The following is a 72,089-nucleotide window of genomic DNA, read 5'->3' on the forward strand; positions in this document are numbered from 1 at the left end:
GTTCCTTGTACTCTTCTGGGAGGTGCCTGGCTACCACGGCGCTTGGAGACGCCATATTAGGATGGGTTTCTATCTTCATTGACTTATGATGTTTTGATATATTTCTGATTTTACACCCTCTTATTTTAATTGCTTTTAATTTCATCAGTATCCCTTCCTTGCAGGGGAGGACAGGGAATGCTGTGCCCCAGTTAGAAATCTCTTTTACCCTGCACTATTTTTAGTTTTAGGCGCATTAAGGCACCACGTCACTTACCTCCCCTGACACGCCCACTGGCTGATGTGATGCTAAAAATGAGGCTGCTGATCGTCCGCGCAGCGGGCACGCCGCGGGAGCACCAAAGGCAAGCCCGTCTGTGCCCGTCCGCCGGGCACACCGCTGAAGCACCAAAGGCAAGCCCGTCTGTGCCCGTCCGCCGGGCACACCGCTGGAGCACCAAAGGCAAGCCCGTCTGTGCCCGTCCGCCGGGCACACCGCTGAAGCACCAAAGGCAAGCCTGTCTGTGCCCGTCCGCCGGGCACACCGCGGGAGCACCAAAGGCAAGCCCGTCTGTGCCCGTCCACCGGACACACCGCGGGAGCACCAAAGGCAAGCCCGTCTGTGCCCGTCCGCCGGGCACACCGCTGGAGCACCAAAGGCAAGCCCGTCTGTGCCCGTCCACCGGGCACACCGCGGGAGCACCAAAGGCAAGCCCGTTTGAGCCCGTCCGCGGCCGGACTGCGACCAGCGCCAGACCCCCTGTACGTCACTCAACAGATCTTATCCCCCTGGCACCTTACTCGAAAGAAGACATACCAGCCTTCCATAATGTCAGTAAGAATCCTCTCTGTGAAATGTATGACCCCTCTGTTGGCACTCACGCCTTTCAACCCATTGACAGACTCATTCAGACAGCCAGATTGTGTTTAGAACTGCCCTACACTGCCAAAATGGAGTGCCCTATGCTGTGTATTGTGTATTCATGCTTCGTTTGATGCTTTTTTTACTCTGCAAAACAGAATAAAAATATTCACACAAAAAATGTCCTGCTTGCCTTTTCAAACTACAGCAGCCCACTACACCAAAAGATTTTATATCTAAGTCCCAGCATTTAGCCTCCAACACACACAGGCACCTCAAATGTGTTCTTATCAATGTAAGATCGCAAATCAAAAATGGAAGGACTTCTTAATGATATACGAAGTAGACTTGACTTTCGTTGCTATAGCTTGAGCTTACCCTTCAGCCGGTCCTGACTTAGCAATGGCCACGCCCCCGGCTATGCTAAATCCAGACACGATCGCACCGACCGCAAAAAGGGGGGGGGGAGGGGGGAGGGACGGTGTTGCTATTATAGCCAGAAATTCAATAGGTGCAAACTGCTCTCCTCTCTCGCACCTGGTCTTGAAAGCGAAGCTTTGGCTTTCCAAATGAAACTAGATGCAAAAAGAACTTGTTGCTACGAGCTCATAAGCTCCTATCTCGAATCTAGACTAAACTCCGAACATTTTACAGATCCTAGGGGCATATTACCAACAACTAGCGATATTTATCGCTAAATAAGCTTAGCGACATTTTTTTTATCGCCGCGCATCGCCGGATTTTATCGCAGAGATAACGTGCTATTAGCAATGTTTATATCTAAAGCGATAAAATTTCCAACGCTAGCAGCGAAATGCGTGAATATCGTTGGAAATCCAGCGATATTCAGGCATTATCGCTAATAGGGACTCAGCCTGAATATCTACCTCCCATTGGATATACAGGCTAAGAACTGGTCTGAGCAGGCGTTAGGTTTTGGAGATATTCGCGCTTAGCGCGAATATTTCCATCGCTACGCCAGCGTTGATAATAGGCGATAGCGATGTTAGCGACTGCTTTCAGTCGTTAACAGGTTGGGTAAGCCCACTTTGCATGTCATTAGCGATAAATATTGCTGACATGCAAAGCAGGCCCCAAACCGCTCGCTATCGCCTACAAGCTGTCGCTAACTGCTGTTAGCGACAGCTTGCTAATAGGGCGGTAAAATTATCGCCGCTAAAGCGGCGATAATCTCATATCGCCCGCCTTGGTAATATGCCCCTGGGTGACTTTAATTATCACCTGGAAAACACGTCAGAAGCTAACGTTGCTCTTTTTATAGGTAATATGACTAATTTTGGACTCACACAAGTGGTCCTCGGTCCGTCCCACGCCGCTGGTCACACTTTACACAGGATTTCTTCCGATTATCCAGCTCTCTAATTCCTCAAGTCGATTCTTTTAGCATGGTCTGACCACTTTGCAGTGAGATGTGTTATTTGCGTGACCACCCCAGTGCATCTCTTAACACCAATATCACAAGCAGGAACTATACGACCCTGGCACAAAGTGACCTCGCCCAATCTCACTAAGTCTCTTCTCAACTTGCCTCCTCTTATCAACGGTGAGCCAGAGTCATCAGTGGTCAATTACCACGCCTGGTTGCAGCCGCGGTCCGTGCAGGTAACAGCGGTGGGGCCGGGTAAAGGGGGATTTTGAGGGACAATGCTGAGAGAAAATTAAATAAATAATTCATCTTCCCACGACATCGTCCCTCGAAATCCCCCCGGACACGGCCCCACTGCTGTTACCTGCACGGACCGGGCTGCCAGGTTGAATCCCACCCTAGGTATCCTAGCCCCTTCCACCACCAGTCCCACTCCCTGTAAAACCACTTCAGAACCCCGCTACTCTTCTAAGCTCAAAGATCAAAAGAAAATTTGCCGGAACTTGGAAACGAAATGGAAACTCCAATACAAGAGGAGAAAGCCATTTACAAAAAATCTCTCCAGGCTTATAAATACATGATTTATTGCTGAAAAATCAGCTTACTACACCATCAAAATAGAGTCTGCATAAACTCATCCAAAGAACTTAAAAACGGTTAAATCTCTATCCAATCCTCCCCACGGTAACTGCGCAAGTGTCAGTCAAGAGTTTTGTGGGTTGTATGTCAATACAACGCGGTGTTTACACTGCACTACCATTACAACGCTGGTTTTACAACGCAATTCGTTACCACGACTTGCGCTGTAGGGCGCTGGACTTAGGAACAGTAAGATTTACTATTCCAACACCAGCCTACGTACCGTAGGGAAGGTGTTGGAATAGTAAATCTACTATTCCTTAGCCTAGAGCGCCCTCCAGCGCAAGTCGTAGAATGTTGTAAAACCAGCGTTGTAATGGTAGTGCGGTGTAAACACCGCGTCGTAATGGATGTTCCCCGTTTTGTGGCCTCCTAGCCTCTACCTTTCAAGAGATAGTTTTCTCATCCTTCCAATAGGATCACTCTTCGCCTATTACAAACCCTCCTTATGAACCATCCAACAATCTCAATGGAGTCTACACAGACTTTACAGCTTTGGTCAAAGAACAAGTTACAAACCCACTACTTACTACTAACTCCGGTTACCTTGCCCCCGAGAATATTGAATCCTGCCCCCGAGGTCATCACTGACCGCCCCACCCCTATTTTTATCGAAATCATTCAAATTTGATCTTTTCCTCCACTTTGGAAAAAATCCTCCATTCTTCCCTTGATATACCAGGTTTCTCTCCTGGCCCCGGATCTGTCAAACTATCGTCACATTTCTCGTCTCCCCTTGCCGGCTAAAAAGCTGGACAAAGTGCTCAACCAACAGCTTGCCACTTTCATCACCCAAACTAATCTTCCAGATCCCTCTCAATTCGGCTACCGGAGCAGCACAGCACCGAGACTGCGCTTGTATCTGTTACTGAAAATATAAGAGAACCAGTGGATAACGGGGAGTACGCCGCCTTGGTCCTTTTGGACCTATCGGCGGTGTTTGATACCGTGGACCATAACATCCTCGCCAGTCGGCATCAGAAGCTCTGCGCTGGCCTCAATGGCCTCCTTCCTCAAGGATAGAGAACAATACGTGTCCCATGGCGCTAACACCTCGAAACCATTGAATCTGCCCCTGGTGTTCCCCTGGGAGCCTCCTTAAGTCCCCACCCTGTTAATCTATACATCTCTCCTCTTGTCAAGCTCATTAAAACCTTAGGTTTCCAGGTCATATCCTATGCTGACGACATTCGTTCACAGAAACCCTGAATCTACAACGAGAACGTTCAAACTCTGCATGGAACCTATCAGCCAATGGAGGAACGCTAACTGCTTGAGACTTGGTGGCATATTATCAAGGACCGGTGTTAAAATTATCGCCGTTTTATCGGCAGGAAACTGCAGATAAAACGGCGATAATGGGCTTGATAATACGCACTTGTTAATTTCAATAGAAGCCCATGTTCTGATGTTAACATGAGCTTCTATGGGAATTAACAAGGGAGTATTATCAAGCCCATTATCACTGTTTTATCTGCAGTTTCCTGCCGATAAAACAGCGATCATTTTAACACCGGTCCTTAATAATATGCCCCTGAATTCTAGCAAAACCGAAATTCTGCGGTTCGGCAACGCAGCTGATTTCTGGTCCCCAGATTGGTGGCCACAAGATCTGGGCCCAGTTCCATTCCCAGTGGAAAAAGTAAAAAATCTTGGGAGTCATCTTAGATAACAAGATCTCTTTAGACTCTCATATAAATCACATGGCCTCAACAACTTTCTTTCTCTTAAAAAGCATTCCCAAATTCCTTTGCAACAGCCTCTATATCAATCACAAACAGAAACATCTAAATGAACATTGGTGGGCCCCTTAAATTGTCAGACTTGAATACTTTGACATCTTCAGCAACCGCACCTGTTGAAACCTCGAGTCTTCGTCCTGCATGATGGCAAAGTGCACCCACCTTCTATCAATTCACTCTTTTTGCAATGAAAGGCGCTGCAGACTGAAGAGGAGCTGCTGCTCTGGTTCCTCGATATCAGTGGTTGCAAACTCAGGCCCAGATTCACAAACACTTTGCGTCGGGTTTTGTTAACTTTCAAAACTTTTTTAGTGCAAGCTTGATGCAAAATGTTAGACTGGTATTTGGGGCCTGTCGGACTTGGCCCTTTTGGCAGGTTCACCCCGAAACTTTTTGCGTTCTCCTAGCCTTTTTCTGTAACCTGGTGTTGGTGATTGTAGGCCTCTGAGCACTTTAGCACTCTGTAAAGTGCGTGCGCTCTCTGTGTATGTGTGGTAAGATGGGTCTGCCTTCTCATAGGAATGCACGGGGGATATGTGTGTCCCTGGTAGTTCCTGATATGAGATGAGTAAAGGGGCGAGTTTAGTATGTGCGAACTCGTGAGAATAAATGCTGGACAATGGTGTGCGCAGATTTATTGTGACTGGTGGAGAAGTGCCACTTTTAGAAGTTGTCATTTCGGTGTGCAGTGTGTCTGCCTGCCTGATGTGAATTGCATGTCTGGCTTAGCCAACCAGAAATCCCATTTCTAACAGGGCCCAATTATTAGTAGCTCGTTATATTCTGACCGGTGCGCAAACCTGTTCACACATGGGACGAATTATGAGTGATAAGGTATTTAATGCATCCAATAGTTATCGAATGTGTTAAATACCTCAAGCTTCGTTAAATTTCAGCAAATTAACAGGGGAGATGTGTAGGGTATTACCTGATTCATGTGGATTTTGGTGCGTTAAACACCAAAACCTGTATATTATTCCCCATACACTCATATGATCGGGGGCTGTTAATTGCCCCCCCGACCAATAACGAACCAAGTGGCAACGTTATTTATCAAAGGCGAAAAATAACGCCTCAACACGTTATCAGGCCATTACACTCCATTGCAAATGATGATTTGTGCTGGATTGTAATCTAAAATAGTTTTTGTTCAGGAATAGACACCTTCTAGCACAAACACTATGCTGACCACAGCACAGACACCCTTGCCCTGAGGTGCCACGGTGTCTGAGTAGACGCATGGCGTCATGAAGTGTGCCAGCGCAGGGAGAGCAGAACTGCTCCGCATCGTTGTAGATAGATACGGCACCGTTCTTGTCTCCTATTTACGCAACACAGCTACTTCACCTGCAGCACTGCATGATTTATTTGAAAAATCTGGGCCCTAATTGTGTCCGACAGGTAAACTAGATATTGCAAGAAGGGCACATTTATAAAAAAAAGTGTTTTCCAAGCCTCCACCATTTAAGTCATTCTCATAGATCTGGGCCAGGCTCTTCAGCGCAATCTGCTCTCAGATGGGCTTGGCTGGTATGCTGGATGCAACAGTGCGTAATTTGTAAAAAAAAAATTAAAAATAGTACCAGGAGCCTTGTCGGGAGGCCACAGCAGCCAGCACCACCATTGCACTCCTACAAGTTATAGACTTCAGACTATTTCTATGTATTTTCACTTTTAAAACACACTTGTGCTCAACTCAAACTTGAGAAAACAGCGCCACCATGTGGTGGACTATCCCTAGAGCCGGTGCTGACAATTAACTGCTGGTGCCGAGCACCGGAAACCAGCTGCTCAAATTAAGCACTGATGCAGCAGCATCAGTCATCAGCTCATCGGTCCTCTGTGTTGAAATATTCTGGGGCACCGCTTAAGCTGAGCACTTGAAGCAGGTCAAGATCCAATCTGAAGAGGGTCTGTATCCAACCAGGCTACCTCCAAACTGAAAGCATTTCCTTGAAAAACAACTTGTTACATTCCAAGCGCAATGCAAGGTGGCGGGTGTGTGCAGCATGTAATCTACAGCAACACATGTTGTGAACATGAACATGTAATGAAGAGAAAAAAAGTTGATTTTTAAAAAAAAATATTGAAAAGATTTATTTTTCTATTACTTAAGTGTTAGGAGGCGACGCACACAGGAAGAGAATAACGGTTCTTGTCAAGTTTTCCTAATTAAATAAGCAAGTTCTTATGATAATGACTAAGCGACCCGAGGGAGTTATTTTGTACAAAAAAACTTTACCAACTTTTTTCTTCACATACTATATAAACAAGTTTACAGTAAAAAATAAAGTACAAAAAAAGTTATAAAACATTAAAAACCATGTACATAGCAGAACAGTGGGCAGTCTAATAGCATTCTGATAAATATTAAATACAATTATGATTGTAAGACAGAAGGGAAGGGACAAAAGGCAATTTTTACCAACTAGTGCAATGCTAAACGCGACGAGCATTTTTCTGTACAAGTACTCCTTCAGAGTACAGAAGATGCATGATGTTCAGATGTAGCGCAGGGGCTCAGCCCCTCGAACATACGAGTGCATACATTATATGGAGCGAGACTCAAACACTATGTTAACGTAACATATTGCTCCAGTCTTCATTTGGCAACTCCACCCGTAAACAGGTGGCGGTACTAAAGGTCCAGAGACTAAAACAGCAGCGATGGAGCGCCTGGGCCGATGTCCCGCAGACGTGGTCATATGGTGGACGTCACCGGACCCGTGGAGTCGGCTTTGAGGTAGATGGGCGGCTTGGCTTTTAGCGTCAACTCGCACTCCTCGCGGTTCTGCCCTTCAACACTCTTGCGTATTCCATAGCCGAAATAGATTGCGAAACCTGCCAAGGATGAGTAATTTTACCAGAAATTAAAGACTCACCAGTTTTTCCAGCAGTGCAAATTTCCAATCTTACAATCCTTCCACCCGTCCCACTGGTCATCTAACAGCACTTGTGCACAGAAAATCAAACCCACAATGCAAATATTCCATCTTGCAATCTTTCCACTCGTCCGACTGGTCATCCCACAGCACTTGTGCGAGAAGAATCCCACCCACAGTGCAAATTTCAGTCTTACAATCCTCTCACTGGTCAACCCACAGCACTTGTGCACAGAGAATCCAACCCACAGTGCAAATTTCCCATCTTACAATCCTTCCACCCGTCCCACTGGTCAACTTACAGCACTTGTGCACGGAGAATCAAACCCACAGTGCAAATTTCACATCTTACAATCCTCCCACTAGTCAACCCACAGCACTTGTGCACGGAGAATCCCACCCACAGTGCAATATTTACCTATTATCATCCAGACTCCAAAGCGGGCCCAAGTCATAGCATCCAACTGCATCATGAGGTAAATGTTCACAAAGACACTGAAGAGAGGGAGGAGGGGGAGGGCAGGCACCTGCAAGACAACAAGGCAAGAGGTAAGTCAACACGCAGGAACCGCTGCGCTACCACACACAGCGCGCTTGCACTGGTGAAACAATTCCCTTCAAGGAAACAAGCCTTCTAGAAGCTCTCAATGTTGAACTTTCCAACTGGAAATGATGGGCAAATGCTGCACAAGCGAAGGACATAAGGAGGGCGCTGGTACGGCAAGAAGCTGAAGATATGGAGGTCTTGAAATGACAGGCTAATATTGTAGACACCAGGAGAGCCTAAACTTGATATTTTTTTTGTAAAAACACAAATGTTTCCTGGTAAGAGCATTTCTTGAAGCCACAGCAAAAATATTCATGACCATCAACGAAAAGGCCAAGATGGAAAACACACTAAGAGGGTGAGACAAGGGGCTAACAGGAGGCAGCAGCCACACAACACTGCAGAAGAAGGATGTGATCAATAGTCAACAGTGAATCCATGAGAAGAAACCTTAACTTTGCTTCTGTCACTGGAGAATCAGGTCCCTTTGTCTCCAGAGCCCCTAGATAGGCTGAACACCAGCACAGTGTGTTGATTCCAAAGGTACCAAGAAACCAAAGAGAAAGGGCAGCACAGGCAGAATGGCACTACACCAAAACAAAAGGCAGAGATAGGATGGAGAAGAGAGAAGGAAAGAAAACATGGACCACACTTATCGCTCATTCGTTCCTACCTTGAAGGAGAGACGAGCACCGCTCTCCGGCTGCCTCCAAATCAGCCCCGTGATTACAGCGCAAACCAGCAGGAGGAAAACACATGCCGCGATCCAGCCCACGCTGCCCGCCAGCAGCGCGTCGAGCTTCACCGACAGGATTATACAAAGGATGATGAACACAAAAGCTGCAAGAGAAGAAACGCAGGGAGAACCAGCGAGCTCTCGTTAGAAAAGTGCCTGCAGTACATTTCAGCTTCCTGAGATCTTCAACAAATCAATCAATCAATCAATCATTCAATCAATCGGGGGATTCATACAGCGCGACATGTCACCCGAGAGGTGATATTCCAAATTGTAGGCCTCGGATGTGGACACTCCTAGTTCTACAGGCAGAGTTTCCAGCGGGGTGAGGAGCCCACTTTGTTAACATCACCTCCCAGTCCACAACCAGACACTAGCTCTCTGCACTGACACCAACAGGATGGAGCCAAGTACTCACTCCCCCTCCCTGTAACCCATGCACCTGTTGGCTTTGCCAGTGTTTTTTGGTTTTAACTAGCCTGCCTTCTAAAGAAGATATGCCGGTCATATAAAGAAAAGGGCGCAGGGTGGAGCCATTATTGCATGTATGTGAATTTGTGAAGTAGAAAAATGCCGGTAGAAACTACATACCCAAAGCCGCAGTAACCAGTATGTGATCTAGCTTAAAAAAGCTCCAGGATAAAAAAGTAACCTTAGGTCAGAGAGAGCAGAGGGGTGATTCGAGCGCACTGAACACCTACTTTAGGGCTCTGTGCACAGCATTCTTCAGTCTGGGAGCTGCTTTTACAATATCTTAATCCACGTGGAAAACTGGGGACAGATTCAAAGCTGAAATCTGCTTCCACTAGCCAGTTTTGTCTACTGCTGGATTTTAGTTTTGATCTGTTTTATAACATGAGACCCTTGATATTTCAACGGTAACCAAACACTGATTTTAAACTTGCCAAAGGTCACCAAGATTAAAATACCTTTTTGGTAGGTGACCGTGAGTCAATTTTAAGCCAATTGCATCTTTTTATTTCACGTAAAACATAAACTAGCTCCGCTGTAATCAGGCATCGAAGCACACCTCGGAGGCACTCGACTTCGAGTGGGACCCCAATGAGGCAGGTCACCACGCAGGTTGGCGAGTGTGGGTTCTTTTAAAAACCCTGAAGGCTCCCGCCTGCATGTCTGTAAGGGAGCGAACTCAGAGGGTGATCTGTTAGGAACACAAAGTACTCGCTCTTGTTGTTTGATTGATATAGTCAAGGGAAGACGAGCGAGTTTTCTCTCCCCCTTTTTTCTGTTTATGAGTTTCATGAATCCTAAATTTCATGGTTGAATCTCCCTTTGTGAACAGGAATGAGCACAGATAAAGACTCAGGGGCCGATTCACCAAACTAATCTGAGACAAAATCCTAAACGTACTACTTTTGGTATTGACAGAAGGCATTTAGTAGTCTTAAATCAGGATTTTGTCTTAAGTTAGGATTTTGTCTTAAGACGAACTTAAGTTTAACTTAAGTTTAATTTATGTTCAAATAAAGACAAAATCCTAACGCAAGACAAAATCCTGATTTAAGACTACTAAATGCCTTCTGTGAATTCCAAAAGTAGTAAGTTTAGGATTTTGTCTCAGATTAGTTCGGTGAATCGGCCCCTCAAGCAGAAGGAAGGTTTAAATTAACGGTTCCGCTTTAACCTCTTGCGTGCTCAGCTCAGCTCGTCACGAGGCACAGTGGCGCTGTGTTCATGACGAGCTGAGCTCATCATGACCTCCGTGGAACGCCCACGTGGGGATAATTCCCCTGCTGTGCTGGGCGTTCCATTCAAACGGGCGTGGTCATGACGAGCTCAGCTCGTCATGAGCACAGCGCCACCGTGCCGAGCTCGTCACGAGCACCGCACGCGGTCCACCTCCCCCCGCGTTGCAGGGAAATTATCCCCGCGGCAAAGGGGTTAAGAGGAAGGCGGGAAGAAGTAAAGTCACCATGACACGTGTAGGGCTGGCAGAGGTGTGAGCTGCTTTCTAGGCCTCATCAGCACCTGCTGGGGGTCCTGCAGGGTCAGGCGATAAGAGGGAGCAAGAGTCCACTGCAGTAGGACTTTTCAGAGTTGTGCCATCTGGTGTTTTTTGGACCCGCTCAAGAGCTCCCGTTTTCCAGAAGTCATGCATGGAAATGACCCAAGTTAACTTCTGAATAAAACATTGTATGGGGTGCAGGCAGCAGAATATCAGCCACAAGGTATTATCCACATTTATAACTCTGCAGAACAGCACTTGGGGGTTACACAGACTAATATCCACACAGGAAGTCCAGCGTGCATGGATTCTTGAAGCTCAGAAAAAAGACTCACTTCAGGGGCCAACAGCGCCCTAAATAATGCTGCAGGTATGTTAACAGACCAGAGAAAACAGTTCAGAGAGCACATGCCCAGCACAACCTAGAACAGTAATCTAAGCACTATAAAGTGTTATGGCCAGCCCTGTCAGGGTCTTATTGTCACTTGGAGGTCAGACACAGCCATTCCAAGAGCTTCTCCCCATCACACCCCATTCCAGAGTCCCCAGCAGACTTACAGATCCCAGAGACAGCCATACATAGTCAGACTTGGGGAGCAGACACATCCAGTGCAAGAGATTATCCCCATCACACCCCATCCCAGAGTCCCCAGAAGACTTACAGATCCCAGAGACACAGATGCAGACTTGGGGGTCAGACACAGCCATTCCAAGAGTTTCTCCTCACCACACCCCATCCTAGAGTCCCCCGCAGACTTACAGATCGCAGAGACGCAGCCATACACGATGCGGCCGGAGACGGCTGTGGGGAAGCTTTTGTGAGGCACAAACAGGCACTTGAGTTGGAATTTGGGTGGGAGGCCGGGGTCAGAGAGGTCGTCTAGGTGCATGGCCATTTTCTCAGACTCTGGGCTGGTAAGGTCGTCCAGATCCGCACAGGTGAGTTGGTCTGGTTGATACCTGAGTAAAGAGAGAAAAATGAAAAATGCAGATCAACAAACTGCACACAGTCTCACTTGGCACAAAAAGAAGCAAAGGGTGAATGCAGCATCCTGTAGGAGGTGCCTGTAGGTGCTGCCTACTCAAGGTGCACCCTGTGGGGCCAGCCCTGCTGGGGCTAGCACAGCGCACAAGGAGCTCTGGTGAAACTCATGCAACACACCAGAACTGCACAACACAGGACAGCCGTGCAATGCACACGTGTGTCCACAATGAACGTGAATGGCGAGTCTTTTAGGGGGGCGGTGAGTTCCAAGCCCTCATAGTGGTGCGTGCACGCGCTTCAGGCCACCCCCACTGAATGAATGAATCACTGATTAGCAGAACTGGATCTCGAATGGGGCAGAGCGGCTCTCATGAACAGGGAAAGACCAGGGCACAGGATGAAGGTTCATGAACTGATATTCAAGCTGGACTGAGGGAGATGGAGGGACAGAGGTCTGCAGGGACAAAGCCACCGCCTGCATCTGACCTCACCAGCAGGGGGCGAAGAGGTGCAGAATGAAAATGCACCCAGGGCTGTAACAGAGCAGCCCACAGCAGTTAGTAATGGGCCTATTCTACCCTAAAAATGGAATGTGGCTTATATAACCCTGGGAGACTCTATAGGGCCCTTTGTCCAACATGGGGTAAAGAAATCAGGAGACTGGGTACCCCTGATGGCCTTGAAGGATGAGCACAGAAGCAAGGTGCGTCCTCGCTGTATCCACCCACTTGTCACGTGCGCCGTCACTCTTTGCTTCACTGTCACGTGTGCACCAAGCCCCCTTGGGTTGCCTCCACATTTTATGCCCACAGTGCTGCCTTAACTGTTCTGTATGAAATGTGTCCTTAAATAAATGATGCTTCGTGCACTTTCTAAAACCGAAATTCAGAGTCTCTCTTCCTTTTTTCCCACGCTCCTGCAATGATTTGTGCGTAAATGTGAATACTTGCCCCCCTCTACTGAATCCGATTGAGATATTGTTGCTGATAATATAAGGGATGGAAAGGGCATGCAATCTTCATGCACTACGCAATACTTGCATTCAGAGGCTTCTGTCAGTGCAGTGCCTTGGCCTGATCCCTGGGACGTCTAGACTTCCAACAAACACTGCACAGACAGACAGCTCCTTAACGCACCCGGGCCCTGGCACAGTGGGGTACAGGGCGGTCTGGGGGAACCAGCCCTTGGCAATAGTGGATTTAACACCAGTGCCCAACGACTGGCCGAGGGTTGGACAAAGCCTGTCCCAGGATATCTAGACAAAATATTTATGGCTAGCTACACAAAACACACGTATAGAAAGAGTAAAGGGGTCGCTTTAGCATAGCCAGTGGCAACTGTGAAAATCTGGCATGGATTCCGCCCTTGCGGACGATGCTTTTGTGGTCTTGTGAAGACCGGTAAGTGGAGGATTTCTAAAGCCCGGTGTCAGCTGTGTAGCCACATCGGAGAGCCTCAGACAACTTTTTAAGTACAGAAGAGCAGGACCACAGAGACTGCATAACTGGGAGGGGTGCATCTACCCGTAAACCACTGGCTGGTCCCTTTGCCAACTTTTTCAGTCTTCCTAGATTGCAAAATTCTATTAAGAAGGGCACCACCCATATCGGTGTCGGGAGCACCCCAAAAAGGGCTGTGTCTATGTTAGGCCAAGTCCCCTCTAAAACTAGGAACCCCAGACTTTTCTACTCTATTGCGCCTCCTTTAGGTGCCAGGGGTTGAATGCATGGAGTAGTTCCACGCGGCGCGTTGAGTGTGGCTAAAAAGAATGGTGGCCTGGAGCACGTGCCTGGCTGTGGTGACCCCACCACAGAGGTGACTCCCACATGCCCTATGGAGCCAGCAGCCTGCAGGTCCAAGCCCTGGCTTTGTGACCGAGAGCACGGCCACCCTAGCTCCGCTCGCATGCGACGGCTACCGCTGTACGCCTAGTACGTTCTTAGAAGACTCGCCGGACGAGAACCTTTGACAATTCTAGAGAAGAAGCCCACCTCACCCAATCCATCATCAAATGTTATCACTAGAGAACAGTACCCACCTGAGAATCAGAACGCAGACCGCCACCAGGGAGTACGCCAGCAGGGTGCCGATGGACATCAAGTCGACGAGGTCCTTCAGTTCGAATAAGAAAGCCATGAGCGCTGGAAACAAGAGAGGGGTTGAGTGGGACCATATGAGCTACAACTGCGACATGCAGAGCACCAGATTTAGAATGGAAGGTTCCGGGGCTGGCTACTCGCAGCCTGGTGCCTGCCTGCCATCCATCCACCCACCCACCGACCCACCCATCCATCCACCCATCCATCCACCCATCCATCCACCCACCCATCCACCCACCCATCCACCGATCCACCCACCCATCCACCCACCCACCCACCGATCGATCCATCCACCCACCAAGAGTAGGTGTAAACACAATCAAGCAACCCATCAGTATGAGATGCTGAGACCAGGTGGTGAATAATAAAGGGACTCCAGCAAAGAGACGCAATAGTGTAACAGAGCGACTCTAGTAGACGCGCAGGCCGTGACCTCATGCACAGCTCCACGACCAGACAGCAAAGCAATCTTCAGCAGAAATTTCATGCAGCAGCAAAAGCAATTCAACAGAAAACAATGTACATTGTATCAGTCACACAGTACTTGAGCCATTACCAGAAAGGGGGCATACTGCTGAGCAGTGGGACGATAACAGAGAGTTTATGGAATTAGTGGGTGCTGGGACGGGAATGTATAGAGCAGGGTTCTCCAATGTCGGTCTTCGGGGGCCGGATCCATGCCAGATTTTTAGCATATCCACATCTAGATAAATGTAGTTATCTCAAAAATCTGACATGGATCCAGCCCTCCAGGACCGACACTGGAGAACCCTGGTATAGAGGTTATAGAATTCATGGCCGGTGAGACAGAAACGTACAGAAGTTATAGAACTGTTGGGGAGCGGGGCAGGAACGTAGAAAAATGATGGAACGGAGGGGGAGCGGGACAGGAACGTAGAAAGATGATGGAACGGATGCTCCATACAGAGATTATGGAACTGATGGATGGTGACAGAATGTATAGAGGTTCTGGATTGGTGGATGGTGAGAGGGAATGTATAGAGCAGGGGTCTCAAACCTTTTCTGTAGTGAGAGCTACTTCTGATCAGTGAGAAGGAAGGCTGTGAGCTACCGGTAGCTCATGATCGACCGGTTGGAGACACCAGCTATAAAGTATCTGGGTGGTGAGACGGGAATTGAGTTTATGGATCTGATGGGTGGTGGAGTTGGATGCTTAAATGTTCTATTTCGCTTTACAGGCACTGGAGGCCGCCCTTGCTGTGTGCCCGGGACCTGCGATGTGTAGTAGCGGGGACAAGAGGAGGTTGAGAGCAAGCAAACCCAAGCGATGGAACCATTCAAGTGCCTTTGACTTCAGAGGCGGCCCCCCTGACTGCGATGCTCCAGTGACGTTTGCATCCCTAATCCTGCTTTTGATCACACATTGGACAGACCCAGAGCAGCAGCTCTTCCATTCCAGGTAACAAATGGTACAGCCCTATAAATCCTTACCAGCAATGATGCCCGACACAATGGTGGCCACCAAGGGGGTCTTGGTCCTCTCGTTGATGCTGGCAAGAAACTTGAAGAGAAGCCCATCCTCAGCCATGGCGTAGATCACACGCGGCATCGGGAACATGGAGCCCAGAAGACTAATTGAGACAAGAAACGAAGTAAATGTAAATGTAAATGTCAATGTATTTGTAGAGCGCACTGCCACCAAGCGGCTTCCTGGCGCTGATACTCATACCGCTGTGGAACCCTTCCTGGCTTTCCCTGTGAAGTGTCCACTCCTGGGCACCCCCAGGTGAAGACAGGCATCCTAGCGCTGTTGGGGCCGGTGTGGAGGTTAAGCAAGCTATTGCCCAGAGTGGGACCCATGATTAGACTAGGCACCGAGGCGAGAATTATCGCGTCTGCGGACATTGAGCCCAAGACCCGCCGAGGCGGGAATTGAACCCTGGTCCCGGGCCAGACCTCTGCATCAGGGTCTGCCGCTCTAACCATTGAGCCACACTCCTCCACAAGAAACGAAGTGAGCCCCTCGGAGGTCGCAAGAAGAGCAAATGCTTCAATTCACCTGCACGCTGCCCTATACCCTACAGAAGCCAACGCTTTACACAACGGAGACAGGCTGCCGTCCCCATCTTAAAATGCAGATATTAAAACTTTGATAAATGGTGGAAATTGGTGCCATTTTAGGATTAAGATAAATTCAAAAGCAGCCAACCGTCAGGGGAAGTCAAGATAAGCGCAGCCTCCTGCTGTCATGGGTGTGAAGGACGCAGCAGGAATCCACCACCACAGTGTCATTTGCTCTTTTCTTACTCTCAATACCCTTCCTGACAAGGCGTGCATGACCGAGAGCGCTGGTGACTACCACCCAACATTTCACCTGCCTCAGGACCGAGCACGTCGATGGGTGTTCGAAACGTGTCAGAGTGCAGGACATAAAGTAACCTCTAAAACACAACCAGCCGGTGTGCTTGGCCTGCTCTGGGGTTGAATGACTGAGTCCTGGCGCTTTCTACTCTCAGAGCCCACAGAGGTGCAAAGTGAGCACATTCTATTACACACAAGCAGCAGGCTCATTACACATACACCTGAACCCGGTGAATCACAAAGAACAGCAACTACACACCACCCTGAAGAAAAGGATTTAGTCAAGCTAGGAAGCGCTTAGATGGGCATTCACAGGTTCCTACTTTAATATGGCCAGAGTCGTCTCTCTGTCCAGGTTTTTTAACCTAGTCCCCCAAATTACTTGTGTACCCTTTTCTGCAGTGGGTACAATGCTCTGCGCCCCCGCCATTGCGTTCTCTCGGTGTTGGGTGCGCACCATTAGACATGCCAAGAGAAACCGTGAGAGAAACAGGGGGTATGATCTGCTTCACTCTTCCAGGAGACAACCACTCCTGAACCTCATCTGGAGAAAGAGTGGATGGAAGCCTAGATGAAACGACAAGAGTCAGATGCTCCGGAACAGACTCTGTTCCGTGCTGCAGTGTAGCTGGTCTTGAGACATTAAATCAAATGTAGCCTGACGAGCTAGTGACAAAAACCCTAGTGGTAAACACTGGATCCCTCCAGCCCTTCCACCCCAAAACAGCCACAGGATACTGAAGGTTTCCAAGCAGCCTCTTTCTCAGGATATGTGGGGTGCAGCCAAGTCAAAGTCTCAATGTACGACCCAAGTGAGAACAACTGAAACCTTACAGGTACCTGGCTCGAGGCAGGTCTGTGACTGTGAATCAGTCTGGGTTTCCTCACTTCACCCTCTCCAGAACCGACCCTCAACGCTCAGAGAAGTCCCTGCGCCTTGGATGTATGACAGTACAACGCAATTATTTCGATCATGGTACTTTACATCGCAGATTTTACAACGCAAGTCGTTACAACGAACAGTAGGGAAGGTGTTGGAATAGAAAATCACAATATTCCTTAACCAAGAGCACCATCAAGCGCAAGTCGCAGTAATGACTTGCGTTGTAATGGCAGCGTGGTAAAGGTTGTGCGGTGTAAACACCGCGTTGTAAACAATGTTTCCCCTGCGCCTTTCTTCTCTTACCTAGTGGAGAGTGCGCAGAGGGACCCGATGGCAACGACGTAGCGGGCAGGATCCCAGTTTACGTAATGGAAGGCCTCCGGGAGAGGGCTGTCCCTGTTCAGCAGGTAGTAGGGCATCATGAGGGTGAGCGAAGCGGAGACGCCAAAGTAAGCCACGAAGCAGATGAGGAGAGAGACGATGATGCCCAATGGGATGGAGCGCTGAGGGTTCTTGGCTTCTTCACCTGGGAAAGAGCAACAGACTGGAGGTGAGTAAACTGCCCACATTCTCTGCATCCACAATAGATGACCATGCTACGCTTCACAATGAGGCATTGCACTCGACAACACACACACGCATGCACGCTTACAAAGTCAGGGACTACGCATACACCAATCGTACAGCCATAGTCTGCAAGGCTCATGTCTGGCATCAAGGACCTTGAAGTGCTCCGAAGTGAGCACGAGAAGTCAATACAACACGTTTCACAATCTAGGAACAGCAGTGACGTCCCCATAGCTACATTGTCCTAGCCACTGGACGGTGCTGGGTCGTGAATCCCTGGTTCCTCGGATCGAGCATTCGTGAATGGTACATTTTATATTTAGTTAAATAGTTCAGACAATTTCCATGAGGCATAAAAGCACAGGAGATGAGGTCTCGAGGTAAAGCTGCCGACCCGGAGAGGGGTTTTTTATCCCGGCTCCAGCGCTTGCTTGAAAAGGGTGTGGTTGTACAAGAACCACAATCTCCTTGTGCCTAGAATTGTAAATATGTGCTGTACGCAATACGATAGTAAATGTGGCGCGACACGTAATGTGGTGGAGTATATGAAAAATTAGATAAATCCAATCTTAGGAAGCTGATCTTGTATCCTTTTCCATTCACCCAGTAGGGTTTACTGCGGGCTTCGATGTAGGGTTGAGTTATCAGTACCAAACCGTACATAGATGTGGTCCGATGACGCAACCACCAGAGGGACTGAGCATGCAGAGTTTGTGTCCTGAGGAGGGCTGAGATAGGACGTACAGTGCTCAAGGGAGAGACTATGGAGCTCACTTCTAGGGCTTCAGGTCCACGAACTTGAAGGACCAAGAGACTGAGGGCCTTCGATCTAATGGGATCTTTCCGGGGAGGACCTCCTGCCCACATCTGGGACCAAGAAGAATGAATGACAGCAAGCTATGGGAGCGCTCCATCGACGCTCTAACTGATACCGGTTAATATCACGTACAATGTTGATCACCGCACCTATGCTAAAGGCACATCGACTCTGAAGGACAGGTTCTGAAGGGATAAGAGATCAGACCTCAGTGTTTGGGATGTATGTCGTTACAACGCATGCTTTTTCCACGCATGCTTTTACAACGCAGGTTTTACAATGCAAGTCGTTACAACGACTTGCGTTGGGGGCGCTGGATAGTGAATAGTTTGATTTACTATTCCAACTCCAGTCCCCGTGGATAGTAGGGAAGGTTTTGGATAGTAAATTAAACTATTCCCTATCCTAGAGGGCCCCCCAGCGCAATGCGTTGTAACGACTTGCTTTGTAATTCCTGTGTTGTAAAGGTACTGCGCGGAAAAAGTTTTGTTGTAAAGGATGTTTACCCAGTGTTTGAAGTGAAACAAAGACCAACCACATTCAAGCACAAGAAGTAAACACTGACGACCTAAGCATGGCGTCTGACCGGCCCCATGCAATGCACCAATGGAGTCCTGTGTGATACAGCCAACACAGGTAATTGTCCCTTTGCAGATGGAGACCAGTGGACTGGGATGCGGAGAAGCAAATGTGTTCATGGCTGACAGACAGATCTTTCATTCATACAACCGTAAGTGGCGGTAAAGGTAGGCGCTAGCTCCAGCCCAGAGACCAGGTGGGAGAACCTTGTCCGCAGTCGCTGCATCTACAGGGGTGAGACGACTTCACCACCACATTAGTGGTCAGACCACCTGCCTGTCTCCAAGTACGTCCACACATGGACGTCAGTCATACTTCTTCCCACCTGAGCTGACATTAATCAACAATTAATTTAAACAAAGAACAGCTTCATAGTACCCTCCTCAGAACATTTCACAGCTGCTGTGTCAGAGCCATGGTGCTTCACACAACTTGTGCAGTTTAGCAGGACTTGAGCTCAGTTGAAGGAGTGTGTCAGACAAGTATTAGAGAACGCTTGCGATTAATCCAGTTCAACTGTACATAGTATGGTCATCTCTACGGAAGGAATGTGTGCAGAGGCAGCCAGGTTACCTGTAGTCGCGATACAGTCAAAGCCCACAAAGGCGTAGAAGCAGGTGGCAGCGCCAGCGACGATACCACTGAATCCAAACGGGGAAAAGCCACCAGCCCCGAACTCTCCAATGCTGGAAAAAAAGAAATGAAATTACTCAGTGTGGAGCCAGATTTTGACTGCTCTCCTCTAAGTCAGGGCTGGGGTAGGACAGGAATCCATGGTGGAAGTGACGTGCGGACTGGAGAAAGGAATAGGACTTGAGACCAAGAGTGGGGTGGGTAAGACGAGGCGAGTGGAGTAGGGTGCAGGATCAAAGGGATGAGGCTAGCAGGGGAGTGCAGTGGGGCGGCGAAGGACGTTGAATAGATAGAGGGGTTCAATGCAGACTGGAGGAAGCTCCAGCCACTGCCATGAGACGTGGAAGGTATAGGCTCGAAGCAACTTGGACTGGGACAGTGGATGTGAAAAGAAGGAAAAAGGGAAGAAAGTAAGCAGCAAAAGGCATCAGTACTCAATGGTGTACGGGGTGAGAAGGAAGGGTGAGAAATAGTGAAATGGGAAAGGAGTGTGATAACTAGAAGAATGTACACAAAAACAAGTATTGAACCTTAAAGACGGCCAAGAGGAGCCGAAACACGCGGAGCAGATACCTACAGCCTCATTTATTGCATTTTGGCCAACGCTGCAAGTTAGCCAAAGTGAAAGTGCAGGAATGCACCGTATTTAAGCAATATGGAGCAGTCCTGTCTTTTCTCCCTGCACAAGAGCCGTTTCAGGAGCCTAGCGCCAACTTCGGCACCCTTGCAGGTGTAAGGGTGCCTCCGTTGCAGGTGCAAGGGTGCCTTCGTTGCAGGTGCAAGGGTGCCGCCGCTGCAGGGTGTCTCCGTTGCAGGTGCAAGGGTGTCTCCGTTGCAGGTGCAAGGGTGCCTCCGTTGCAGGTGCAAGGGTGCCGCCGTTGCAGGGTGCCTCCGTTGCAGGTGCAAGGGTGCCTTCGTTGCAGGTGCAAGGGTGCCGCCGTTGCAGGGTGCCTCCGTTGCAGGTGCAAGGGTGCCGCCGTTGCAGGGTGCCTCCGTTGCAGGTGCAAGGGTGCCGCCGTTGCAGGCAGGATTCTTTTTTTGTGCAGTAAGGAGCAACTTCCTGCACAAAACAATCCTATGAGGCGTTTTCACTCATGTGTGCTGCAGAATACATGGAAAGAGGAAAAAACACAGAGAAATGAACGTATTTCTCCTTGTTACACCTCACCTCGGGAGGCGTGCGGATTTGGTGCTACTCCAGGCTTACACCACTTTGTAAATCCGATACAGGCTCAAATTCCGTGGGTGTTGCATGGAAAAACCCACCGCAATGCCCATGTAAAGCCTCCTGGGAGCAGAGTAAGGTGACGCAGTGATTTGTGCTGTGTCGCCGGACTCAGGATTTGAGGCAACTCCAAGGGTGGTTTTGCGTGGCTTCATAAATCGAAATGAGAGCCCTGCGTCACGCATGTATCACTTGCCCCCTAGTGTAAAGCGTGGAGCGGGGGAGCCCATAAGCCCCTCCTACCTGGTACTGTTATAGGTGTACGAGTCGTTCCTGTATTCGTCCTCGCTCAGGCTCCAGTTCTTAGTGTCGCCCTTCACGAACCCGGCGATGATGATGAAGCCCAGAACCAGCAGGTTCACCGCCGTGAAGATCTTGTTCACAAGCGCAGACTCGCTCACGCCAAAGGACAAGAGGCCTGCAGGGACGAGGAGAGGTTACAGAAGTGAAATATTAACATCTTTTTGTGACATTTGTAATGAAGCTTGAAACATTGAGAGAACATATTTGAACAAGTTGTTGTTGAATGGTTGTACAGATTGATGCTGTGGTGGTGCTGAGTGATGTTGTGGTGGCGACGAGTGATGCTGTGGCGTTCAGTGATGCAGTGGTAGCGCATAGTGATATTGTGGTGCCCCTGAGTGATGCTGTGGTGGTGCTGAGTGATGCTGTGGTGGTGCTGAGTGATGCTGTGGTGGTGCGATAGATAGAAAGAGTGAGGGCGATAGATAGAGGGAGGGCGATAGATAGAGTGAGGGCAGGGCCGATCTGTGGACTGGGGCTGCCAAAGCCTTCTCTCCAAACACTCCAAAGCTGCACAAACTTTATAACACTTTAGTTTAAATTGCAAGAAAACAGCAATGGTTGGGTTTGTTAGGAGAAACTTCTCGGATATGGTTTCTACAAGAAAGTTCTTCAGTTACAACTGAGTACAATTCAGCCGTACTGAAGACTCCAAGCTAGTTTTAAAGATTCAACTAAAATGGCACGGACTAGAAACTCAAGCTCTCAAAAAATATGTGGGGAAATGACTAATTGTGGTAGTAAAGCTACACAGAACACAAAGAAACTGGCTGGTCTTTTTCCACAGTCATCGCATATGGCCATATACTACAAGCAGGGCCAATGGAATTATGAGGCAGGGGAGGGCCAAATTATGCATAAGGGTTGAGTAAATTATGCTGAAAGAAAAGACAAATTATGCAGCAAATATGATAGTATTACCTCATTATTTTGTCATTTTTACACTTGTTAACACTGTTTGGACATTGGTTGCACTGCATTAGTACCAGTTTAGCACCGAAATATATCAATAAACAAGAGAAAGGTAACCATTCACCCTTTGCATAGGGCCAGCCCCTGTGCTGCAACACGTGTAGCTGCGCTTTTTAGTAACTTTTGAATTGTTTGAGCTGGAAACAATTATTTTTTTTAATCTTCAGATTATGCAGCAGACGCAACAAATGTATAATTACGCAAGAAATGCCGCAGCCACTCAATCGCATATTTCTAGTGGCCCTAATAATAACCCCAAAAAGGGAGTGGTTGAAACTACAACATTTTTTATTAGGCTAAGACATCTACCTGCAAGATAATGGGTGCCTCAAAGTTAAGGCGCACTTTGCCAAGTTGCCATGCATCGAAGAGCTTTAATTAACCTATGGCGCCTCACCTGTCAGCAAGAGGACAATCAACAGTGCAAAGACATCCGGGTACTCGGCCAGGACATGCTCCACCTTGATGTTCACGCGCTCTCTGAAGAATATGGAGATCTGGTTCCCGATGAGGTTATCGAAGGTGGAGCTCCAGGCGCGGGCGACGCTGGCAGTACCTGTTCAAGTTACATAAGGCAAGAGGGTGAAGCCAAGTGGACGGAAGCCAAGAATCTCCAAGTAACTTTACAGAACATGTCGCAGTTACAGGTGAGCGAAACCGCACCTCCATGAAAATCTATGGAAAATACACGCCATGGAATGAAATGGGCAGTTGGCTCAAATTCTGGGACGACAAGTCTGCTAAAATACTTTCGTGATGGCCCCTCTAGTTTAGATGAGGATGTAGCGGCCGACCACATGGGCAGGTACAATAGTCGGTCTGACTTTGTAAGCCGTAGGGGTGGACTGGTGTATGGTAGGTGATGGTCTACGGTAACCATAATATAGAGACCGATTACGAGTTAGGTGGACAGGGTTACTCCACCCGCCAAATTACAATTCTATTATATCCTATGGAACTTGTAATATGGCGACTAAATATGAGTCACTTTTGTGACAATTCCTTCCACTTGTGACGGAGTATCCCATTCGCCAAGATCCAAACCAGGCCAGTAATCCCTTAACTCAAGGATGGTATAAAACCGATGGAGGTGTACGCGGTCACCAAGACCAGTGCGTGCAAGAATGCGGCAGAGAGGCATTCTGCCAATGTAAAATGGGCATTCCCCTTCTTGGAATGCTTTCCTGTGCCATCACGCAGGGCAGCACCACTGGGCTTGGCGTCGCGTGGCTGTGAGTCACACAGGTGTGTCGGGCCTATACAGACCTGCTCGTCACCAGCTCCAAGCAACACTCACTGGGATAAAACAATTAACCAGCGTCAAGGCTGGCTACAACAAGCCGCCCTTCCCCTCACCTGCACCCTCTGTGCCCGCAGGCGGCTCCCTTACCTAGAACATAGGACAGTATGAGGTTCCAGCCGGTGGTGAAGGCCCAGATCTCGCCTACGGTCACGTAGCTGTAGAGGTAGGCTGACCCGGTCTTGGGGACTCTTGCACCGAACTCAGCGTAGCAGAGTCCGGCCAGCACCGAGGAGAGGGCGGCGATCAGGAAACACAGCACGATGGAGGGCCCGGCCTTCTCCTTGGCTACTTCACCAGCCAGGACATAGACTCCGGCCCCCAGGGTGCTGCCCACACCCAGAGCGATGAGGTCCAGGGTGGACAGGCATCGGGCGAAGCGGGTCTCCTTGCTGCTCAGGTCCACCACGCGCCTGCGGATCAGCTTGTTCCCAAAGTTGGACAGGGATCCCACCAGCATCTTGGCCATGTTCTTGTGACTTCACCTGCAAGGGAGAGAAGAGGGCCCGTTAGCCAGGGTTACGATTCCAGACGGAACCCAAACAGAAGGTGTAGGGACCATGGCTACCATGGGTATACAATGCAAACAGAAGGTGCAAGCGCCATGGCCTCCGTGGAAACAGAACCTAAACAGAAAGTGGAAGCACCATGGATATAGAACCAAAACAGATGCTGGCACTGGATACAGAACCAAAGAAGGTGCAAGTGTCTGACACAGACCCCCAACTAGAAGGTGAGGATGTCGGACACTGACTCAAAAACAGACGATGTAGGTGTAAATGTAAATTGATACTTGTATAGCGCACTACTCACCCGCAAGGGTCTCAAGGTGCTTGTACGAATACCGCTGTGGAACCCATCCTGGCTTTCCCTGTGAGGCGTCCACTCCTGGGCACCCCCAGGCATCCTTAGCGTTGTGGGGGCCGTTGTGGAGATTAAGCAAGCTATTGCCCAGAGTTGCAGAGTGGGACTCCATGATTGGAATAGGCACCGAGGCGAGAATTATCAGGTCTGTGGAATTTTGAGCCCAAGACCCGCCGAGGCGGGGAATTGAACCCTGGTCCCGGGCCAGACCTCTGCATCAGGGTCTGCCGCTCTAACCATTGAGCCACACATACAACTGAAGGTTTAGGCATCGACAAAGGCCCAAACCAGTAGGTGTAGGTGTCTGACAGACCCAAAAGAGAAGGAAACAGAGTGCAACACGTGAGTTACTATGGGTGAGTTTTGTTGAAAAAGAACTCGAAGGATGTAGGTTTCGAAGCGAATATTTATTCAAGATGGAGAACAGCTTAACAACCATATACCATCCTCGTCGCCAATTGCTGTTGAAAAAGAACTCGAAGGATGTAGGTTTCGAAGAGAAGATTTATTCCAGATAGAAAACAGCTTAACAACCACTAGAGGAAGACCAGGCAGGCACGACCAATCTCCAGCTCACCAACCCCGCTTTTCTAGAATCCCCATAACATTCTCCATGACATATAATAATTCTACAAATGGCCTAATAGAGAACACCACGAGTTTCACATGTGGTAAATGATATTGTGATGTTGCATCTTGTATAGGTTAGGAGGGCGAGGCATTGTGAGTCTGGGGTTCAGGACCCACTAGGGTGAAATGGAATATGAGGGTGTCACCAAAGGTACTTCCATGTACCTGAATGCAAATATCTGAATTTCATGTGTAGTATTTAGTAGTGTCTGCATAATAAATGTTCTGTTCCAGCCTTTATAAAAGAAAAAACACTGCCTGGACAATAATTTATTGAGTGTAGCTGCGTCAGTGAACTGGGCTTGCCAGCTCACGACACCTCCCCTGAGTAGGCCTTGGATTGCTCTGAGAGTCAAGTGCTACAAGGGGGTTCTTGGTTTCCAATAAGAAGTCAATTGATGACTTAATACTTGCACAGGACTCACATCTTTTTCAAATAATAACCCAATTTTTTACACAGACAGGTGTAGACACCAGACACAGACGCAACACAGAAGGTGTGGCTGCCATGGACTCTATGGATATAGAACTAAAGCAGAAGTTGTAGGCGCAACGGAACCACAGGTGCGAGGAACAAGAGAACCTTAATGCATGCCGCCATTACAGACAGCATGGAGAGAGTTCACACAGGGCCAATTCATCGCAGCATTGATAAGGTATGGGGTGAAGAAAGTATGGGACATGGGCAGCGCGGGTACAGGAGGGTACGTGACGGGCAGTGCAAGCTTGGATAGACGGGAGGGTACGTGACGGGCAGTGCAAGCTTGGATAGACGGGAGGGTACGTGACGGGCAGTGCAAGCTTGGATAGACGGGAGGGTACGTGACGGGCAGTGCAAGCTTGGATAGACAGGAGGGTACGTGATGGGCAGCGCAAGCTTGGATAGACAGGAGGGTACGTGATGGGCAATGCAAGCTTGGATAAACAGGAGGGTACGTGACGGGCAGTGCAAGCTTGGATAGACGGGAGGGTACGTGACGGGCAGTGCAAGCTTGGATAGACAGGAGGGTACGTGATGGGCAGCGCAAGCTTGGATAGACAGGAGGGTACACGATGGGCAGTGCAAGCTTGCATAGACAGCAGGGTACGTGATGGGCAGTGCAAGCTTGGATAGACGGGAGGGTACACGATGGGCAGTGCAAGCTTGGATAGACGGGAGGGTACGTGACGGGCAGTGCAAGCTTGGATAGACAGGAGGGTACACGATGGGCAGTGCAAGCTTGGATAGACAGGAGGGTACACGATGGGCAGTGCAAGCTTGGATAGACAGGAGGGTACACGATGGGCAGTGCAAGCTTGGACTGACAGGAGGGTACACGATGGGCAGTGCAAGCTTGCATAGACAGCAGGGTACGTGACGGGCAGTGCAAGCTTGGATAGACAGGAGGGTACGTGACGGGCAGTGCACGCTTGGATAGACAGGAGGGTACGTGACGGGCAGTGCATGCTTGGATAGACAGGAGGGTACGTGACGGGCAGTGCAAGCTTGGATAGACAGGAGGGTACGTGACGGGCAGTGCAAGCTTGGATAGACAGGAGGGTACGTGATGGGCAGTGCAAGCTTGGATAGACAGGAGGGTACGTGATGGGCAGTGCAAGCTTGGATAGACAGGAGGGTACGTGATGGGCAGTGCAAGCTTGGATAGACAGGAGGGTACGTGACGGGCAGTGCAAGCTTGGATAGACAGGAGGGTACGTGACGGGCAGCGCAAGCTTGGATAGACAGGAGGGTACGTGATGGGCAGTGCAAGCTTGGATAGACAGGAGGGTACGTGATGGGCAGTGCAAGCTTGGATAGACAGGAGGGTACGTGATGGGCAGTGCAAGCTTGGATAGACAGCAGGGTACGTGATGGGCTGTGCAAGCTTGGATAGACAGGAGGGTACGTGATGGGCAGTGCAAGCTTGGATAGACAGGAGGGTATGTGATGGGCAGTGCAAGCTTGGATAGACGGGAGGGTACATGATGGGCTGTGCAAGCTTAGATAGACAGGAGGGTACGTGATGGGCAGTGCAAGCTTGGATAGACGGGAGGGTACGTGATGGGCAGCGCAAGCTTGGAAGGACAGACTGTACATGACGGGCAGTGCAAGCGTGGATAGACAGGAGGGTACGTGATGGGCAGTGCAAGCTTGGATAGACAGGAGGGTACGTGATGGGCAGCGCAAGCTTGGAAGGACAGACTGTACATGACGGGCAGTGCAAGCGTGGATAGACAGGAGGGTACGTGATGGGCAGTGCAAGCTTGGATAGACAGGAGGGTACGTGATGGGCAGTGCAAGCTTGGATAGACGGGAGGGTACATGATGGGCTGTGCAAGCTTGGATAGACAGGAGGGTACATGATGGGCTGTGCAAGCTTAGATAGACAGGAGGGTACGTGATGGGCAGTGCAAGCTTGGATAGACGGGAGGGTACATGATGGGCTGTGCAAGCTTAGATAGACAGGAGGGTACATGATGGGCTGTGCAAGCTTAGATAGACAGGAGGGTACGTGATGGGCAGTGCAAGCTTGGATAGACAGGAGGGTACGTGATGGGCAGTGCAAGCTTGGATAGACAGGAGGGTACGTGATGGGCAGTGCAAGCTTGGATAGACAGGAGGGTACGTGATGGGCAGTGCAAGCTTGGACTGACAGGAGGGTACGTGATGGGCAGTGCAAGCTTGGACTGACAGGAGGGTACATGATGGGCAGTGCAAGCTTGGACTGACAGGAGGGTACGTGATGGGCAGTGCAAGCTTGGATAGACGGGAGGGTACGTGACGGGCAGTGCAAGCTTGGATAGACAGGAGGGCACGTGACGGGCAGTGCAAGCTTGGATAGACCGGAGGGTACGTGATGGGCAGTGCAAGCTTGGATAGACGGGAGGGTACATGATGGGCTGTGCAAGCTTGGATAGACGGGAGGGTACATGATGGGCTGTGCAAGCTTGGATAGACAGGAGGGTACATGATGGGCTGTGCAAGCTTAGATAGACAGGAGGGTACGTGATGGGCAGTGCAAGCTTGGATAGACGGGAGGGTACATGATGGGCTGTGCAAGCTTAGATAGACAGGAGGGTACATGATGGGATGTGCAAGCTTAGATAGACAGGAGGGTACGTGATGGGCAGTGCAAGCTTGGATAGACAGGAGGGTACGTGATGGGCAGTGCAAGCTTGGATAGACAGGAGGGTACGTGATGGGCAGTGCAAGCTTGGATAGACAGGAGGGTACGTGATGGGAAGTGCAAGCTTGGACTGACAGGAGGGTACGTGATGGGCAGTGCAAGCTTGGACTGACAGGAGGGTACGTGATGGGCAGTGCAAGCTTGGACTGACAGGAGGGTACGTGATGGGCAGTGCAAGCTTGGATAGACAGGAGGGTACGTGATGGGCAGTGCAAGCTTGGATAGACAGGAAGGTGCGTGACGGGCAGTGCAAGCTTGGATAGACAGGAGGGTATGTGACGGGCAATGCAAGCTTGGATAGACAGGAGGGTACGTGATGGGCAGCGCAAGCTTGGATAGACGGGAGGGTACGTGATGGGCAGTGCAAGCTTGGATAGACGGAAGGGTACGTGATGGGCAGTGCACGCTTGGATAGACAGGAGGGTACGTGACGGGCAGTGCAAGCTTGGATAGACAGGAGGGTACGTGATGGGCAATGCAAGCTTGGATAGACAGGAGGGTACGTGACGGGCAGTGCAAGCTTGGATAGACAGGAGGGTAAGTGACGGGCAGTGCAAGCTTGGACTGACAGGAGGGTACGTGATGGGCAGTGCAAGCTTGGACTGACAGGAGGGTACGTGATGGGCAGTGCAAGCTTGGATAGACAGGAGGGTACGTGATGGGCAGTGCAAGCTTGGATAGACAGGAAGGTGCGTGACGGGCAGTGCAAGCTTGGATAGACAGGAGGGTATGTGACGGGCAATGCAAGCTTGGATAGACAGGAGGGTACGTGATGGGCAGCGCAAGCTTGGATAGACGGGAGGGTACGTGATGGGCAGTGCAAGCTTGGATAGACGGAAGGGTACGTGATGGGCAGTGCACGCTTGGATAGACAGGAGGGTACGTGACGGGCAGTGCAAGCTTGGATAGACAGGAGGGTACGTGATGGGCAATGCAAGCTTGGATAGACAGGAGGGTACGTGACGGGCAGTGCAAGCTTGGATAGACAGGAGGGTAAGTGACGGGCAGTGCAAGCTTGGACTGACAGGAGGGTACGTGATGGGCAGTGCAAGCTTGGACTGACAGGAGGGTACGTGATGGGCAGTGCAAGCTTGGATAGACAGGAGGGTACGTGATGGGCAGTGCAAGCTTGGATAAACAGGAGGGTACGTGACGGGCAGTGCAAGCTTGGATAGACGGGAGGGTACGTGATGGGCAGTGCAAGCTTGGATAGACGGGGGGGGGTACGTGATGGGCAGTGCACGCTTGGATAGACAGGAGGGTACGTGACGGGCAGTGCAAGCTTGGATAGACAGGAGGGTACGTGATGGGCAATGCAAGCTTGGATAAACAGGAGGGTACGTGACGGGCAGTGCAAGCTTGGATAGACAGGAGGGTAAGTGACGGGCAGTGCAAGCTTGGATAGACAGGAGGGTATGTGACGGGCAATGCAAGCTTGGATAGACGGGAGGGTACGTGATGGGCAGCGCAAGCTTGGATAGACGGGAGGGTAAGTGACGGGCAGTGCAAGCTTGGATAGACAGGAGGGTACGTGATGGGCAATGCAAGCTTGGATAGACAGGAGGGTACGTGATGGGCAGTGCAAGCTTGGATAGACAGGAGGGTACGTGATGGGCAGTGCAAGCTTGAATAGACAGGAGGGTACGTGATGGGCAGTGCAAGCTTGGATAGACAGGAGGGTACGTGACGGGCAGTGCAAGCTTGGATAGACAGGAGGGTACGTGATGGGCAGTGCAAGCGTGGATAAACAGACTGTACATGACGGGCAGTGCAAGCGTGGATAGACAGGAGGGTACGTGATGGGCAGTGCAAGCGTGGATAGACAGGAGGGTACGAGATGGGCAGTGCAAGCTTGGAAGGACAGACAGTACATGACGGGCAGTGCAAGCTTGGATAGACAGGAGGGTACGTGATGGGCAGTGCAAGCTTGGATAGACAGGAGGGTACGTGATGGGCAGTGCAAGCTTGGAAGGACAGACTGTACATGACGGGCAGTGCAAGCTTGGATAGACAGGAGGGTACGTGATGGGCAGTGCAAGCTTGGATAGACAGGAGGGTATGTGATGGGCAGTGCAAGCTTGGATAGACGGGAGGGTACGTGATGGGCATTGCAAGCTTGGAAGGACAGACTATATGACGGGCAGTGCAAGCTTGTATAGACAGGAGGGTACGTGATGGGCAGTGCAAGCTTGGAAGGACAGACTGTACATGACGGGCAGTGCAAGCGTGGATAGACAGGAGGGTACGTGATGGGCAGTGCAAGCTTGGATAGACAGGAGGGTACGTGATGGGCAGCGCAAGCTTGGAAGGACAGACTGTACATGACGGGCAGTGCAAGCGTGGATAGACAGGAGGGTACGTGATGGGCAGCGCAAGCTTGGAAGGACAGACTGTACATGACGGGCAGTGCAAGCGTGGATACACAGGAGGGTACGTGATGGGCAGTGCAAGCTTGGATAGACAGGAGGGTACGTGATGGGCAGCGCAAGCTTGGAAGGACAGACTGTACATGACGGGCAGTGCAAGCGTGGATAGACAGGAGGGTATGTGATGGGCAGTGCAAGCTTGGATAGACAGGAGGGTACGTGATGGGCAGCACAAGCTTGGAAGGACAGACTGTACATGACGGGCAGTGCAAGCGTGGATAGACAGGAGGGTACGTGATGGGCAGTGCAAGCTTGGATAGACAGGAGGGTACGTGATGGGCAGCGCAAGCTTGGAAGGACAGACTGTACATGACGGGCAGTGCAAGCGTGGATAGACAGGAGGGTACGTGATGGGCAGTGCAAGCTTGGATAGACAGGAGGGTACGTGATGGGCAGCGCAAGCTTGGAAGGACAGACTGTACATGACGGGCAGTGCAAGCGTGGATAGACAGGAGGGTACGTGATGGGCAGTGCAAGCTTGGATAGACGGGAGGGTACGTGATGGGCAGTGCAAGCTTGGAAGGACAGACTGTACATGACGGGCAGTGCAAGCGTGGATAGACAGGAGGGTAGGTGATGGGCAGTGCAAGCTTGGATAGACGGGAGGGTCCGTGATGGGCAGTGCACGCTTGGATAGACAGGAGGGTACGTGACGGGCAGTGCAAGCTTGGATAGACGGGAGGGTACGTGGCGGGCAGTGCAAGCTTGGATAGACAGGAGGGTACGTGACGGGCAGTGCAAGCTTGGATAGACAGGAGGGTACGTGACGGGCAGTGCAAGCTTGGATAGACAGGAGGGTACGTGACGGGCAGTGCAAGCTTGGATAGACGGGAGGGTACGTGACGGGCAGTGCAAGCTTGGATAGACAGGAGGGTACGTGATGGGCAGTGCAAGCGTGGATAGACAGACTGTACATGACGGGCAGTGCAAGCGTGGATAGACAGGAGGGTACGTGATGGGCAGTGCAAGCGTGGATAGACAGGAGGGTACGTGATGGGCAGTGCAAGCTTGGAAGGACAGACTGTACATGACGGGCAGTGCAAGCGTGGATAGACAGGAGGGTACGTGATGGGCAGTGCAAGCTTGGATAGACAGGAGGGTACGTGATGGGCAGCGCAAGCTTGGAAGGACAGACTGTACATGACGGGCAGTGCAAGCGTGGATACACAGGAGGGTACGTGATGGGCAGTGCAAGCTTGGATAGACAGGAGGGTACGTGATGGGCAGCGCAAGCTTGGAAGGACAGACCGTACATGACGGGCAGTGCAAGCGTGGATAGACAGGAGGGTACGTGATGGGCAGTGCAAGCTTGGATAGACAGGAGGGTACGTGATGGGCAGCACAAGCTTGGAAGGACAGACTGTACATGACGGGCAGTGCAAGCGTGGATAGACAGGAGGGCACGTGATGGGCAGTGCAAGCTTGGATAGACAGGAGGGTACGTGATGGGCAGCGCAAGCTTGGAAGGACAGACTGTACATGACGGGCAGTGCAAGCGTGGATAGACAGGAGGGTACGTGATGGGCAGTGCAAGCTTGGATAGACAGGAGGGTACGTGATGGGCAGCGCAAGCTTGGAAGGACAGACTGTACATGACGGGCAGTGCAAGCGTGGATAGACAGGAGGGTACGTGATGGGCAGTGCAAGCTTGGATAGACGGAGGGTACGTGATGGGCAGTGCAAGCTTGGAAGGACAGACTGTACATGACGGGCAGTGCAAGCGTGGATAGACAGGAGGGTACGTGATGGGCAGTGCAAGCTTGGATAGACGGGAGGGTACGTGATGGGCAGTGCACGCTTGGATAGACAGGAGGGTACGTGACGGGCAGTGCAAGCTTGGATAGACGGAAGGGTACGTGACGGGCAGTGCAAGCTTGGATAGACAGGAGGGTACGTGACGGGCAGTGCAAGCTTGGATAGACAGGAGGGTACGTGACGGGCAGTGCAAGCTTGGATAGACAGGAGGGTACGTGACGGGCAGTGCAAGCTTGGATAGACAGGAGGGTACGTGACGGGCAGTGCAAGCTTGGATAGACGGGAGGGTACGTGACGGGCAGTGCAAGCTTGGATAGACAGGAGGGTACGTGACGGGCAGTGCAAGCTTGGATAGACAGGAGGGTACGTGATGGGCAGTGCAAGCGTGGATAGACAGACTGTACATGACGGGCAGTGCAAGCGTGGATAGACAGGAGGGTACGTGATGGGCAGTGCAAGCGTGGATAGACAGGAGGGTACGTGATGGGCAGTGCAAGCTTGGAAGGACAGACTGTACATGACGGGCAGTGCAAGCTTGGATAGACAGGAGGGTACGTGATGGGCAGTGCAAGCTTGGATAGACAGGAGGGTACGTGATGGGCAGTGCAAGCTTGGAAGGACAGACTGTACATGACGGGCAGTGCAAGCTTGGATAGACAGGAGGGTACGTGATGGGCAGTGCAAGCTTGGATAGACAGGAGGGTACGTGATGGGCAGTGCAAGCTTGGAAGGACAGACTGTACATGACGGGCAGTGCAAGCTTGGATAGACAGGAGGGTACGTGATGGGCAGTGCAAGCTTGGAAGGACAGACTGTACATGACGGGCAGTGCAAGCGTGGATAGACAGGAGGGTACGTGATGGGCAGTGCAAGCTTGGAAGGACAGACTGTACATGACGGGCAGTGCAAGCGTGGATAGACAGGAGGGTACGTGATGGGCAGTGCAAGCTTGGATAGACAGGAGGGTACGTGATGGGCAGCGCAAGCTTGGAAGGACAGACTGTACATGACGGGCAGTGCAAGTGTGGATAGACAGGAGGGTACGTGATGGGCAGCGCAAGCTTGGAAGGACAGACTGTACATGACGGGCAGTGCAAGCGTGGATAGACAGGAGGGTACGTGATGGGCAGTGCAAGCTTGGATAGACAGGAGGGTACGTGATGGGCAGCGCAAGCTTGGAAGGACAGACTGTACATGACGGGCAGTGCAAGCGTGGATAGACAGGAGGGTACGTGATGGGCAGCGCAAGCTTGGAAGGACAGACTGTACATGACGGGCAGTGCAAGCGTGGATACACAGGAGGGTACGTGATGGGCAGTGCAAGCTTGGATAGACAGGAGGGTACGTGATGGGCAGCGCAAGCTTGGAAGGACAGACTGTACATGACGGGCAGTGCAAGCGTGGATAGACAGGAGGGTACGTGATGGGCAGTGCAAGCTTGGATAGACAGGAGGGTACGTGATGGGCAGCACAAGCTTGGAAGGACAGACTGTACATGACGGGCAGTGCAAGCGTGGATAGACAGGAGGGTACGTGATGGGCAGTGCAAGCTTGGATAGACAGGAGGGTACGTGATGGGCAGCACAAGCTTGGAAGGACAGACTGTACATGACGGGCAGTGCAAGCGTGGATAGACAGGAGGGTACGTGATGGGCAGTGCAAGCTTGGATAGACAGGAGGGTACGTGATGGGCAGCGCAAGCTTGGAAGGACAGACTGTACATGACGGGCAGTGCAAGCGTGGATAGACAGGAGGGTACGTGATGGGCAGTGCAAGCTTGGATAGACGGGAGGGTACGTGATGGGCAGTGCAAGCTTGGAAGGACAGACTGTACATGACGGGCAGTGCAAGCGTGGATAGACAGGAGGGTACGTGATGGGCAGTGCAAGCTTGGATAGACGGGAGGGTACGTGATGGGCAGTGCCAGCTTGGATAGACGAGGAGGGTACATGCCGGGCAGTGCCAGCTTGGATAGACAGGAGGGTACATGATGGGCAGTGCCAGCTTGGATAGACAGGAGGGTACGTGCCGGGCAGTGCCAGCTTGGATAGACGAGGAGGGTACATGCCGGGCAGTGCCAGCTTGGATAGACAGGAGGGTACATGATGGGCAGTGCCAGCTTGGATAGACAGGAGGGTACGTGCCGGGCAGTGCCAGCTTGGATAGACAGGAGGGTACATGATGGGCAGTGCAAGCTTGGATAGACAGGAGGGTACATGATGGGCAGTGCCAGCTTGGATAGACAGGAGGGTACGTGATGGGCAGTGCAAGCTTGGATAGACAGGAGGGTACATGATGGGCAGTGCCAGCTTGGATAGACGAGGAGGGTACGTGATGGGCAGTGCAAGCTTGGATAGACAGGAGGGTACATGATGGGCAGTGCCAGCTTGGATAGACAGGAGGGTACATGATGGGCAGTGCCAGCTTGGATAGACAGGAGGGTACATGATGGGCAGTGCAAGCTTGGATAGACAGGAGGGTACGTGATGGGCAGTGCCAGCTTGGATAGACGAGGAGGGTACATGATGGGCAGTGCCAGCTTGGATAGACAGGAGGGTACATGATGGGCAGTGCCAGCTTGGATAGACAGGAGGGTACGTGCCGGGCAGTGCCAGCTTGGATAGACAGGAGGGTACATGATGGGCAGTGCAAGCTTGGATAGACAGGAGGGTACATGATGGGCAGTGCCAGCTTGGATAGACGAGGAGGGTACGTGATGGGCAGTGCAAGCTTGGATAGACAGGAGGGTACATGATGGGCAGTGCCAGCTTGGATAGACGAGGAGGGTACGTGATGGGCAGTGCAAGCTTGGATAGACAGGAGGGTACATGATGGGCAGTGCCAGCTTGGATAGACGAGGAGGGTACGTGATGGTCAGTGCAAGCTTGGATAGACAGGAGGGTACATGATGGGCAGTGCCAGCTTGGATAGACAGGAGGGTACATGATGGGCAGTGCCAGCTTGGATAGACGAGGAGGGTACGTGATGGGCAGTGCAAGCTTGGATAGACAGGAGGGTACATGATGGGCAGTGCCAGCTTGGATAGACGAGGAGGGTACGTGATGGGCAGTGCAAGCTTGGATAGACAGGAGGGTACATGATGGGCAGTGCCAGCTTGGATAGACAGGAGGGTACATGATGGGCAGTGCCAGCTTGGATAGACAGGAGGGTACATGATGGGCAGTGCAAGCTTGGATAGACAGGAGGGTACGTGATGGGCAGTGCCAGCTTGGATAGACGAGGAGGATACATGATGGGCAGTGCCAGCTTGGATAGACAGGAGGGTACGTGATGGGCAGTGCCAGCTTGGATAGACAGGAGGGTACATGATGGGCAGTGCCAGCTTGGATAGACAGGAGGGTACGTGATGGGCAGTGCCAGCTTGGATAGACGAGGAGGGTACGTGATGGGCAGTGCCAGCTTGGATAGACAGGAGGGTACATGATGGGCAGTGCCAGCTTGGATAGACAGGAGGGTACATGATGGGCAGTGCCAGCTTGGATAGACGAGGAGGGTACATGATGGGCAGTGCCAGCTTGGATAGACAGGAGGGTACGTGACGGGTCAGGCCTCTGGGCGCTACTCTCGACCGCTCACAGTAAAGGAGGCCCTCTCCCCCGGCCCCCCTCACCCCCCGATCGATGCCAGGCTCGGGTACCGATGGGCTGCCGTCCCCGCAGCCGCCTGTGGGGACCCTGCGGGGCTTGCACAGGCCCGCCGCCCACTCAGGGATGGACAACCCAGAGGGCATGCTTAATGCTCTTCAGTGACCGCCCCCTGCCAGCGCTGTGCCAGTCCAACCTCCTGCCAGCCCTGTGCCGGTTCACTCTGTGCCAGCCTTGTGCCAATGCACCCCTCTGCCAGTCTTGTGCCCATCGACCTCTCTGCAAGCCCTGTGCCAGTCCAACCTCCTGCCAGCCCTGTGCAAACCCTCTCTCTGCCAGCCTTGTCCCAGTACACTCTCCTGCCAGACTTAATGCATTCCATCCTCCGGCCAGTCCACCCCGTCAGCCAAGCCCCCTGTCAGCCTTGTGCGGTCCACCCTCGAGCCAGGTTTGTGCCAGCCCCCCCCCCCAAGCCAGCCTCGTGCCAGTCTACCCAGTGCCAGCCTTGTGCCAGTCTACCCAGTGCCAGCCTTGTGCCAGTCTACCCAGTGCCAGCCTTGTGCCAGTCTACCCAGTGTCAGCCTTGTGCCAGTCTACCCAGTGGCAGCCCATCCATCTACCAAATGTGTCCAAGTCCACCTTCTACCAGTCCACCCTCCTGCCAGGCTTGTGCCAGTCCATGCCTGAGACCTCTCTAGTGCCCGCTGAGATGCCACAAGAGAGCGGGCCCGGGCCTGTGGTTGGTGGCAGGGGCCTGAGGGGTGCTGGAACAGAACCAGGTGTGCAGCCGGATTAAAAGGGGGGACGGGGTAGAGATATCACCCTGAGGCAGGAGAGACCCCCCCTGCAAGGGGCAGCCCCCCCTCGAGGGCCGGGGTGGGTCCAGACCGGGCAATGATGAACATATGGTCGCTGCAGGGCGCCCGCTCAGGACCAATCACAGATGCAGCTCACGGTGACGCGCCACCGCCTCTTAATTAGCTAATTAATGAGGGGGAAATAAAGTCTTCTTATTATGACATTATGGATAGAAAAGGCCCAGTACCCTGGCGGCGGCTCTGCCACTGCAGGCCGGTGCCACCGCCGCCCGCGCGCTGGCCTGGGCACAGCCTCGCCACCCTGCCAGGTGTGCCAGCCGCTGGAGGGCACCTGCAGGCGCGAGACAGGACAGCTGCGGCTCGAGCCCCCTGGCACCGCGCTTGGCACCGCACCCGCCCACCCACAGGAGACACCAGACGCGCCTTCACACTCCCAGCCGTAAATGTGCAACTGGGGAGCAGTGGACGCCTCTGCACCGGCACAAGGGCTCAGGAGGGAGCCCGCCCAGCCCTGGAGCCAGCCTCGGGGCCCAGGAAGCCGGAGCCTCCCTGCCAGCTCTTTAATCCGAATGTAAGATTGCTGATTCGATTCCTCGGAGTGGCAGAGATTTAAAGCACCTCTGCCCTGCGCCCGCGCCTGTCTGGAAAGGCGGGCACTCGGGGAGCAGTCGAGGGTGGGGGGGTCAGGGGGGCGAATGCTGTGATATTTATTTTCCAAACTAGACCTGGGTGCTCGAGTCACCCAGGGTGGGTCTGGGGACCAGAGGGCGGGAGATGCCAGCACCCGCTGCAGCCTGGGACGGAGGCCCGTGTCTCAGTGAGGAGAGCGCCACCCACCCCCTGCTCCTGCCCCTGCCACACACTGCCCCTGACCCCCACTGCCCCTGCCACACACTGCCCCTGACACCCACTGCCCCCGACACCCACTGCCCCTGCCAGCTCCAACACAACTACAAACCATCACACTCCTGCAAGTGTGGCACTGACTATGCCAGGCCTCTCAAGCTATAAGAATGGCTGGGTTGCAGCTGTTAATAGTTTTTTTATGCATTTCAATTATTATTAATTATCAACGGTTGTGCTGGTCTCTAAATTAAGCAGGCGGCACTGGCAGCCTGTCATAAGTGCCAGTCTTGACAATTACGTGCCAGTGTCAAGCAACGGAAAGAACCGGCTCAAATTAAGCACTGAATTGGTGATGCTATCATAGTGAGACCAGTGGCCAGGCACCCAGCAGAGGTGATACTACCACAGCACGACCAGTGGCCGCGCCCAGCATCCCTCCTCGGCTCTTCATCCCAGGGCACACATCACGTGCTGTGGGTGCGGGTCCGTCGGTGTTACCTGCTCAGACCTCCGCATTGCACGTACCTGGCCTCGACGTCACTGCCACTCCCAGAACCCCGGCACAGCCCACTGCTGGCACCGGAAATAAACCGCAGCCAATAGTGGGCATGCCAATGTTTGCGCTGGCAAAGCACCCCATGCAGAGCTGCCAGGAGAAGGGCCTTTAGATAAGAAAGCTCCGGGACAAATTATGCTCTACCATCTTCAGCCACGTGGCCGCGATTGTGGGCTTTTTCGTTGTGTTTCCGTGCATGTGACGCTCAGTATACTAATAACCCTTGCACAGGCACACTTTGGGCGGTCGCGTCCATGTGCTTCTGTCGACCTCGATTGAGAGCTCTGGGGTGGAGGCTGAAGGCAATGTGCTCTCACATCACCTGTCACTTGGTCAGAACAGTGTTCATATAACGTGCCCATCCAATCGCTGGCCTCTCTGCTGAGCGCTCAGAGCAGTGGTCATGTATTCCAATTACAATTGAAACGATGTGCAAATGTGGGTGACGGACGTACCGTTGTCAAAATATTGACAAAGCAAAGAATTAGAAAATGCAGCCCTTGCGGGGGGTGGGTGCCTTGTGTGTGTAGGGGTGGTGAAGCCAAGGAGACACAGGACTGTGTAGGAGACACTGAGGAGGGGAGCGACGAGGCCAACACCGAGCAGATGTGGAGAGAAAAGGGCGGACATGTCTGACAAAGTGACCATGACGTGAGTGGTTGACACTGCGCCTTCCACGGGCTCAGTGCTGTTTATTCAGTCTCGTCATTTCAGAAATAAAACATTCTCAATATTATTTCAAACAAATATTGACCGTACTCATTTCTCTTAAACAGCTAACAAGCATTGGCAAAGCTGGCTGCAGTAACAGAAAGAGCATGGGGCACCGAACCACTGGCCAGGTGGCACACCAGGAAATCAGACACGTGGCTAGCTTTAAGCCACGCCCCAATCACTTAGGCCACGCCCCATTTGAGAGAACCCCCCACTTTTTTTCATCCCGCTTACTCCTGTCTGATGAGGGGAGGGGGGGGGGGGGGGCAGAGTCCAGTCTCTGGGGCCTGAGGTGGACAAATGATGGGGCAAATGATGGACCGATGGGGGTGACCTGGGGGGCGGGTGCGCCTATAAGGAGGGGGTCCTGGCATGAGTGGTTGAATGCCCTCCCCTCAGGAGACCCGCTGCAGTCCGTCCAATCTCCAGCGGATGGAGCCTGATAAGCGCTTCTTCCCGCTTTTATTGCATAGCGCTTCGAGGCGCTTCATCTATGATCCTACAGGACCGCTTCCGGAAAAAGCATGTTGACAATTTCCCGCCCAGGGGCCTTTATCGCAGCCTGAGGGGGGCTGCCCCAGCCTGGGGGGGGGGCTGTCCTCTCCCCTATCCAGAGGAGGCCGTTATCACCTCCGCAGCATCCTCCGCCGGTGCTGAGCCCGGACAGATGAATAATCTCCATGGAGACGGGATGACTGACAGGCGAGGCCCCCCATCACCGCCAGGAGGGGGCGCCCCCCCATGGAGGCGGCAGCCTTCAGTGGGTACCAGTGACAGGCGCCGGGGGGGGGGGGTTCAAGGTGCTGCTGTCTGGAGGGTGCCAGGGATGGAGGGGGCGACACCCCAGGGGTGAAGGGGGCCAGGTGGCAGACGCGCATGCTAGGTACACCCTTGAGACACCCGGGTGGTATATGTAGGCGCTAGAATACTACAGATGGGGGGGGGGGCAGAAGCGCATGTTGAGGTGCTAGGAATATACAGGTGGGGGGGGGGGGGGCAGAGGCGCCGATGGAGGCGCTAGAATACTACAGGCCTCAAGCGCATGCAAGGGACGCCCTTTGGGCAGCACGGGGGCATACGGAGGCGCTATAACACGACAGGTCAGAAGGGCAAGCAGGGTACCCGGGGTACATGGAGTCGCTAGAATACTACAGATGGAGGGGGGGCAGAAGCGCGTAAGATTCACCCTTGAGGCGTCCCGGGGGCTTACGGAGGAGCCCGGGCACTTGAGTGGGCACGACGGAGGGAGACAGAGTGAGGGTCCCCTCACTCACTCACTCACGAGGAGAGAACAGGCGAAGCGAGCCCTGGCCAGGCCTGGCTGCGCCTCTCCCGCCAGGTGTAAGAGTGGAGCAGTACAGAAACCCACTGAGCTACCTTGGGACCGTGGTGTGTGCACACAAGGCGAGTCCGGGACAAGCCCCCGCGGTGATAGACGGCGGGTCACCAGAGGAAGGCACTGTTGCTCCCGGCGTCTCCTCCATCAGTCAACAGTTGGTGTGATTCTGGACAAACGCCAACGCCTCAGATCCCAAAGTGAAGGGGTCACCAACGCAACAGCGTGCTGTCTGCCTGGTGTCGGCTGCACCCTACGCACGGCACAAAGGGCCCGTCTCCAAGCGGTGCCCCGACACAACTTGACACAGACACCGACCTTGTGCTGCTGCTAAGGGGAGTGAAACCACAATACACACCCAAGAATAGTCAGCAAAGCATCTGAAAACATTGGTTGGGGTCGCCAGAAGATCCACCTTCAAGCTGCTTTGTATCACCACAAAGAAATACACGGAACACGGCTGCTTCTCATTAGGAAGGAAGGAACCCCACAAATACAGAGATTCGCACCTCGCCCCACCATACAAGAAATTATATATATATATAATTATATATATATATATATATATATATATATATATATATATATATATATATATATATATATATATATATATATATATCCAATTACCACTCAAAGGTGCCTCCAGGCACCGAAAAGAGAGACGGACGCCTTTGTCTTCGCTGATACTGCCGGCCGAAGAAGCGTTTTTATTAAACCATTTTCAAAGTGCAAATCTCGGACATATGTCGCATTTCGGCCAACGGGGGTGGCCTTGTTCACATACATACATATATGATTCTGGTTTATAGGTCACTGCATAGTTTTCCATATACGTTGTTTGATTAGATGCTTATGGGTCTCTTATTTATCTATCACAATATGTAAATATTATCATAAGAATTCCATCTACAAGTGCTTCACAATTGAAATGTTGAGGGAACGATAACAAAGGTTATAACATGACACGCATTGGCTACAAGTACAGCAACACTTAGAGTCGGAGTTTATCTATACAACCTTAAACCTCAATATATATTATCTTATACACCTATATTATTATCTTATACACCTATATCCTTTCTAGGTCGGTATGTATCTATATATTTAATGATTTGCTCCTATTGTAGAATAAGAAAAAACACATTTGACTCGCTCCAATGCACTGCTCTGTCTCACTCAACGCCTCCCTCAATATATTGTATTGTAATTGCATTTATATAGCGCTTACTACCCCCGACGAGGCGTCAAAGCGCTTTTTTATCCTCTACCTCAATTCTCTGACTCATCTCAAACCTTATTCTACTGCTATGATCCCCAAAAGAACCCTATCTAGACTCTTCCCTCCTCTACTCCTCCTCGCTTCACCTCAAAGTTCATTCCTACTCTGGTCTCTGGTAACCCCTCTATCCCGCCATCATCCTATTCAATCCAACTAACAGGCTCGCATGTCCACCGCTCACAAGAACTCATGTTCCCCATACTAATCCACCACTAATCCTCTATGGGTCCCGGAGTAGCGTGCTACTCGTCGAAAAGTGCTTCGACGCCTCGTTAGCGCTATATAAATACAATACCAATGAGGGGCGCAGAGTGAATGTGACCCCCCCCTCCTGCCCCAACACCCACAAGCCCCCCCCGCGCCTGAACCTGGCCGGCAGTGACAGGGCGGGGCAAGCGACCCATACAGTGCCCCCCCCCTTCCAGCCACCATGTATCCTACAGGTGCAGCTACATCCGGGCCGCTGCTTGGACCCGCCTTCACTCCACCCTGTGGGCGGCCGAGGGGGCACACACCACCCTGGCAGCAACACAGCGTGTGACCTGCAGGAGGGCAAACAAACCAGACACAGAGCCAGGGGAGACAACAACCACAGCGTCTGCTGGCTGCACCCCGTGCCAAGGGTGCACTGGTGGAGACTGCGCCTCGGACAATGCCACCCTCAGCATGCCAGGGCACCCTCCTGAAGACTGCCACTCTGCCAATGCCACCCTCAGCATGCCAGGGCACCCTCCTGAAGACTGCCCCTCTGCCAATGCCACCATCAGCATGCCAGGGTACCCTCCTGCAGACTGCGCCTCTGCCAATGCCACCCTCAGCATGCCAAGGTATCCTACTGCAGACTGCCCCATAGCCAACCTACGCCACCCTCAGCATGCCAAGGTATCATCCTGCAGACTGCACCTCTGGCAGACTATGCCACCATCAGCATGCCAAGGTACCCTCATTCAGACTGCCCCTCAGCCGTGCTGCGCCACCCTCAGCATGGCAAGGCCTCCTGCAAACTGCCCCATAGCCAACCTACGCCACCCTCAGCATGCCAAGGTACCCTCCTGCAGATACCCCTCAGCTAGGCTATGCCACCCTCAGTATGCCAGTGTGCCCTCCTTCAGACTGCCCATAGCCAGGCTGTGCCACCCTCAGCCTGGCAAGGTACCCTCCTTCAGACTATACCACCCTCGGCATTCCTTCCTGCCAGTGCGCAGGTCCAGGGTCCTCAACTGGTGCCCACCTCCCGGTCCCCCGCAGCATGCCCAGGTCACCCCCTATATGTGCCACCCATCGACGCGAACCGACAGGCCATAGACCGCCACCCGCACGCGGACCACTGAGGAACAACGTGGATTACAGACACGGAGCGCTTAGAGACCGAAAAACCCAAGACCAGAAACGAGGCGCAACCGGCACTCCTTTCATCGACTCATTACTGGTGAAAGGCTGAGCCCGGCACCAACCCCCGCATCTGTCCGCAGCTCGCGCACAAACCAATTTGCAGTTTCCCAAACCCTCCCTCGAGCCCATAATGAGATCTAGTCTCGACCCCCCCCCCCCCCTTCCCCCAGGGAAAGACATCTGATAAGATAAAGATTAATGAACAGGAAGCAGACGAGGAGCTGCGAGCCTGAGACACTGCAGGGCAGTGAGGGACGCTGCAGGGCAGTGAGGCTCTCCTGCCCTCGGGGGTGGGTAGCATGAGACACTGCAGGGCAGTGAGGCTCTCCTGCCCTCACTGCCCTCGGGGGCGGGGGCATGAGGGACACTGCCGGGCAGTGAGGCGTTCCTGCCCTCACTGCCCTCGGGGGTGGGTAGCATGAGACACTGCCGGGCAGTGAGGCTCTCCTGCCCCTCACTGCCCTCGGGGGTGGGTAGCATGAGACACTGCCGGGCAGTGAGGCTCTCCTGCCCCTCACTGCCCTCACGGCTGGGTAGCATGAGACACTGCAGGGCAGTGAGGCTCTCCTGCCCTCACTACCCTCGGGGGCGGGGGCATGAGGGACACTGCCGGGCAGTGAGGCGTTCCTGCCCTCACTGCCCTCGGGGGTGGGTAGCCTGAGACACTGCCGGGCAGTGAGGCTCTCCTGCCCCTCACTGCCCTCGGGGGCGGGTAGCATGAGACACTGCCGGGCAGTGAGGCTCTCCTGCCCCTCACTGCCCTCGGGGGCGGGTAGCATGAGACACTGCCGGGCAGTGAGGCTCTCCTGCCCCTCACTGCCCTCGGGGGCGGGTAGCATGAGACACTGCCGGGCAGTGAGGCTCTCCTGCCCCTCACTGCCCTCGGGGGCGGGTAGCATGAGACACTGCCGGGCAGTGAGGCTCTCCTGCCCCTCACTGCCCTCGGGGGCGGGTAGCATGAGACACTGCCGGGCAGTGAGGGACGCTGCAGGGCAGTGAGGGACGCTGCAGGGCAGTGAGGCTCTCCTGCCCCTCACTGCCCTCGGGGGCGGGTAGCATGAGACACTGCAGGGCAGTGAGGCTCTCCTGCCCCTCACTGCTCTCGGGGCTGGGTAGCATGAGACACTGCCGGGCAGTGAGGCTCTCCTGCCCCTCACTGCCCTCGGGGGCGGGTAGCATGAGACACTGCAGGGCAGTGAGGGACGCTGCAGGGCAGTGAGGGACGCTGCAGGGCAGTGAGGCTCTCCTGCCCCTCACTGCCCTCGGGGCTGGGTAGCATGAGACACTGCCGGGCAGTGAGGCCCTCCTGCCCCTGGGGGCGGGTAGCATGAGACACTGCCGGGCAGTGAGGCCCTCCTGCCCCTCACTGCCCTCGGGGGCGGGTAGCATGAGACACTGCCGGGCAGTGAGGCCCTCCTGCCCCTCACTGCCCTCGGGGGCGGGTAGCATGAGACACTGCCGGGCAGTGAGGCCCTCCTGCCCCTCACTGCCCTCGGGGGCGGGTAGCATGAGACACTTCACTGCCCTCGGGGGCGGGTAGCATGAGACACTGCCGGGCAGTGAGGCCCTCCTGCCCCTCACTGCCCTCGGGGGCGGGTAGCATGAGACACTGCCGGGCAGTGAGGCCCTCCTGCCCCTCACTGCCCTCGGGGGCGGGTAGCATGAGACACTTCACTGCCCTCGGGGGCGGGTAGCATGAGACACTGCCGGGCAGTGAGGCTCTCCTGCCCCTCGCTGCCCTCGGGGGCGGGTACTAGGGCCACTAAAGGCTTCTTGGCGCTACATGAACCGTCGCACAGGTTGGCCATTGTGCAGAATAACACTTGGCGCAGGTCCGCACACAGCGCCTTCGCTCCCATTGCTAGCGCTATTCGCTTTGTTGTGATGAAAGTGCTGTGCAAATAGCGTGTTTAGTGCTGTGCGCAGAGGGATGCTTTCACGCACACTCACGTGCATCTCAGGTGGCGCTGCACAAGCCGTGCAGCGTCTCTTGCACGGAAGCGCCTACCTTTACGAGGCGCTACAGCCCCGCCGGCGAGCGGGCAAAGAACGAATGTGCACGGCCCTCGGTAGCTCTCGAAGCACAGTAGTGCGCCCTATATAAAGAATGCTATAGCGCCTAGAGCCACCGGCAGCCGTCTCTTGGCGCTGGGTTGGACACTGGTGTGTTGTGGTGCAGCTGGCGCCAGATACAGATCTGGTACAAGCTGGTGCACCTGGCCCCCATAGCGCCCAGCGTCAACGCCAGCCGCCTCTTGGCACTGAATCAGTGTGCTTGGTACCTAAAAAGCGCCCAGTGCTCCCGACATGCGTCTCTAGGCGCTGGCGCCGTGGAGATATGGAATTGATAAGGTATGATTGGTGCTTGTATAGCGTCCCGTGCCTCTCGGCGCTGGCAAATGGCTCCGTGGAGATATGGTAGTGTGATGGTATGTTTGGTACTTGTATAGCGCCCAGTACCACCCACAGCCACCTCTCGGCGCTGGCGCCGTGGAGATAGGTACTAATAAGGTATGTTTGTTTGGTGCTTGTATAGCGCTTCGAGCCACCGGCAGCCGCCTCTCGGCGCTGATTGCTTAGAGTGTTGTATTTGGGTGCCGGAGTGTTGCTAACAATAGTGGTGGGGCGGACACCAGGGCGGGGCCCCCGCAGGAAGCCCAACCGGAAGTAGAGGCTTGAGCTGATGCAAGAGGCCGGCGGGTTACAGCAGAGAGAGCGGCTTCACTACCAGAGGAGGGTGATGCAACCCCAGGGGGAGGGGCCAGGGTGAGACTCACACTACACTCCACCAGGGGGAGGGGCCAGGGTGAGACTCACACTCCACACCACCAGGGGGAGGGGCCAGACTACACTCCACCAGGGGGAGGGCTGCTTTACTACCAGAGGAGGGTGATGCAACCCAGGGGGAGGGGCCAGGGTGAAACTCACACTACACTCCACCCTCTCACGGTGCCAGAATACACACCACCAGGGGAAGGGGTGCCAGGGTAAAACTCACACTACACCCCACCAGGGGGAGGGGCCAGACTCCACACCACCAGGGGGAGGGGCCACACTCCACACCACCAGGGAGAGCGGCTCTACTACCAGAGGGTGATGCAACCCCGGGAGGGAGGGGCCTGGGTGAAACTCACACTCCACCCTCTCACTGAGTCAGACTACACACCCCCGGGGTAAAACTAACACACTCCCCCCTCTCACGGAGCCAGACTACACACCCCCGGGGGAGAGAATGAGATGCACTGTACACACCGCCCTTGTACTGTGCCGACCACACACCACCCCCTACAACACCAGGGGAGTGAATACCTGTGGAGACGCCACCCTCCAGACTACACACCATCTGTGAAGTGATGCAGTGGTGCCAGGATACCCAGAGCTCCTTACAACCCCAGGGGACGTGCAGTCACCACAATAGAGCAACCAGTGGCACAAGGTGCCACACTATCCATTAGAGGCACCGCGGTGTGTACAAGGCTGCGGAGCACGGGCAGCAGTGCCACCCTGCACAACACCCCCCCTCGGTGCCAGACTGCACCTCACCAGGGAGGTGAGGCCACCGCACTCGTGCAAGCAGAGGAACACAGGCCGCAGTGCCACACAACACAACACCCCAACTCCAAGGGAGGCTTCAAGCACCAGAGCCCCCTTAACAACACACTGTAAGGGCACTGTCCCCCCACCCTGACACAGGCGGGAGGAGGCCTCAGCACACTGGCAGAGGGGCCAGGCTAATGCCCACTCCCTCAGCCCATCGCACCGGGGGTGCCCGCTCAGACCCTCCCAGCCCCCCTGCTGCCCGCTCGTAGGGTCGCTGCCCCCTCAATGATCACCTTTAGGTCCTGCTGGCACTGCTGCTGCCAGTTCCAATCAGACTTCACCGGTTCAAGGGTGCTCACTGCGCAGCATCCTTCCGTGATGTGATCTTGTGCAAAGGGTTCCTCCACAGGGGATCGTGGCAGACTCCACATGTGACCCTCGTCATCCACCCGCCACCTGACCAACTCCAGGATTCAGGAACGGTTGTAGCACGGAAACAGCTATACTCAACGTCTCGGACGATATTCACAAGGCTGTGGATGAAGGTGACGCCTGCCTACTCATCCTTCTTGACCTATCTGCGACATTCGACACAGTAAATCATCCAGCGCTTCTGGAGACCTCGTCGAAGCGCTCCGGCATCAACGGCACAGTACTAGATTGGTTCACCTCCTTCCTTCAACACCGCTCAACTCCTGCCTCTCGAAGCCAACAAAAGTCACACTTGGGGTACCACAAGGCTCAATCCTCTCCCCGTCCGTCTTCAATCTCTTCATGGAGCCCCTCGCAATCATCTTGAAAAAGGCTGGAGTGAATTACCACCTTTACGCTGACGACACCCAAATCTATTTCAAAATCAAATCTCTCAGCGACATCCGACACCTCAATGCCACTCTAACCGAGATCCAATCTCGGGTCAACGCTAATCACTTAAAGCTCAACCCAGATAAAACTGAACGAATCCTATTCTCTCCAAAAAGCAACCATCGTCCAATCCAAGAGTGGCTCAAGAATCTGGTCGCCCTAAACTGCCCCCTTGTTCTATCCGACTCAGTTAAGTCTCCAGGCATCACCCTTGACAAGAACCTATCAATGGAGGCCCACATCAAAAACCGTGCAAAAAGTGGTCTTTTCTCTCTAAAACACCTCATGAAATTGAAACCTTTTCCACCCCATGATGACCTCAAGACAGTAGTTCAATCCCTGGTTCTCTCTAAAATCGACTACGGGAACGCCATCCTTACAGGGACTCCTAAAGCTCACTTAGCCGCTCTAAGGGCAGTGCTGAACATGGCCGCTCGACTCGTATCTGGAGTTAAAACATTTGAACACATCACTCCTGCTCTCAACTACCTCGATTGGCTTCCCATGGAAGGAAGATGTATTTACAAGCTGGCCTGCATCACACACAAAACCCTCCACTCTCCGGCCCCAACTACCTGAACAGCAAACTGGTAAGAGCAGGTCAAACCAGAACTCTGAGAAGCTCCAACTCACTCCTTCTGATTCCTTCGAAACTGAAAAAGAAAATCACCCAACACCAATCGTTCTCTGGCAACGCTCCCAGGACGTGGAACTCTCTCCCTAGAGTCCTCAGATGAAACTCGAAAGGATTGCATTCAAAAATGACCTCAAACTCCATAACAAATACTTTCCTGACCAACGTCAACTAACCTAGTCTTCAATATCCGAGTTGACTCCTCTCTCCTGACATTTAAGGATAGTTGGTGACCGGACTGTATTAACCACCTTATCTTTCAAGCTGTATGTTTGTTTTTGTTTTATCCTTGCGTTGCTTCCTTACTGCCTGCCCACTATGTAATGCAATGTTCGTCTGATCTTTTTACAGGATGTATGTCAAGCGCTCTGATATCTACGGGTTAAGCTAGCGCTATATAAAACTTTCAAAATCAAAAAATAAAAATAAAGTCTGGCGCCTCCCTGTGGCACACAGTGTGATCCAAGACAGTACCCAACACCTCATCCCCCAGCTGGAGTCCCAGCGCCCCCCTGGCACACCGTGTGGTCTAAGGCAGTATCCATTGACCCTCATCCCCCAGCTGGAGTCCCAGCTCCCCCCTGGCACACGGTGTGATCTAAGGCAGTATCCATTGACTCATATCCCCCATCTTGAGTCCCAGCTCGTCCCTGGCACGCGGTGTGATCCAAGGCAGAATCAAGTGACCCTCATCTCCCTGCTGGAGTCCCAGCGCCCCCCTGGCACACGGTGTGATCCAAGGAAGAATCCATTGACTCACATCTCCCTGCTGGAGTCCCAGCGCCCCCTGGCACACGGTGTGATCTAAAGCACATCCTGCCCATGTGTGATCCTGGGCAAGATTACCCATAACTCATCCCAGCTCCTCGGGCGCGGCAGGTGTGATCCTGGGCAGCATGGTGCCGCCCCCACTGCTTCTCTCCGACATGTGGCCCCCCTCGCCCCGCCCCCTCCGTCACTCACCGGTGCTCTTGATCCGCGCGCTCGCTCGCTGGCGGCTGGAGGGGCGCGAGGGCAGTCTCTGTGCACGAGAGTTCGCGAGGCGCCGAGTCCGGAGCGCGAGACGGAGGGAGCCTGTCCTCGTGGCCGTGCGCGAGCCGCTGCCCGGGTGCTTCCGTCACAGAGTCTGAGACTGAGCGCGTGCGCTGCTCACGTCTGTCTCCTCTCCTGCCGCCACTTCCAACTGCCGCTGCTGTCGCAGCGCGAGGAGCTTTCATACCCGTGGGCGGGGCAGTGCCCTCGCGAGCGGGAACAGTGTCAAACGGGGCGTGACGTCACGGACGAGCACAAGGAAATGTACACAGAGGAGCGCGAGCTCCGTAACTACGCAGTCTCTCTCGCAGGGCGGGCGGGCGCGTGGGAGGGGGGCGCGCGCCACCTCCCCTGGGCCTCAGCCCCCCCCATGCTGCCTTCACACTCAAATGACCCCCTGCCCCTCCCACCCCCGCCTGCTCCTCAGTATCACAGAGCATTCAAGTTTAGAGACTTATTAGGACAGCAGAGAGAACTAATTACCATTTGTATGACGTCACAGGAAGTGATGTCATATCATCTTTGACACCAATGATAAAATGAAAAGTGACTTCAAATGAAACAACAAGTTACATTGTAAAATACAATAACACCACACCTTAAAGTAGATGGAAGTTGCAGAAGTTGATGAGCAGCAATCTGAGGTGTGAGGGGCAAGGCCTCCTATCAACCGGTGAGGCCTGGAGCAGGGCTGTCTTTTGATGCATCTGGAGCTCATGCACACCAGAAGATAAGAAATCTTTATTGTATATGGTTAATTAAACCCATCACAATGTGCAATACTGATAAAAGCTGCTCAAATTTATAAAAGAAAGCACAATACTAGGACAAAATAAAAGAGCCAGATAAAATAAGTAAATACATGAAAATAGAATGACAAGTACTGTCAGCAAATTGATCACGTCTGGTGATTTTGATAAAGTACTGGTGTTTAAGAGTAGCAGCTAATTGTTCCTTAAATATAAATAATGTTAACCTTATTGAGCATCACATTGCAAAGAGCTGCAAATCTGTTATGTCCAGCACCTTCTCAAAGACACACTTTAGAGCAATAAGTAAGAACACAATTGACAGCTTTTGGCATTGCTTCCATGGGGGAGGAGCTTATAAGGTGCTGGTACAGGGCATGAGAGACGGGCCAGGTGGGGCGCATTAGCATTACCCAGTGTGCATAAAAGGTGGTACTGTCGAACTGCCCAGTGGATCGCCTAAGCCCTTAAACTTTTTCTATGCAAGGAGGACACATTTAAGCAGCCATCCGGCTGAATAAATCTGTCGTCCTTGCATACAAAAAGTATGTTTAAGGCGGTGTTGTTTGGATTAAGTGCTGCTATAGTGCCCTGCTGACAAGTTTGAACTCCCAAACTGTTCCACCCCCTCGACCCCCCCAGGAGCCTTCTTTTATGCTCATCCTAAAGCGACTGGGCGAGCCTGGATTGGTCTTGGTCTGATAAATGTTTGCATCCCAGGAGGTCAGCGCTGAAGAAATCATAAAGCAGCTATTAAAGTTCAGGTTTTCGTCCTCATCTCGAGATTTGACTTTTAGGCTGCTGTGAGTGACAGCTCAACTGAAATGTGGTAGACTCACGAATATTGAGTGAGACTTGTAGTCTCTGGTATCCGCTTCCGTCTTCCACTTACAAACACCATCTGCTCACCTACGTTCTCTGCTTACACCAAGCATCGACCTCCATGGTCCACTTTCACTGCAGTGTACACCTGCAACCTCCAGATACACCTCACATTCAGCTCCATCCTCCCCTCACACCACATCCACCTATTGCCTCCACTTGAACATATCAACCGCCATTCTCCGTGTACACCTCACATCTTCCTACAAACCCAGCACACACCTCAATGAATCACATCTAAGGCCTTGTGAAGAATCCCTTGGCCTTGGACCGACTCGCTCCTAGCCTCTATCATCTGGTTACAGAACATCCATCATCTGCTCACTCCTCACACACCTCCACCATCCGCTCAAACCTAACACACAACTCCATCATTTGCTCATTCCTCACCTACACCTTCACCATCCGTTCAAACTTCAAATAGACCTCCATAATTCGCTCACTTCTCACATACACTGCTCACTCCTCAAATAACCCCCTCATCCTTTCACTCCTCACATACACTGCTCACTTCTCACATACACCCCCACCATCTGCCCACTCCTCACATACACCTTCACTATCCGATCACTCCTCACATCATTCGCTCACTCCTTACGTACACTTCCAACATCCGCTCACTCCTCACATACACCCCCACCATCTGCCCACTCTTCACATACAGCTTTACTATCCGAGCGCTACTCACAAACCCCTCCATTATTCGCTCACTTCTTTATGTACACTTCCATCATCCGCTCACTCCTCACACACACCTCCATCATCTGCTCATTCATCACATCCACCTCCACCATCCTCTCACTTCTCACATACAGTGCTCACTCCTCACATATACCTTCACCATCTGCTCCATCCTCATATACACCACTCACTCCTCACACACTCCTTCATCATCCGCTCACTCCTCACATACACTGCCACTATCCGCTCACTCTTCACTTACACCTCCATCATCTGCTCACACCTCACATACACCTCCACCATATCCGCTCAAACCCCACATAGACCTCCATCATTCGCTCATTCCTCACATACACCACTCACTCCTCACGTACAACTCCACCATCTGCTCACTCCTCACACACCTCCACCATCCACTCACACACTTACACCACTTACTCCTCACATAACTCCCATCATCCACTCACTCCTCACATATAGACGCGTCTGGTGGCTTAGTGCATCCACTGCAGGGGCCTGTGTTCGACAACATGGCCACAGGTTCAAATCCCAGTGGGTTCACTCAGCCTTTCATCCATCTGAGGTCGATAAAATGAGTACCATTGAGTTGGGTAACAATAAACATCTGTTATTCAGCCCCTTGAGACCCACGGGTAATAAGTGCGCTTTACAAATACACATGTTATGTCATATTATATACCTCTCACTCCTCAAATACACCTCCACCATTTGCTCACTCCTCACATACACTACTCACTCCACACCTCCACCATCCACTCACTCCTCACATACACCTCCACCATCCTCTCACTCCTCAAATACACCTCCACCATCCACTCACTCCTTACATATGTAAAAACCTGAGGCGGGTCGGGGGGCAATCGATATTTGCCCGGCGGTATTGCCTCTGTGACCCTCTAGATATTTAATCAAATGAAGAGGCAGGCGCTGGAGACTGGAAAGCAGGAAACAAGGTTTTTTATTCTCTCCGGAGGAGAACACAACGAAACGGACAGAAGGTATCGTTCTGAGGTGCTCTAACTGCATCCCTGAGGCCTGGCCTCTTATACACAAGTTTATCTGTTTATTGCATGTAACACATTCTCGTCGATACTTTGATGTACGGAAAGACATCCTCCGAATCCCCCCTTCCCAGCCCGTTCCCACGCAAGGTTACAGTGGGAGTCCCCGCCCCGTTCACAACAGGTGATGATCATCGCGCAGCTGGATATTCCGCCGATTCACGGAGTGTGTGGGGTTTGATCGGATCTCGTAGGGCGGGGGGCTTTGATCAACCCGGGGATCCTTTGATGGGGGAAGCTTTCTATTGTACGGGGAGGGGCAAGGGATGGTATCGGCAGAGCTGGGTGTCGGCCTGGGAACGGGGAAGACAAAACGGGCACACGGGGAAAAAGGGGGTTTGCATCTAAGGGCCGGAGATCATGAAAGGGAAGCAGGGAGGTGTCGCGCTGGGAACAGGATGAGGGCCTGGGGCAGAGCAGCGCCGAAGAGGGGTTTATGACTCAAGGCAGGTGCAAGCAGGGGGTGGTCAGCGTGCTGGCTTAGTGAAGGCGAAAGGCTATGTCAGGGTGCCAGCGGCATGCAAAAGGGTTCGTTCTGATCGGGGCATCTAACAAAATGGCGGGCGCGCACGACAAAAGTGTGGCATCAGGGGAAGAGGCAAGATGGCGCAGATAATGTTCACCAAAACGTACTAATTTTCAACAGTCCTCCCTTTAACATATTCAAGACATCTTGCTGGTTCATTTTCTACTCGGTTCTATTGTGGTGGGCATGAGAAAGAAAACGGTAGGAACCCTAGAGGAAAAGAGTTGTAAACAATACTTTTTTAACATTTCTAGTTTTTAGGAGGTGTGCCTATTTGATAAACTTTGATCAATTTGTTTAGCAGGAAAGTCATAGGAATGTAATACAAAAACGATTCTGTAGCGAGAGCAGCAAGGATATTTCATACTGGCAGGTTATTACATATATATCAGGTTCGGATTGGAGCATGATCAATACGATGGCGGCTGGGAGAGAAATGAGGTCTAGCAGGAACGGCGATTGGGGATGTCAAATGTTCTTTGTTGCCTTTCGTTGGCGCTGTTGAGCACCGGCGGTGGAGCTACAAGTCCAGCTCTGTTCTAAGTTCTGCGTTGCAGGGCACGACCCTTTCCTTGCGTTCCTGGTCGGAAAGGTCCCTTTCGCCCTGTGTCCTTTGAGGTGATTGTCAGAAAGTTCAGATGGAAGAAGAGCGTTCAAAACAGTCCATAGGGTAGGTCAGAGGAAAAGGGGGATGGAGCAAGGCCAAATTAGGAACAAACTAGGGGAACGAGAGACTTCCAATAGGCGAGCGTGTGACCGAATTCAGAGAGCGGGGACTTGTCGACAGACACTGGACATCGAGCAGGGGCATCAGGTCGACCCTTTCTTCTCATGTTGTCGAAAACAGTGCCTCGTCCTGCAGCTCTTTTCTGTCGTGGTCTCGCCTTGGCTAATGTCGCAGGTGTTCCTTAGTCTGCAGTCAGGCCTCGTGCTCCCACATCCGGTCCTTCTCTCCTCCAACAGCAGTACCCTTAAACAAGTTTGAAAAGACAGTCTTTAGAGAATTTGCAGATGAAGATAATCAAAAAGTCTATTTCTCTCCCAGCTCCAGGCAAAGAATGAAAAAAATGCCCGTTCTATTAGTGTTCACAACTGGCATATGAATGACCGGTGACGGGCCTGTTGGATTTACTATGACTTTCCTTTAAAATTATTTATCACAGTCACGACAGTTCATCTGATGGTGACCCACCTTCGTGAGACGTTAACATGGTACTACACAGGTATTTTGCTGAGAGACGAACATGGCTAAACATTTCCTTTCTATCGATGCATCCTGCCTTTTAACTACTACGGGGTTCATTTCGATGATTTCTTTACCTTGGACTAGTCTGTTAACCTTGTAAAACATCATTCTGGATCCTACGTAACCTTTTACAGCCCGATTACTTAATTAGGAAGGACAGGGGTTTTATGGGGAACAACCAGGGACATAGGAAACTTGTGGTAAGGGCATAAATCGACCCATCTCTCACAACCGGAAATGAGGGGTAGTTTCATAATTCCAGTTTTTGGGCGGCTGATACAGGGGGGGTGTAACAGGGGTGATCATTTTTCTGGTTTGGGTATTGCGGAGGGGAGGGTCGCGTATTCTGAGGTCTTTGTTTTATACCATAGGAGCCGTCGACATGTAGTTCCCTTATTTCGGGCCAGATTAGGGAACCTCTGTCGCCTTACCTGTCCTTTCCCTTACGGCCCAACCTCGGTTCATTGACTTCTAGCGGAAAAGGAGAGGTAATGACGCGGCCTCAGGGTGATTGTATTAAAGACACGTTTTTGTGCAAATACTGACGGTATTTGAAGCCAATTAGGAGGTGTGCTAGGGGTTGCAATCTGCCAATTTCGGGGCTAATCACTCGGAAGAGTGGGAGTGCAAAAATAGAGGGAGAGAGAGAGAGAGAGAGAGGGAGAGAGAGAGAGAGAGGGAGAGAGAGAGAGAGAGAGAGAGAGAGAGAGAGAGAGAGAGAGAGAGAGAGAGAGGGAGAGAGAGAGAGAGAGAGTGCAACGGCAGGCTAAATAGTACACGTGCAACAGAGAGGGTGGCAGTGTATTCAAGAAAGGCTATTTAGTGCATTACACAGTAAAGGGCATTCACGGGTCTGCGTTAGAATCTTGTAATCATGCAGTTTGAGCATTAGACAGGGTAGAGGGGACGTGCCTTGAGAAAAAGGAAAGAAGAAAGGAGGTACCATTTTGTCGCACTTTCTCGCATTCTCGGTCCTTCGACCAGTTAGGCCGACGCCTCAGTCACACACACACACATTCCCTCATAGTTTCGCATCATACGTGACATGGGTTCATTCGTCCGGTCTGGTTTAAGGGTGATCACTTTTTATCAGGTTGTGCTCATTTTTCGGATTTGTTCAATACGTGAGTAGTTTGCAGGCGTGCTTAGACACCACCTTGCGGCGCTAGTCCGCTTCGTGTATTAGACATGGCAAGGCTTCAGATCTTCGCCACACCTTGGCTGTAATCTCTGATGTAACCTGCAGAGGGAGGAAAAAGGGGGTGGGGGAGACAGCATTCGCGCATATTCAAACACATGGATTCATAAGTCCTTTACTTACCTCTTACTCGTCTTTCCTCCTCGGGGCAGGGTCCCCGGGGATATGGTTTCTGGAGTCGGGGGGGGTAGTGTGTCCATATAGGTCGTGTGCGGGGAAGCGTAAAAAGGAAACCAGAGGTGCCTAGTGCGAGGTATCTAGTCAAAGGATGTATCTCACTATCGGGATCCTTAAACCTCTTTCAACGCTGTGGCGTTCTAAGGTTCTTCGGTTCTTGGGTCAGCTCCGTTCCCTGGTACTTTGGAACGTTGTACTTTATAACATTTACATTATTTCATTTCACCCTCCCTTTACATTCCTTCATTTACACCGTTCGTTTTACCCATCCTTGGAAGTCAAGGTCTTCCCCTACGCGAGAGTTCATGGGTCAGTCGCGTACTTTGAAGGCGGAGTGTCGTGTTGTCGATCCGATCCGTCCTCCAGGGCTGGGCAACCATCTTCCTTTAACCTAAAAGAGAGAGCAGAGTAGGGTGCACAGAAAATAACTTTCCCACCGATCCCACATTTTTGAAATGAAGCATGCAATACCCGTCCAGAGTTTCAAAAACTTTATTTTGCAAAATCGTTTCAGCATGTGGATTATGAGGGTGCGGTCGTATTTGGCCGGTCGTGGCAATGGCTAAAGTGCGTACAGTGGGGGGTGTCGTTTGCGGCAATAAAAACATCGGAAAGTTTGACTCATTCATTTGTAAGAAACTAAAACGTCTATTAATTGGCTGGGGGTTCGGGGGCATATATTTTCATAATTTAGAAGCATAATCATAATGGTTGTAATCAGATTTCCTATATGCATACCGTACGTGTACGTCGTAAATGAGGTTTACATCAGTTATAAAAATATAATACATTGTACATTTGTAATCAACATTTGTAACGGGGATCCTTTCATACTGTTCGTCGAGTGAGTTCTCCTTGTCTTTTCTAGCCAAGTGTACAAAGGATCATATAAAATCTCAGAACATCAAGTTTATATCAGTGCGAAGGAACACCACGAGGTGTTCGTAAGTTCTGATTGATACCAGCGCCATTTTGGGCGGGGCCGGCTCAGTCCGGAAGCAGCATCAGGGGGAAATGTTTCCCATTACTGGCAGTTTGGACCAGAGTCCTTTTCGGCAGTTCTAGAATTCATGCTAACAGAAGGAGTGGCAATGTCATGTTTGTTTCGTTGGCGATCAAGGCAGCCGTCCCTTACCGGAAGCCTGCAAAGGCCGAAGGTTCCGCCGGGGACCTTTGTAGGATCTTCAAGGCTGTGGAGATGCTGTCGGAGATGGGGGCTCGTGCTCCAGGGGGCAAATGTTCGAGTTATATTGTTGGTCAAAGTTACTCTAGTGGCCGGGGCCCGCCTTCCAGCGGACCCAGACGCCATTTTGAGGCCCTACAGGGGCCACTCTCGTCGAGTTTGCAAGAGTGGGAGAGATCCTTCGGAGTGAAAGGAAGAGGTCTCTGTTTTGTGAAAGCGGGACGTTCGGCTGGGGTGCAGCTGTGATGCCCCCACCTGGGGGGCGAGGGAGACTGGTTCGCATCGTCTCCTTCTCCCGGTGCACTCCAGGCCGCTCCTTTTCATCGCCCCGCATGAAGGTTTCTCCACATCCGGTGTTCCCCAAGACCTGTGCTCGGTGCTGTGGGAGTATGGCCACCATTGCACGTTCGGTGCTGCGCAAGTACTGGGGTGCCACCATGGTGTGTTCGGTGCTGTGGAAGTATTGGCACCATCGCCTGACTGGGGGTGTTCGGCGTCGGGCCGGGGGCTGGGAAACCTCCTATCGGTGGAGGTGGGAGAGGCTCGTCCGCGTCGCCTCTCCCTCCCAGCCCAACTTGGACAAATCGTTGTGGAGGTACGTGCAGGACATCCCGCCGTCCAGGGCTGCTGCGGCTGTGACGGAAGAGAAAAGGAAGAGGTGCCTCGTTCTTCTCTGGACATGTGGCGGGACTGCTTAAGTCTATCCAGGCCCGTTGCGGCTGGCCGAAGAGACATGTGGCGGGACTACCTACAACTGCCCAGGCTGCTGGCTCCTGCCTCTCCTCCGGCTCCCCCATACGTTAAGATTTCCTGACCAAGAGTTGGCGGCGGGGCCCGCCTTATATGGGTTGCCGTTGGTTGGGCGTAGCCGTAACCCTGCCCTACTTTGGAAGGTTCCAGAATGGGGGGGGGCGAATGTTCTGTTTGACTTTCATTTTCTACAGTTTACCGTTATTATTCCTTGTTTGTTGTGCTAAATTAAAAGTTCAAGTTCATTAATGGTCTACGGATTTTGTTTTACCATTTCTTTCTTTTCAGATTGCTTTTATGCTAAGTTTCTGCTAACAGAGGTTGAGTAACACGGAAACACGTGTAGAGGGATGACGCAGATTTGTACATTACATACACACATAAACTCAGACGGGGGACAGTACAAGTACGACATACAAAGACCCAAGACGAATATAAAACAGTTATTGGTCATAATTATCTCTTTCCGTCTGTGAGTTTGAAACGAGGCTGGGTTCCCGTTTTGACGTTGCCCGACCTAGGAGAACTTGAGCATGCCGCTGAAATTGTCCTGGCGAAATCTGTGCCATCGGGCATAATCAAACGTGGTGGTTCTGTCTGGTCTGTCTATGTAAGTCGGGTTCTTCTTTGTCTCGCGCTTTTTCTTGTACTGCCGGTCTGTCGTTCCTGTCGGCCCTTTGCCTTTACTCACGCTCAGTAGAGTCGGGCATTGGGCTTTCCAGTGTCCGACATACCTACAAAAAGCGCATTGGTTTTGCCCTAAGTCTGGTCGTCTTTTGCATAGTGTCGGGGGATAAGTTGTGGGTAGCGATGTCCTGGGGTTGTCCTGTCGGTATATTTCTCTATTTGGTTTGTCCTCGTCTTTTCTCTGTCGTTGCATAGCCTCTCTGCGCCACATACCGAGACTGTCGAGCATAATTGGCGTTGTCTTATTATTTCGAAGGGCTATTTCTAACGTTTCTATTTTATCAAGGTCAAAGGATCCTGCCAGTGGCCACTGTTTGTCTTGACTATCTTCGGTATACCTGTGCCACAATTTATTATAGGCTATGGTGACTAATCCATAGTTTATGAACATGTCCTTATTAGGGGTGCCTTCTAGTGGAGCTATATGGTCCACCTCTAATACACGGTCCGGGCTAAACAGGCTATTCATCAGTGGGGAGAAGACAGACATGACGGCTCGTAACGAGGGACTAAAAAGTCAGCACTGCCTATCTTATCACTAGGTGCAAAGACTGGACAGAATATTTCTATTCTACGTTGTTTGCAGGCAGTGAATACCTCATGGATCAAAATAACAAAAGACCAATAAATAACAATGGGGAGAATGAGTAGGTCCGCAAAGATCTGCGTTACCTACCCTTTTCACTATCTGCAAAAAGGGTGGTCTCTTCCCTGTTTGCAGACAGGGAATCTCCAGGAAACAATAGTTTGCGAACAACAGTTCAGTTTCAAGTGATTATTGAGTGGGGGAGAAAAAATAAGCACGGCTGTTGCCCTACCTATCCTCCACTGCTTGCAAAGAGAGAGCCCGTTGTTTCTCCGTTTGTAGACAGTGAATCTCCAAATAAAATAAAAAGAGCAATACTAGTATTTTTGAACAATCAAGCAATCAAGCAATTATTACGACCTTACCCGGACCATATGGACAGTTTCTTGTCTTCCGAATCCAGCGCCCGATCGTCCTCTTTTTCTCGTATTTCTCACGGCACTCCTGATGGTCCCCAGTCAGGACCGTAGATCACTCGAGAGAGGTCTGTTCGGAACTAGTGAAGTTCGGATGATCGGCTGCCAGACGAGGGTCTATTGGGCAAGAGCTCTCCCGATCGTTGCAGTCGTTCACTCTGTCCTCGGGACCTCTCCCACTGGATCCACGAGTCGCTGATGGGCCCCACGCTTGGGACGCCAATTGTAAAAACCTGAGGCGGGTCGGGGGGCAATCGATATTTGCCCGGCGGTATTGCCTCTGTGACCCTCTAGATATTTAATCAAATGAAGAGGCAGGCGCTGGAGACTGGAAAGCAGGAAACAAGGTTTTTTATTCTCTCCGGAGGAGAACACAACGAAACGGACAGAAGGTATCGTTCTGAGGTGCTCTAACTGCATCCCTGAGGCCTGGCCTCTTATACACAAGTTTATCTGTTTATTGCATGTAACACATTCTCGTCGATACTTTGATGTACGGAAAGACATCCTCCGAATCCCCCCTTCCCAGCCCGTTCCCACGCAAGGTTACAGTGGGAGTCCCCGCCCCGTTCACAACAGGTGATGATCATCGCGCAGCTGGATATTCCGCCGATTCACGGAGTGTGTGGGGTTTGATCGGATCTCGTAGGGCGGGGGGCTTTGATCAACCCGGGGATCCTTTGATGGGGGAAGCTTTCTATTGTACGGGGAGGGGCAAGGGATGGTATCGGCAGAGCTGGGTGTCGGCCTGGGAACGGGGAAGACAAAACGGGCACACGGGGAAAAAGGGGGTTTGCATCTAAGGGCCGGAGATCATGAAAGGGAAGCAGGGAGGTGTCGCGCTGGGAACAGGATGAGGGCCTGGGGCAGAGCAGCGCCGAAGAGGGGTTTATGACTCAAGGCAGGTGCAAGCAGGGGGTGGTCAGCGTGCTGGCTTAGTGAAGGCGAAAGGCTATGTCAGGGGCCAGCGGCATGCAAAAGGGTTCGTTCTGATCGGGGCATCTAACAAAATGGCGGGCGCGCACGACAAAAGTGTGGCATCAGGGGAAGAGGCAAGATGGCGCAGATAATGTTCACCAAAACGTACTAATTTTCAACACATACACCTCCACCATTTGCTCACTCCTCACATACACTACTCACTCCACACCTCCACCATCCACTCACTCCTCACATACACCTCCACCATCCTCTCACTCCTCAAATACACCTCCACCATCCACTCACTCCTTACATACACCTCCGCCATTTGCTCTCTCCTCACATACACCACTCACTCCACACCTCCACCATCCACTCACTCCTTACATACACCTTCACCATCTTCTCAGTCCTCACATCCTCCACTCACTCCTCACGTACATCGCTCACGTACACCACTCACTACTCACACTCACCGCTCACTCCTCACATACACCTCGCAGCCACCAGTAATAACCTCAGCTAGAGTTTCCTACAGATCACCCCTACTATGACTTTCGGTGCTCGGCACCCGCACTTAATTGTCAACACTGACACTCTACCACATGGTGGCGCTCTTTGTCTAATTTTGTGATGAGCATAACAACAGTCACTTAATAGTTCAATATACATTCAAATGACTAATATCTGCCTCCCAAAGCTATAAGAATAGCAGGTATTTGTAATTTTTAATCTGAATTGACACACTTGTAGGAGTGGGACAGTTAGTTGTGCTGGTTCTGTCAATGGTGGTGCTGGAGGGGGCAAAGTGTGGTGCAAGCTGCAGGGGCCTCCTCACGAAGGCCCAGGCACTTTTTTTTTTTTTACAAATTAAGCACTGGACTGGTGCTGGATGCTTCCAGAAGCGCTCAGTGGATCTTCTATGAAGTGGTGTGTGCCTCTCACATGGTAGTCAGTGCTTTGCAGACAGTGGTGAGTACTTTTCCCAGAGTACTGAGCATCCCTCGTGCAGTGCTTCTTGCCTGCTCGCGGCCATGTTACTGCATTGGGGCGCTGAATGCTCCCAGGAGGGGTCTGGGTGTTTTGTGAGGGTGCACGTGCCCTCCATAGCACTCCTAATGCATTCTTCGGGGTTCCTTCCCATACATTGCTTTCCATAAGATGCTGTAGAATTGTATAGTGACCGTCGGCGAGTGTGCACCATGGGCTGGGGGTGTGGGAAGAGGGTACTGGGTGGGCTAGGAAAGGTGGAAGGATTTTGTATTTGGAGCACTCTCACTACAATGAAAAGGTGGCATGCGGCTGCTATTTGGTGCCACCCTAGGTTCTACCCTTAGGTTGCTGCCACACCCTGCCTTGGTGGGCGGCGCAGGAGGAACACATGACTTTGGAGGTATGTAAATGAGAGCTGGGGGCGGGCCACAGAAGTAGGTCAACCAGATATGTTTTTGTCTTATTCCCTTTACTAAGACACATTACAGTTACATATCTTCAGGAACCCAAGAACATGGAATAATTGAATTCAACCAAATACAATTGTAAAATAAAAAGATACTTTAACTGCAAAGAGGGAAGCATCAGAACGGCCAGGTGTGTAACTTCAGTGGGGGTCTCTGGGGTGTTACACCCTACTAAGAATGTATTTTCTGGTATTTTCTGGTAAATAGTTGGACACAGCTGCTTTCAGTCGGGTATGGTGAGGTGTCTGTCAAAATTCACCATGTGGTTTTACATACACACAGATTAAATGCACACTCACGCTCTCCCTCTCTCTGTTTTGAAAAGTCTTCAAAGATGTTAGGTACTTTACTAAATATTGTGTTTTCTCTTATTTAGTACTCCTACCAATCCACATACCTTTCCCTTTGGACCAGTGCTTAATTTGATCCTGTAGTTTCTGGTGCTCAGCACTGGCTCTTAATCGTCAACACCGACACTTGTGAAAATCTGCCACAAGGTGGCTCCTGGATGCTGCCCTGCGTGCCGGTTCGGGCATCGAGGCCATTGACGGTTGTTTGGCGGCCTTCTCCTCCACCCCTAACCATTTCTCTACTGATGAGGGAAGTTATCCCGAAACCCGAGCCATGTCTCGGGCGATACCCAAAAACCCGGGACATGTATCGGGTCTAGAGATTCATCAGTCCAACAAGTACCGACTTGCACCCACCTGGGTGATCCACTATTGAACTACAAGTACCAGAATCCCGAGGGGCGATCCGGAGGAGGGGCTAGCGGTGTGCGCTCCATTGCGGTGGTTTCAATTACCTGCTACCCAAGCCGCTCTTATAGCTTGGGAGCCTGAAATAGTCAGAAGTGTCACAAGTGTAGTTATGTGATGGTTAGTAGTTGTACTGATTCTGTCATTGGCAGCGCTGGCAGGGGCAATGTGTGGTGCAGGCTGCAGTGGCCTCCTGGCAAGGGCCCTGGCACTTATTTTTTTTTTACAAATTAAGTACTGCTTTCCACTGCCCCTTGCATGAGCCCTGCTCGTCGTGTAATGTGTTTTAACATGATATGCCAAGGCAATTGTTGGACAATCGGATACTCACCCAGCCCCCCACCCCCGAACTGACCAAGCTACGTCCCTGTCAAAGAGTGAAAATAAATGTAAAAAAGCCCTGGAACTATATACAGTAAGAATGGGAGTAGAAGAAGCCCGTGTTTGTAGGTGGGGCCCACCGGCACTTATTTTTGGGTATCTGCACTTATTTTTGGGTATCGGCACTTATTTTTGGGTATCGGCACTTATTTTTGGGTATCTGCACTTATTTTTGGGTATCGGCACTTATTTTTGGGTATCGGCACTTATTTTTGGGTATCTGCACTTATTTTTGGGTATCGGCACTTATTTTTCCTCCACAGACTTCGACGCAGAGAAAGGAGGAGGAAGTGTGGCCCGAAAACTGTGATAAAAGAGAGAAAGTAGGAGATGAAAACGAACGTGTAAGCTGGAGGGATAAAGGGGCAGGTTGTGTGCTCAAAGGGCTTTAAATGGATCTCTGAAAGGAAAGTGGCATGTGCAATTAAGGGTGTGGCTTAAACATGTAAACTACATTTCTGTGATCCCCACTCACCTGTAAACACTACATTTTCTTTTACTCTTGTCTTCCTAATATTTTGACAACTGTGTCCCTCTTTCACACACATTTGCACAGAAACACAATTTGAACTGGAATATGTGAGCACTGATCTGTGCACTCTACTGAGAGGCCAAGGATTGGATGGCCACTATTCACCTTTTTAACCCGCTGACAGGCACAGCGAGAAATGGCCTTCAGCCTCGCCCCTCCAGAAGTTAATCAAGGTGTTCATAAATAAGGCTGCCAGATGTCAGTTTTTACAGTTTTTTTCAAGTTACATACAGAGAGAAAACACAGTGTTTCCTGTGTGTATTTATTTTTTAAAGCAGAAAAAACTGAAAATTGTGTTTCTATCTAATGCGTGACTTTCCATGCTGTCTGCCCTGAATTCTAAGACAACAGGTGAGCAGATAGACAGCATGGGGTGGTAAAAAACAAGCCGGGCCCTGCTACCCCTGGGGCGTGGAGACAGCCCAACCACCATCAAAAGTCTTTGAAACTTTCGAAAACACCAAATATCGAGTTTTGTTGATTGTGGGAGCTCGGCCCTGTCACTGTGTGACCTTGTGCACCCGACCACCATCGAAGGTTTTAGAAGTCTTTATTAAAAAAAATGAAATATTGAGGCTTTGAGGAGTGTGGTAGCGGCCACCCGTAGGGCTGGGCCTTGTGACCACGTGAGGTTGAGGTCAGCCCAACATCTAAGTGCCTAGAAGTCTTTCTAAGACCCCAGATAAGGAGGTTTTGATGACTGCGGAGTGGAGGTCAGGGCCTCAGCCTTGTGCCCGCTGAGCTTGGGACCCACCCAACATCTAAGGCCTTAGAAGCCTTTTAAAACCTTCCCAGCCACCCTCCACCAAAGGTTTCTGCTTTCTTGACAGCGCGCGTGGATTTCTCGTGGCTTTGCATCCGGGGCCTGGGTGTCGTCCACCCCTGCACAGAGTGAGTGTTCAGTGGATCAGAGACACCCAGGGCCGCACGAGGCCTGGTCTGGGTAAGGGTTCCGTCAGTATGGCGTCGGCGCTGCCCCCCCTCCCCGGGATGTTGGGCCAAGCCCCTGGGATGGCCTGACGTGGGAAGTGGTGGACTGTACAACGTCCTGTTGTGGGTCTGTGCGCATCCCCCATACGCCTCCTCCTCAGACCCCGATTAATAGCATCACAAGGTGCCATAAAACTGACCCTCTGCTTCCTGTCCCATATTAGACCTGACTGAGCTCTCCCAGACCTCCCCGGTGCCAGGCACCAGGCAGCGAGAGAGCTGTGTGCAACCAGGAGCGGTGTGCACAGGGAAGTGCCTCAGAGCACACCTGTGTGCAGCCCAACAGGAGAGCCGGGAATATCAGAAGATGGGGAAGGGTGCTGCTGAGCGCTGCTATGAGGCCGCGCAACAGGACATGGTTCAGGACCTGGGACCACTGAAATTATGCAGCATTGAAGAGCCAATTATGCAGCAGTGAAGAGCCAATTATGCAGCATTGGAGGGCCAATTATGCAACAGTGGGGGTACAATTATGCAACAGTGAAGGTACAATTATGCAGCAGTGGAGGGCCAATTATGCAGCATTGGAGGGCCAATTATGCAGCAGTGGAGAGCCAATTATGCAACAGTGAAGGTACAATTATGCAGCAGTGGATGGCCAATAATGCAACAGTGAAGGGGACAATTATGCAACAGTAGAGGGCCAATTATGCAACAGTGAAGGTATAATTATGCAGCAGTGGAGGGTAAATTATGCAACAGTGGAGGAGACAATTATGCAACAGTGGAGAGCCAATTATGCAACAGTGAAGGTACAATTATGCAGCAGTGGAGGGCCAATAATGCAGCAGTGGAAGGCTAATTGTCCAGCAATGGAGGGCCAGTTATGCAACAGTGGAGTAGACGGCTAATTATGCAACAGTGGTTGGCCAATTATCCAGCAGTGAAGGGCCCGTTATGCAGCAGTGGAGAGCCAATTATGCAACAGTGAAGGTACAATAATGCAACAGCAGAGGGCAAGTTATGTAACAGTGGAGGGCAAATTATACAACAGCGAAGAGCCAATTATGCAACAGTGGGGAGCCAATTATGCAGCAGTGAAGAGCCAATTATGCAACAGTGGAGAGCCAATTATGCAGCAGTGGAGAGCCAATTATGCAACAGTGGAGAGCCAATTATGCAACATTGGAGGGGCAATTATGCAGCAGTGAAGAGCCAATTATGCAACAGTGGAGAGCCAATTATGCATAAGTGGAGAGCCAACTATGCAGCAGTGGAGCGACAATTATGCAGTAGTGGAGCACCAATTATGCAGTAGTGAAGAGCCAATTATGCAACAGTGAAGGTACAAATATGCAACAGCGGATGGCAAATTGTGCAACAGAGGAGGGCCAATTGTGCAACAGTGGAGAGCCAATTATGCAGCAGTGAAGAGCTAATTATGCAAGAGTGAGGAGCCAATTATGCAGCAGTGAAGAGCCAATTATGCAACAGTTGAGAGACAATTATGCAACATTGGAGGGCCAATTATGTAACAGTGGAGAGCCAATTATGCAACAGTGGAGAGCCAATTGTGCAGCAGTGAAGAGTCAATTATGCAGTAGTGGAGCGCCAATTATGCAGTAGTGAAGAGCTAATTATGCAACAGTGGAGAGCCAATTATGCAACAGTGGAGAGCTAATTATGCAGCAGTGGAGAGCCAATTATGCAGCAGTGGAGAACCAATTATGCAACAGTTGAGAGCCAATTATGCAGTAGTGGAGGGCCAATTATGCAGTAGTGGAGGGCCAATTATGCAGTAGTGGAGGGCCAATTATGCAGTAGTGGAGGGCCAATTATACTGCAGTGTTCGCAAAATTATGTATCAAGACAATGCAAGTTCTGTAGCCTGGTGCGCCACGTTCTGTGGCAGTACTATCTTAATAATTACTCGTTTTAAATCATAGATAGAAAAGAAAGCATAAACAGTCACAAGATCGTCCTCAAAACGTTTTTCTCTGAAAATAATATGTTTGACCTGCAGGACGCACAGAAACGCCACTCTGCCTTTAGTTCACGGGGTGAAATCGTTGTGTAATGACATACACTGTCTGTCTTTGAAGAAACCAAGCCACGTGTCCACACATTGTGACAAACAATATTAGAACTTCCTTGCAGAACTGCATTGTAACTTCAACGAGTGTAATGCGCGTGTCTCGCTAGGGGGCGGTGTGTGACAAAAGACGCCTCGCCTAGAAAATAAGAAGTAGTTTGTTTGGGATTAGTTTGAACTCAGGTGGCCTCTTGAAATAATTGTGTGTGTTGCGTGTGTCAGTGCGTGCGCGCGTGCGTGTCTGTATGTGTGCGTGTGGGCGCGCTTCCCAGGTGGTTTGAATTTTATTGAAATAAAAATGTACCTAATTAAATATTGAAATAAGTCAACATGGCTGCAATATCAGAACCCACAGTTCCAGGGAATGAACCTGGAATCCATCCAGCATGAAATCTTCAGCAGTTACAGAAGAGTAAAACCTACGATATAGAGAGTAAGACCAAATACAAAGACTCTTTGGCCATTTATAAAGCTATGATCACTGCTACAAAAAAAGCTTTTTTTTCAGAACAAATTGAAAAAGCCAAAAATTCCAGTAGGCAACTATATGACATTACTAAAACTCTGTCAGGCAATGTCCCAGATCTCACCCCACCCCATCACAATTATTCTGTGATGCACTGGCCAACTTCTTCTTCTCTAAAGTAAACGACATCTATCAGGCTTTTTCTCCGAACTCGACAATAGCTGTCCCTTTTCACATGCCTTCAGAAAAGGTCCTGACCAGGTTCAAGGCACCTACATCCGACCAAATAAAGATCATTGTCTCTACTATTAAAACAGGATCGGCATTAGATCCTTGTCCTTTTTCAGTCCTCCCACTGGTGATGGACATAATCATCCCGGTTATCACCTTAGTTTGCAATTCCATCTTGGGCTCCGGGACATACCCGGATTCTTTAAAGAACACTGTTAGACGGGGACCTGGAGGGTCGGCCGAGCACAAGGGGAGAGGCCTCCAGTGAGGACCGTCTCCAGCGATCGCACAGACAGGCAACTTCCCCCCCACAGATGGACACCACACGAAGATCAGATTAATACCTTTTATAGGCAGTTCTTGAAATGAGGCAGTATGATACAAGGAGATCAGGACACGGTGGTCCTCTCTGTTCTAGTCTCTGGTAGGGAAAGGGGGTAGCGGGACAGTCTTGGTACCCGTAGGTACGGCGGTGGAACGGTGATAGCTCACAATCCTCGAGCTCGGTGTTCGGACGGGTCAGACCGCGGCAGCGCCAGCAGGTCCCGAAGAGGTCGTAGGTGGCAACGGGCCGCGGCAGCGCCAGCAGGTCCCAACGAGGATGAAGGTTACGACGGGCCGCGGCAGCGCCAGCAGGTCCCACGAGGATGAAGGTTACAATGGGCCGCGGCAGCGCCAGCAGGTCCCACGAGGATGAAGGTTACAACGGGCCGCGGCAGCGCCAGCAGGTCCCACGAGGATGAAGGTGACAACGGGCCGCGGCAGCGCCAGCAGGCCCCACGAGGATGAAGGTTGCAGAAGGCCGCGGCAGCGCCAGCAGGCAGGACAATAGTTCACAAGGCAGGGCTGCGGCAGTGCCAGCAGTCCGTCAAGGATGAGTTCGTCGCGGTGTCTCTCGACTCCAGGATACAACTGCCTTCCTGTTCTGGGGCTGCCTCAGTTATAGGCCTGGCGCTCTTTGATGTCCGGACCCTCGCTCTTGGAGGTCGGGAGGTCCGGGATGAGGGAGTCCAGACACCCAGCAGGGGGGTGGAGCCAGCGCCCGGGGAGGCTGGGGGTGATCGGCACCTGGCGGGAGAGAGCCATCGACACTTCTTACTCCCATTGACCTGCCAAGTGGTCCGTTCACCTCCTGGGTGGATGGTGGTGCCGGGATGTCGGGGCCTGGCCAGGCCCGGGGTTGGGGTCGAGCTGAGGCCACGCGGCCTCGTGGCGCAGTGTCTAAGATGGCGGCTGGTCCGGGCAAGGGTGCTGACGGTGGCCCAGGCCAGGGACACAGGGATTCCCAGGAGCAGACGCCCCACGGGGGACGGGTTGGGGGTTGCTTCTGCGGGTAGTACCTGGAAGGCCGGTACCAGGGCCCTGTCATGCGGGGGGGGAGCGAGCCCTTCATGGGGCCTGTCCAACATGCGTCCCCCCCAGCTGAAGGCGGGGAGAGTCACCCATCCTCTTGGGGACTTTCCTCGTCGAGGCGGAAAAAGCGGGACAGGCCGTCCGCGTTGGCGTGGTCTTGACCAGGGCGATGCTCTACAGTGAAGTCCATCCCCTGCAGGGAGATGGACCATTGCAATAGTTTGGGGTTCTCCCCCCGCATTTGCATGAGCCATTGCAGGGGCCGATGATCTGTTTGTACCCGGAAGTGGGTTCCGAAGAGGTAAGGCCGGAGCTTCTTGAGGGCCCATACTACTGCGAAGGCCTCTCGCTCAATGGTGCTCCAGCGCTGTTCTCGGGGCAGTAGGCGTCTGCTGATGAAGGCCACTGGTTGGTCGACTCCTTCGGGGTTCAGTTGGGAGAGGACGGCCCCAATACCATGGTCGGAGGCATCAGTCTGAACGATGAACTCGCGGCTGTAGTCGGGGGCCTGGAGCACAGGAGCGGTGCACATGGTGGCCTTCAGCTTCTCGAAGGCCGCTTGACAGTCGGGAGTCCAGTTGACTCTTTTTGGGTGGTTCTTAGACGTGAGTTCCGTGAGGGGCCCTACAATGCTGCCATAGTCCTTCACGAACCGCTGGTAGTATCCGGTGAGCCCCAGGAAGGCTCGGACCTCGGTTTGTGTTTCGGGGGGTTGCCAGGACTGAATGGCAGCTACCTTGAGTTGGAGGGGGGCCACCAGACCGCTCCCCACTTGGTGTCCGAGGTAGGTCACGGACCCCTGGCCGATTTGGCACTTGCTGGCCTTTATGGTGAGGCCGGCCTGTTGGAGGGCCTGCAGGACCTCTCGGAGGTGGTGGAGGTGGTCTGTCCAGTGGCGGCTGTATACCGCGATGTCGTCCAGGTAGGCGGCGCTGAATTCCTCGAGGCCCGCCAATACCTGGTTCACCAGTCTTTGAAAAGTGGCTGGAGCGTTCTTCATGCCGAATGGCATCACTCTGAAATGGTAGTGCCCATCCGGGGTGGAGAAAGCGGAACGTTCTTGGGCCCTGGGGGTGAGGCCGATCTGCCAGTAGCCCGCTGTTAGGTCGAAGATGCTTAGGTAGCGGGCTGCCCCCATGCGGTCGACTAGTTCATCTGCTCGGGGGATAGGGTGAGCGTCGGTTCGGGTGACCGCGTTCAGACCCCGATAGTCGATGCAGAATCGGAGCTCAGGTGTGGTGCCCGGGGCCGCGGCCTTGGGGACCAGGACGACCGGGCTGGCCCAGGGACTGTCCGACGGTTCGATGACCCCGAGGGCGAGCATCTTGGAGACTTCTTCTTGGATGCATGTACGTACCCGATCCGGTACTCGGTACGCCCGGTGTCGGACAGGAGGACTGTCCCCAGTGTCCACGTCGTGCAGGCACCAGGAGGTGACTCCGGGTGCGAGGGAGAACAGGTTTGCGAACGGCAGCAGGAGGGCCCGACAATCTTGACGCTGCTCTGGGGTCAGGGCCTCGGAGAGTCGGACCCCGTCCACCGAACCATCTCTTTCACTGGTCCTCAGTAGGTCAGGGAGGGGCTCGGAGTCTCCTTCTGCGCCACTGTCGGTAGCCATCAGCAGGCTGAGCTCTGAGCGCACGAAGTGGGGTTTGAGTCTGTTGGCGTGGAGAACCCGGAGGGGGTTCCGGGGGGACTCCAGGTCGATGAGATAGGTGACGGGACTCTTGCGCTCGATCACCTTGAAGGGCCCTGTCCATTTGTCCTGCAAGGCACACGGCTCGATGGGGGACATCACCCATACCTGCTGACCCGGTTCAAACTCGATGGAGGAGGCATGTTGGTCGTACCACTTCTTCATGTCCTCTTGACTGGCCTCAAGATTGGCTTTGGCGATCTCCCTGAATTTCCGGGTCTGATTGCGGAGGGTCAGGAGGTACTTGTAGACGTCTGGAGGGGCTTTTAGGGGGGCCATTTCCCATTCCTCCTTCACTAGGCTGAGAGGCCCGCGAACGGGGTGTCCGTACAGGAGTTCGAAGGGGCTGAAGCCGAGGGACTTCTGGGGGACTTCTCGGTAGGCGAAGAGGAGGCACGGTAGTAGCACGTCCCACTGGCGGCGTAGGGGTTCTTCTAGCTCCATGATCATCCCCTTGAGAGTGCGGTTGAACCGCTCGACCAGTCCGTTTCCCTGGGGGTGATAGGGGGTTGTGAATCGGTAAGTGACCCCGCACTGCTGCCAGAGGGATTTCATATACTTAGAAATAAAGTTCGTACCCCTGTCGCTGACGACTTCCCGGGGGAAGCCCACTCGAGAAAAGATCCCCATTAAGGCTCGACCCACTACTGGGGCTGTTATAGTACGAAGGGGGACCGCTTCAGGATAGCGGGTGGCGTGGTCCACCAGGACCAGGATGAAGCGATGCCCTTGTGCTGTTCGGGGGTCCAGGGGCCCCACAATGTCTATTCCCACCCTTTCGAACGGGGTGGTCACCACGGGGAATGGTTGTAGGGGTGCCTTGAGTTTGCGGCCGCTCTTCCCGCTGGCCTGGCAGGTCGGGCAGGACCGGCAGTGGTTGGAGACGTCATTTCTCATTTTGGGCCAAAAAAAGTGAGTCACCAGGCGGTGGTAGGTCTTGTCTTGCCCCAGGTGCCCAGCCAGGGGGACATCATGGGCCAAGTTCAACAGGAAGTCTCTGAAGTGGAGGGGCACCACCAGCACTCGACCGGCCCCCAGCTCTGCTATTCTCTGCTCGCTGTACAAGAGATCATTGTCCCAATAAACCCAGTGGGCCCCGGTGGTGTCTCCTTGGCCCTGGGCGAGCGCTTGCTGTCGCAGTCCCTCGAGGGAGGGACAGGTCTTTTGCTCCTGCCGGAATTGTTCTTGGGTGGGCCCCCCTTCTTGACGCCACTGAGCCAGGTCGGGAAATTCGGGGGGCTGTGCGGACCCCTCTGGGGTGGGTTCCGGGTGGTCGCTATGGATGAAGTCTTCTTCTGGAGCGATCGAGGGAGGAGGTGCTGACCATTCCGGTTCTTCTGGTCTAGGGATGGTGCGGGTGGCCATGGACCGGGTGGTCACGCACGCCCAGTCCGGGAGACCCAACATCCCCAGATGCTCTCTTCTTTCAACAGCTGCCCACGGGGAGCTCTCGAGATCGTTCCCCAGGAGGCAGTCCACCGGGGCATCGTCACGGACAGTTACTTTCAGCATGCCGGACACTCCTCCCCATTCGAAGGGGACGCAGGCCATCCGACACAGGCTCTCCGAATTGTCTGCCGATCGGACGGGGCAAAGCACGTTTGGCAGGATTTGTTCTGGGGTCACCAGGTGACAACGGACGGCCGTCACACTGGCCCCGGTGTCACGCAGTGCCTCGGCCTTGCGCCCATTTATGCTCACCCATTGGCTGTACTTCCGAGTGTTGGCGGGCAGGGGAGTCCGCGGGACCATGTCTCTTCCTCCTAGGCAGGCCAGGGTCATGGCGGCGGGTTCCCACTCGAACTGCTCCGACTCGTATGCTTCAGGGTCTTCGGAGACTCGTTCTTCTCCTGGGGCGGCGGCCGCCACCTGGCGGGGCCCGGGAACCTGGTTCTTCGGGCAGGTCGGGTCACTGGCATAGTGGCCGACTCGCTGGCATCGATGACACGTAACGTTGGCTCGGAACCCCGGGCGCATCGGGGGGTTTCCCCGGCCTGCTGGGGGCGGGGTGGTGTTAGCGGGAGCGACTGGGACAGCGTCTCTGCCCCGTCCCTGTCCTCCTCCTCCTCCCCGGGGACGATGATGACCTTGGTTGGTTCTGTTCTGCTCGTTCGGCCCACTCCGGGCCACTCGGGTGCTCTCCCACCGATCCGCCTCGGTGGCGAGCTGCCGTGGTTCAGTCAATTTACTGTCGAGGAGGTGCTGCCTGAGCTCGACGAA

At 52.3% G+C, this 72,089-nt stretch overlaps 1 protein-coding gene across 1 annotated transcript; it reads right to left on the reverse strand.

Annotated features, from left to right (window-relative positions):
* Positions 1-6,675: 6,675 nt before the first annotated feature.
* SLC7A3 (solute carrier family 7 member 3) lies at positions 6,676-49,256 on the reverse strand. Its single transcript, XM_078640202.1, has 12 exons — positions 48,818-49,256; positions 23,516-23,910; positions 22,523-22,681; positions 21,094-21,268; positions 19,566-19,678; positions 17,333-17,555; positions 15,277-15,416; positions 13,764-13,866; positions 11,501-11,700; positions 8,712-8,878; positions 7,910-8,018; positions 6,676-7,450 (listed from the first exon to the last, which is right to left on the reverse strand). Exons 2-12 carry the CDS (start codon positions 23,892-23,894, stop codon positions 7,311-7,313), a joined length of 1,908 nt encoding a protein of 635 aa, XP_078496328.1. The 5' UTR covers positions 23,895-23,910; positions 48,818-49,256; the 3' UTR covers positions 6,676-7,310.
* Between the last annotated feature and the right edge of the window lie 22,833 nt (positions 49,257-72,089).

Source organism: Lissotriton helveticus, chromosome 4_2 (assembly GCF_964261635.1).
Source record: "Lissotriton helveticus chromosome 4_2, aLisHel1.1, whole genome shotgun sequence".
Lineage (NCBI taxonomy): Eukaryota > Metazoa > Chordata > Amphibia > Caudata > Salamandridae > Lissotriton > Lissotriton helveticus.

What these genes read in the sequence shown, in the direction of transcription:
- SLC7A3 (XM_078640202.1), bottom strand. Translation starts at nt 23,894, where the DNA reads ATGGCCAAGATGCTGGTGGGATCCCTGTCCAACTTTGGGAACAAGCTG. An exon ending in CATACTGTCCTATGTTCTAG is followed by an intron (nt 22,682 to 23,515) that starts GTAAGGGAGCCG and finishes TAACTTGAACAG; the next exon opens with GTACTGCCAGCGTCGCCCGC. An exon ending in GTCTGCGTTCTGATTCTCAG is followed by an intron (nt 11,701 to 13,763) that starts GTGGGTACTGTT and finishes CTCTTTACTCAG; the next exon opens with GTATCAACCAGACCAACTCA.